Source organism: Leucopleurus acutus, assembly GCF_964270905.1.
Source record: "Leucopleurus acutus genome assembly, chromosome: 16".
NCBI classification, from domain to species: Eukaryota; Metazoa; Chordata; class Mammalia; order Artiodactyla; family Delphinidae; genus Leucopleurus; species Leucopleurus acutus.
In genome coordinates, this window is record NC_139158.1 from 21,281,692 (window position 1) to 21,352,487 (window position 70,796).

General features: G+C 40.5%; 2 protein-coding genes across 7 annotated transcripts; one reads left to right on the plus strand and one right to left on the minus strand.

Annotated features, from left to right (window-relative positions):
• Window positions 1-6,103: 6,103 nt before the first annotated feature.
• METTL9 (methyltransferase 9, His-X-His N1(pi)-histidine) lies at window positions 6,104-51,625 on the minus strand. 6 transcript variants are annotated; one of them, XM_082858042.1, is made up of 5 exons: window positions 51,556-51,625; window positions 38,056-38,246; window positions 33,140-33,349; window positions 27,324-27,508; window positions 6,104-6,784 (listed from the first exon to the last, which is right to left on the minus strand). In XM_082858042.1, exons 1-5 carry the CDS (start codon window positions 51,598-51,600, stop codon window positions 6,582-6,584), a joined length of 834 nt encoding a protein of 277 aa, XP_082714168.1. In that variant the 5' UTR covers window positions 51,601-51,625; the 3' UTR covers window positions 6,104-6,581. The 6 variants fall into 6 exon arrangements, with proteins under 6 accessions (XP_082714168.1, XP_082714167.1, XP_082714166.1 ...); XM_082858041.1 differs by having other exon boundaries at window positions 6,104-6,787; XM_082858040.1 differs by lacking the exon at window positions 51,556-51,625 and adding an exon at window positions 49,229-49,626.
• Window positions 8,700-19,194, plus strand: IGSF6 (immunoglobulin superfamily member 6). Its single transcript, XM_082857605.1, has 6 exons — window positions 8,700-8,877; window positions 12,246-12,602; window positions 14,974-15,080; window positions 15,738-15,785; window positions 16,135-16,215; window positions 17,956-19,194. Exons 1-6 carry the CDS (start codon window positions 8,811-8,813, stop codon window positions 18,013-18,015), a joined length of 720 nt encoding a protein of 239 aa, XP_082713731.1. The 5' UTR covers window positions 8,700-8,810; the 3' UTR covers window positions 18,016-19,194.
• Window positions 51,626-70,796: the final 19,171 nt, after the last annotated feature.

Consider the following 70,796-nt stretch of genomic DNA (forward strand, 5'->3'; position numbering starts at 1 on the left):
GTCCTTATCTTTTGCAGATATATATTTGCAAACCTGAAATATGATGTCTGGGATTTACGTGGAAATAACGGGGACCAAGGAGTGGCAGGAATCTGGGTGAAACAAACTGGTCATGTGTTGATACTTGCTGCAGCCTGAGCAGGGGTTATTGTTATCTGTTTTCTTCTTTTTCGTGAGCTTGGAATTTTCTGTAATAAAAAGGTTTTTAAAAGAAGAAGATGAAAAGGAAGAAGAGGAAGGGAAAGGGGAAGAAGAACCGTAAAGATATTCAGACCCCTAGGTCAGTAAACATGGCCAAATTTATATAAGGAGAAAAAAATGCTCAGAAGTAAAAAAGTTTGTGCACCAAAATATTTACTGCAGCAGCATTACATATAAATATAGAAAGAAGGGGTGGGGGGCGGTAGGAAAATATCCAACTTGAGTTCACCATTAAGGAAATGGTTATGTGAACTATGCTACATCAATTTCGTGGGTTATACAGCTATTTAAATGGGTATAATAAAGACTGTACAATAGAAACACAAGGAAATCACTTTATATCCAAAAAAAGCCAAATATGAAGTAATATATGTTATATGCGCTTGTATTAAAACAGAAAGGAAATACATTGAAGTGTTAGGTTTTCATGGTGAAATGATGAATAACTGTCTTTTCTAATGAAAATATAATTGTGAACTCTAGAGATTTCCTTGCAATCCTTTACATTTAATGAAATACATCTCAATGCCTGAAATTTTTTTTAAATAACTTTTTTTAAATGTGTAATGCAAAATTACTTTGTCAGTGGCAAAATTAGACATCCTCTCCAGAAATGGCCAACTGTACTGCTCTGTTGCTCATCTGATGGTTTTAATGTAATATTTAGATTATTTATAAATAGTTGTGGGACTTCTCTGGTGGCGCAGTGATTAAGAATCTGCCTGCCAATGAAGGGGACACAGGTTCGATCCCTGATCGGGGAAGATCCCACATGCTGCGGAGCAACTAAGCCCGTTCGCCACAACTACTGAGCCTGCGCTCTAGAGCCGGAGAATGACAACTACTGAAGCCTGCGTGCCTAGAGCCCGTGCTCCGCAACAAGAGAAGCCACCGCCATGAGAAGCCCGCACACCGCGACGAAGAGTAGACCCCGCTTGCCGCAACTAGAGAAGGCCTGCGCACAGCAACGGAGACTCAAGGCAGCCAAAAACGATAAAATAAATAAATTTATTTTAAAAATAGTTATAATATTCATCAGCATCCTCAAAAACATCCTTTTAGCCCCAGGCTCCTGGTTTAATCCTTTAAACAAGAATCTTGCTCTCAAGCACTAAATGATAGAAAATGTCTTCCATCCTTTGTCAATTTTTGATTTAGAAAATAGGTGTCTATGAGTTTCACATGATTTATCTCGGAAGAATAAAAGTATCTTTTTATTGTCAAAAGTTTTAATGTTAATTTGTAAATGTGTATGTGTGGGTACATATATGGATGTAAAAAAGTCTAGAAGGGCATATACCAAAACGTTAACAGTGGTGCTCTAAGATTATGATACAGGTAAAACCTACTTGCATTTTCTTCTTTACACCTGTCGGTATTTTCTACTTTTTCTATAACAAACATGCCCAAACCAGTAGGGCTTTATGATCAGTCACAGCCACCTTATAAATAATAAATAATAAAAACAAGGTGGCAACATCAAGGGCAGGGAAAACTTCTTTGTTCTGCTGAGTATGGAAAGGACGGCCACTGTATTCTCAAACACCACAACTCTACCATTTGAAAAGTGTTGCGGGTTCAAAGGCATTTAAAACCCATATTCTGTGTTGACTCCTGAACAGGATATAAGAAAACAGCATTTGGGCATTCTACCTGTTCTTAATTATTTTCCAGAATTTAAGAAATGCAGGTCTGTAATCAGACATTCCAGTTTCACATGGTCATTTAGTTGGGGGTGGAGACAGGGGATCTTTACTTTGCATTTTACACTTACTGAAAGTAATTTTTAAATGGCTTGCATCAAAAATACACTAGTATTTAATTCATGTGAATACAGCATATTGACTCTAAAATCCAGAGGGAAATCTTAAGTTCTAGTTATGTAATAATATTCTCCTAATTTTCCAAAAGTATGAAATTTCATAACTAAAAAGGAGTACTTTGGTATCAGTGGACACTGATTCCAATTCATTGATATCAATATAGATAGCAAGCTATAAAGTGCAAGTTACTAGTAAATGAAACCCAATGCTGTACAAATTGTACTGTAAAAACAAATCATCAAGGAAACGCAAAACCACCTCATATCCACTGAATGGCTACTATCAAGACAAATACAAAATTACAAGTGTTAGGGAGGATATGGAGAAATTGGAACCCTTGTGCACCGTTGGTGGGAATGTAAAATGGTGCAGCCACTGTGGAAAACAATATGGCAATTCCTCAAAAAATTAAACATAGAATTACCATCTGATCCAGCAATTCCACTTCTGGGTATATACCCGAAAGAAGTGAAAACAGTGACTCAAACAGATTATTTGTACACCCATGTTCATAGCAGCATTTTGTTATTATTCTCAATAACAAAAAGGTGGAAGTAACCCAGGTGTCCATTGACAGATGAATGGATAAGCAAAATACATACAATGGAATATTACTCAACTTTAAAAAGGGAAGAGGGACTTCCCTGGTGGTCCAGCAGTTAAGACTCCCTGCTTCCACTGCAGGCGCTGTGGGTTCGATCCCTGGTTGGGGAACTAAGATCCCACATGCCGCGCAGCACAGCCAAAAAAAAAAAAGGGAAGAAATGCTGACACATGCTACAATATGGATGAACCTTGAGATCATTGTGCTAAGTGAAATAAGCCAGTCACAAAAGGACAAATATTGTATGATTCTACTTACATGAGTTACCGAGAAGCGCCAAATTCATAGGAAGTAGAACAGTGATTGCCAGGGGCTGGGGGCGAAGAGGGAATGGGGAGTTAGTGTTTAACAGGTACAGAGTTTCAGTTTTGCAAAATGAAAAGAGTAAAAATGGATAGTGGCGATGGTTGCACAGTATGAATGTACGGAATACCACTGAACTGAACACCTGAAAATGGTTAAGATGGTAAATTTCATGTGCTTTTTACAATAAAAAATTGGAAGGAAAAGATAAATAATGGTACTGTGTCAGTAAACACTAACAATTTAAAAAGTAAGCAACTAAATGGGATGTGGTATGCTGAATTGGCTCCTAGAACAGAAAAAAGGTCATTAATGGAAAAATGGGCAAAATTGCAATAGTCAGTAGCTTACTTAATAGTAGTGTACTGATGTTAATTTCTTAGTTTAGACAAACATACCGTGGCTTCTATGCAAGATAACGTTAGGGGGTTAAGGGTATACAGAAACTCTCTGTACTATCTTTGCAAGGTTTCTTGAAATCTAACATTATTCCAAAATAAAAGTTCATTTGAAAATAAAATTTTAAAAAGCAAGTGACAACTAAAAAGAAGTTAGAATCAACTCCTACATAGAAGACAGACAATACAAATGTATTAGAATTGATAAAGGTAAGCAGCAAAACATATGAACACCTATATAGCTACGGTAGATATGAAATTGTTTTTCTTGTGCTGTTCACTGTTACCCAGCTATTGTCTCATCATCCACTACTTGCAAAAAGGCAGGCTGTTGAATTTTATATTGTGGTAATATTTCCTTAATGATCCTGGGTGCATTTTTTCACTTAGATCTTAGCATGGACACAGTGTGAACTTCCTTCTGCCAATTCATGATTTTCTATCTTTGATAAGTTGTGACTTAGTGAGCATCCTGGTTGTTTCAAGTCAATTGCGAGCCCAGGGTTGTGCTCAGTGGACTCCTAGGTAGCACAACTCAGCCTGGACAACCCTAGCTCAGTCCACCAGCTTCCAGCTGCAACATGGGTGCATTGGAAAAAAGCTTATTTGGGGGGTACTTAGGCATCTGCACAAACATAGTAGGTCACTTTAGCCACTAGAAGCCCCTGTTGAAGGTGCTGTAGCTTTTAGAGAAAAAAGATCATGAAATACTTTTATCAGTAACCAAGCAGCAGGAAGCAGTTGATGAAAGCACCTTGCTTCATTATAAGTCTATTTAAATACTATACTCGGAACTAAGTGAAAACAAAGCTTTACTCAGAAAGACGACTTGAAACAGCTAAGTTTTACTTTATTTCCCAGCCCAGCTTCTTTTCTGTTAAAGGTCAACTGTGTAAAAACTGATGCGACATTGAGAAGGGTAGAAAATACACTGTCTCTCTTAACAACTCTGCACAAGGGAGAAATGACTAAGGCCATTGTGTCTTCTTCCCTTCCCTTCCCTTCCCTGAAATCAGTAGTCTCAACACTCAAGGGGCTTACAACTGCAGGTGCAAAGAGCTTTGACTCACAGGTGCAGCTTGCATTTCCTTTCTCTGTGACCTTTAAGGTCAACTGGTTAGCTTGCTTTGACCACAAATAGAGCTCTTCTTAATTCCTCTAGTACGACCTTAACTTGATATGAAGCACTTACACAGGAATGGTGTAGACAAGAAGGCAGTTTATTGTATTTTGGGGAGAAAAAAGAAAAAAACATGACTCCATTTAGGGAAAAAAACAGCCATTGACACTCAGTAAGCAACACTGCCATCTAGTGGAATGGTGACACACCATCAAGACTTTCAAGACCAGGCACGAAATGTGAGCGGATTTGCTGGTTTAAATTTTCACCAAAAAAAAAAAAAAAAAAAACGCACTTTTGAGAAGCTGGCTTTCAGAGAACCTCAGATTTTGAGAAAGTATTTTTACCTTTGAAATAAATTAATGTCTGTGCTTTCTCTGATTTGGGGGCTAAAGAATGAGGTGTGTGTTTTTCAAATAGACTCTCAAATTAATTCTGGATTTCAAGGTTATGAAACACTTTGGAGCAGCCTGCCTCTTTGAACATCCGTCACTCTTGCACTCTTGTTCGGCAGTCTAAATAGTAACCCCTGATGATGACAGTTTATAAAGAAGCAAAACTCAACTGTACAAGAACTACATTAAGTTTACTCATTTCCTCTATTTTTACAATCTAAGGTGCTAAGTATTTGCACTTCACTTATTTGAATTCCTGGAAAAAAGCATTAGAACACACCAATAACACTTTTGCATAAATCACATAACCCAACTCTTATGACTACACAATAACATTGGAAGATATTGGTGTGAGGACATGGGAATGCTGTTCTCAATGAATAATACAGTCATTCTTCTCAAGGATTTAATTCTCCTTTACACCCAGGTGTTGCAGTAAATGTGCTGATCTGATAACTTCTATGAGCATATGAATGAGAATATTTAATGAAACACCTGGCTGACAAAAGAAATAAAGTTGTGAGAATAACATATTAATAGCCACGATCTCAAATTGGCAACTGTTATTACTGAGATTTTAGATTCTGGGTTAAGTGCTCTGCTCTTTATAACATCCATAATGGCTATTGATCTTGCTAACGAGTTCCTCATTGCAACATTTCTGGATATATAGTTGGAGGTACTTGCTGATTCTAGAATGCATGGGTCTGACATGGTTTCCTCAAACCACACTCTTGACAAACTCTAAACTCAGTCAAGGATTTCGATAAACTCAGTTAAGGATTTCAAAAGAACCGAGTTCTGGGAAGGATGTATACAAGTACAGAGTAAGAAGCTGAATTAAAACATTTTTAGGTTGCATTTTTGTCAGAAGACAAAACTGAACGTTTCAATGCTGAGAACCTGAGACTGTCCGGAAAAAACAAAATTCTGAATGTAGGACAGAAGCTACCACAAAGTCAGAATCCAGTGTTCCACACTTCTGAAAACAACATGAGTTAGGGAGTGAGAGTGGTCCTCGAAGTACTGTATCTGAATGAGGTTGTTCTAAGGGTTCGTCTGGGTTGCCTATGTTCACCACACCTTGCAGTAAGCACCCCACCCCCGTCTCAAGCCTCCCTTCACCGCACATTCAAGTCAACTGCATCCTTCACATACTGCTACTATTCGGGTACCCCTGAAGCCAAAGCAATGACAGATGCTAGGGAAGCCTTATATTAACTCAAACATGATGCCAAAGTCATCTCCAAAAAAGTTTATTAGCATGATTAAAAACATTTTCTTGAATAATGACAGAATTTCTAAACATGAAAGAGTATCAGTGGCTATATCCTATAACCAATATTTGCAACTGGATGGACAGTTTTATTGCCAGTCTTCATTTTATTAAAAACAATCCATATTTATTGGTTCCATGTGAAGTCATGACTATTGCTTTGCCTGGGAATGAGTCCCTACTGCAATTAAGTATAAAAAATATCTTCCATAATCGGAGTGTGACCTGCATTACTGAGTAAAGAGTTAATAAAAATCCTCAAAGAGTTGGGTTTTTGTTTTTTAAAAACATTCCTTTTACACACTACAAAGAAATAATTAGTATTTTGGCTTTTAAAATTCCTACATGATATTTAGAATGGCAGTCCCCAAAGGTCCTCCCTTCGCATAATTGAGAACGCAGACCCTCTTCCGGAGCATACATTCTTGGGGTGGACTGTGAAAATTTCAAGCTCCACGTGTTTATACTGGTTTGAGAACAAAGACAGCGTCATCCAGAACGTAGTAGTCATTATACATGTCACCTTCACACAGGTATGGCAGTCTAGTGAAAGCTTCGATAACAAAACCAGCTTTTCTGAAAACTTCAGGCAGACTATTCACTTGTTCTTCCCAATTCTGTCCCTTGATTTCCAAAATTTCTGATGGTTTATCCCACTTGCCACCTACTAAAACAAATAAAAACATTAAGTTAAATTCTTGAACAAACAAGTTATTTGAAGAGGGAAGAGGGGAAGAACAATATTTGCTAAGGACTTGGTATGTGCCAAGCACTGGGTGCTTTGAGGAATCATCTCCCAGGTGACCCAGCAGTAGGACAAAGAGAGGAAGTACAGACTTAGGAGAACTGAAGCACACGCCCCAGCCTACAAGGTTCATGAACACTGGGGCAGAAACATAATCCCTGGTTCAACTGGACCCAAAGCCCACACTACTATTTTCTCTGACAGTTTTGGACATCACCCTCCCTCAGACTGACTGGTGTGTAATGGTTAATAGGTTTGGAAAACTGCTGATTAAACACTGGAATATTGAAGCAGAGAGTAACACGTAAAATTTGAAAGATGGTTTTGGATAAATGCTAGAAAATGCCACTAGTGTAGTAAAATTATGCGACATATTAACTAGAGCGGTTTATCAGGCTGAAAATAAAAATAGGCTAATGAAGGGTTTTAATTTATAAAAACAGATCATTCAGTATGTTTTTCAAGGGAGGTCAATCCACTCTCTAACTTTCCAGAACAATTTCATAAAAGTTAAGCTCCAGAACCAGAGAGTGGTTAACACACTAGAATGGATGAATCAATCCAGCACTTCTTGGCATAGTGACTGAAGTCTATGTTATGTTAGTCATTTCCAAACCCATGAGCATCAGATGCCCAGATACTGGGGGGCTAGAAAAGGTCTTCAAGTTCACACACATACCAAGCACTGACTACAGACACACACACACACACACACACACAATAGTATATATAAATTTGGGGGTGCTTTTAGATGCTATGATGATGGAAAAAACACAATAATATTAAAAGCGTTACTAAATTCAGACTGAGAATAACTTTCCGTAATGACAAAATATAATCAACAGGTGCCAAGAGTACAAACAGTACAGTGGGAAGATTTTTCGCTCTTTTCAGTGGCCCAGCACCCTCTTCCTGGTGGAAGACAAAGCCTGGGGAAGCAGCTTTCCCTGCCTTTCTTGCAGCTAAGGCACTGGCACACGACCTAAGCTCAGAAACACTCGCCTGAGACCTGGAAGGAGGAGCTAGTGACCCAGAGAAGTGGGGACATGAGGCTCGTTCTCTGGGGAGGCGGAGCGGTGGCGTGAGACCAAGCAGGCTGGGCAGCGTTGAGCGGTACTACCGACAGGCTTTGGTCCAGCTGCAGCATCTAGTGCTCGGCGGCGGCAGTGTGCTCTTTGGATCAGTTTTATAGTATGTTTTGGGGCATGTGTCTTGTGTGTAGACCCCCACACACGATTCTCCAGTCCTTCCAGTGACTCGCTGAGCTACCCCAAATCCTTTCAGTAAATTACCCTTTGCTTAAGTCAGCCCAAGTCATTTTCTGTTGCTTACAAAGAACCTGACTGATGAAGCCCCCAAGGGGCTGGGGATGACAGAGATTCCACACATTTGTTTCACAGCACAGTAAAAGGGGTCACACAAACTGGGGCACAGCTAGTTAATGGTACACAACTTATTTCTTCATTGTACTCTGATGTACCGTTCACTAATTTTTCTCTTGTCTCTACGTGAAGACACTTCCTTCTGCTTCTCCTCCATTTCCAGAAGTTACTGGCCCAGCACTAGGCACAAATTAGATGCCCCAAGACCAGCGACTGAACTGCTCTAGAAATTTAAAGTACGAATTATCCGTCAAACAATACATCCTGAGAATATGCACCACGTGTAAATCAAAATCTCACTCAAAACATCTAACACTTTCGAGGATTTGTAAAATCCAAGAAAAAATGTGAACATATGAACATTTAGAAGTGTGCTCTAGGCTAAAATTTCAACTTTCAATGGTGAAACTGGATTACAAACAATCTTTACACAATTTCAAAAAGTTCCCGATTATGGTTCCTTAATAAGAGTTCCTCTCTTTGGTTCTTCCTTTCTTTAAAAAAAAAAGCCAACTCTCTTCAAATACACAATCCCACCAACCACGTCACACATACACACAGAAATGGAGACTGTGAACAGAGGCAAAATCATTCTCGGTCTGGAACTCAATCTGATTCTATTTCATGTCGGTAAGGTTCTTTTATTTTTCCCTCCATTTTATTTAAATCAATTGCTACTTTTCGCCTAATTCATTTATATTTTAAGCCCCTACAGATTAATTTTTAAATGTATAACATTATGGAAATTGTCTAAGGTGATAAATTTTTTTTTCTCAAACAGGTAATAAAAAAAATAGCTGAGAAAAAATTTCATACTAACACTGAAAATGTCCTTTGCTCTTATGCAGCTGTAGAGAAGAGCACCTCACCAAAGGGTTGAAAATATTCGTAAAATCACATGTTAGTAATCAACAATTCAGTTCCCGTACAGGTGAACTCTCTCTGCACTAAACAATACTTGAATATTTTTAAAGAACAGTGCTTCAGAAAAGCTGAATTTCTATAAATTAAAGTACTTGTCATTTAAAAAAACAACTGCAATGGCTCCTTCCTTGAAGAATCATCTCATAATATATGGATGCCTATACCTGTTTTTTCTCTATGAAAGAGTTTCCTACATCACAGTTCTAATAATCTCACCATAGATTTCTAATAAATCTAATAATCTCAGATTTGCCCACAAAGTTTGGGTCATAGGGCAGGAAAGGGAGCAAAAGCCCTTAAAATGATTTTTTTCTCATCTGTCAAGAAATATATTAAAATGTTAACAGTGATTTTGGTGGGGGTGATGAAAGGACTATGGGTGATTTTTTTGCTTCTACTTTCAGTTATAGTCTTTTTTTCCCTAATATGTATATATTACTTTTAATATATTTTAATTAGTATTATTTTAAAGAAGAATTCTTATCTTTTAAAGATATATTCTGAAAGACGTGCAGATAAAATATCTGGAATCTGCCCTAAAATAACACAGGAGTGAAGGAGCAAGTAGGGAGAAGAGGTGAAACAACATTGGGTTGAGGTCAGGTGGCGGCACAGAAGCCACTGTGCTGCCGACTACTTCTGCATATGTTCGAAATTCTCCAAAGAGGCTTTTTTTAGAAAGTGTCAAAAAATTAACTTTCTATGTATTTTCTAGCTTGGTCTTCAAAAATAGTAATCTTTTTTTATTCCCTCCACTAAGAAGATAAACTTTCAGCCTTTTCAGAGGGTACTGTATTAAAAAAAAAAAAAATCCTACAGAATGTGGGAGTTCTTAAAGAGAAATCTTTCAAGGAGTGGGCTGCAGTGTGACATATCATCCAAACTTCCCTTTTTTCACTAAGATGTTGCTTCACAGCATGGGGGAAGGGGCGGCAGTGTCCTCACAGTCTGCGCTCTCACAGGAAACCACTGCAACTGGTTTTCTCCCTTCTCAGGCAGTAGTCAGAAATGAGCAGAGATATGAAACTCCAAAGTTGCAAATATTTATTTTACCCTGGAGCACTAGCTCTCCAAGAAAAATGTTAAAAGGCAGCTTCCCTGTTAAAAACTCTATGTGACAGAGGACCTGACACTGGGACACTGCTGGTTAACTTTGTGGCTTGGTAGGCCCACTTCCATTTCAAGTTTCCATACATAATGATCACTATCCCTTGTAAAGCGTTTCTTTACTTCTAAGGTGACTGAGTCTGGGTAGGAGACCTGTGCTTACAGCTTTCAGACTTAGGAGTGACGTTAAGTCCCTCAGCTGAAGAAGTAGGAAGCCTGGTCTTCTCCAAGTGGCTTTACCCTCTCATCCGGTTTACGTTTATCAGGTTGCTAAAAAGCTCCCAGCTCGTCTTCAATTGTACACATACTAAAATTAAAACATGGTGAGAACAGACCTGCATCACAGATACCATGATTCTAGTTTTAATTCTTCTGTTCTGGGTCAGGACCTATAACAAAAACGTTAGGTGACAAAAAGCTCGTCTGAAACTTACATCAGACCACTTGGATTACCTTTCAATTTCGTTTACAGTAGCCAAGGACAAAGTCAGACAAATAAGACCACATGGAAACATATAACCAGGCAAAGTCAGACTAAAAACATGCAAAACTTCCAATTTGTCTCAACCAATACTATTTCACATAGAGCCTCTCCCTTGATCCCAAAAGGGTTGAGGGGAGGTCTTCCCATTTATAAACACCTGAGCAGCTTTCCAGCTTCACATGCCTGGGATTAGACAGAAGGCCAAAGTAGGGACCCAACCTCTACGACATGAAAGCTGCAGGACGTGGTGGAGAGAGCACTGGACTGGATATCTAATCCCGGCCCTGCTAACACATTGCTGAGATGTCCACAATTATCTCTAAAATGGGCATATGACACTGCCCATTAATGGAATAATGGTGGCAGCAGAAATAGCTACCTTTTATTAAATACTTACTAAGACTTAGGTAAGTAAATACTCCTTATGCATACACGGCCTCACTTAAACTTCCCGCTAAACTCATGAGGTGCACAATACTATCCCCATTTTGCTAATGAGGAAACAGACCAGAGAACTAGGAACTGGCAGAGCTAGGATCCGAACTAAAGTGTGTGCTCCAGGAGCTACACTCTCATCAAATAGATGAAAGCTACAAGAGACTACAAAGCAATGCACAAGTGCCAGGAAGAAATCCAACTTGCTGGGCTGTGGCCCCGCCAGCTCATTAGGCCTCTGCTCAGTAATCAAAGACACTGTAGGCTGAGCCCGGGCTACATTTTCCCAGATGTACATCTTGCCTTTTATAATGTTTCCCACTGGGACAACTAGACTCATAAAAGAACAATTGTAAATTGTCATGAATTCCTAGCAATCACAACTGCCACAAGGCCCCCCCCCAAATCCCTACTGCCCATGTGCTCAATCAGTGGGTGTGACATTTGCATGAAGGGCTTTGATACCTATTACCACATTGAATACAACACTCCTGTGAGGCCAGGGGGTACGGATGAGGAAACGGGTCCTGAGAGAGTAAGTGATCTGCATAGGGAGGTCAGAGGAAAGCTTGTACGTACACCACAAGTGTACATGTGGACCCCGAACTTCTGACTCTGGATCTGCTGTCACCTCCGCTCATGATAATGCAGATTCCCGGGCCCTCTCTGGGGCTGCCCTCAAGCACCAGACATCGCTGCACAACAGCAGGCTGAGGTTAGGAAACTCGGAGAGTTAGGAAAAGTGAGGAATACCAGTGTCTACTTTTTTCTTAGTCTCAAATTTTTTTAATTGAAGTAAAGTTGATGTACAATGTTATGTAAGTTACAGGTGTACAACCTCACAATTTTTAAAGGTTATACCCCATTTATAGTTATTATAAAATACTGTCACCAGTGTCTACTTTTACAGTCTTGTCTGTGCTGGGAGTGAGGAAAGAAAAAGGAAGCAATGGCTTTCAACGATTCTTCACCCCAAAATGTCAATAAAATGGAAGCACAAAGGGAGGTGAGAGGCCCACTAAACAGGCTCACCTGCTTCCTCCTGCAGGTGCCGCAAGCAACTGTGCCGTCTCGGTGGTTCAACCACCTTCCCTTGAAGTGGGCTACACTCAAAAGGCTGTGGCCATGCAGTGCTCTTTCTCCACCGCGGGGTGCCCTGCAGAGCGACCAACAAGCCTGTGGTTTCGCTATGGCGCTCTCCAGCCCGAGAACCTGTGCTTGGATGGATGCAGGGATGAGACAGACAAATTCACACTTGTGGATCTGGCACAAAACCAAGTTGCCCTCACTGTAAACAGGCTGGCTTTCAATGACAGTGCAATCTATATCTGTGGAATCGCCTTTCCCAGTTCAAAGGAACCGAGAGCTAAGCGGACGGGAGGAGGGACTGTGCTGGTGGTAAGAGGTTAGTCAAGACTTTATTCCCGAACACTGCGTTCTGCTCTGCCCCTGAAATGCATCACAATACTTATATGCAGAGATTATGAGGTAAATTTGATAACTTAGTACCCGAGCCAGTGAAGTGTGACCTGCACACAAGCTAACATGAAGTCTGGATTCAAGAACTCCTCTGACACCATCTCCCAGCCTCCACAGACGCAGAGTCAGGGTTATGTGGGTGCTATATTCTCTTTCCATGTCCAGACTTTACTGGCAAAGGCTGACCAACTATGTCCTCCTTTTGTATGTTACGCTGATTGAAATGTGATGATTAACTGACAGCCTTGTCAGTATCTAGTCTGGTATTGCACCATCTAGAACAAAACACTGGAGAAGCAAAAGCGATCAATAAATTGAACCCAGAAAAAAAAAATGCATTATGGAGAATAAACACAAATTTTAGGTGAAGCCCCTGGGGGATCCCTGACTCTACCCCTTCTGCATAGATAATGAACAGAAAAAAGGTCGGTGTGGCCCTGGCTTCTTGAGATTTACTAAAATCCATGACAATTTCCTCATGCAAGTGAGGACACGGAGCCTAGCTAAGTTCTATAAATTAAGAAATTTCAGAGGAAAAGCTTCACGTGATTCTGGGGGAAGGAAAAGAAGGGCAGCAACTCCGTGCTTTTTTTCAGACCTCTCGCCTTTAAAGAAACTCTGGTATGGGCTTCCCTGGTGGCGCCGTGGTTGAGAATCTGCCTGCTAATGCAGGGGACACGGGTTTGAGCCCTGGTCTGGGAGGATCCCACATGCCGTGGAGCAACTAGGCCCGTGAGCCACAACTACTGAGCCTGCGTGTCTGGAGCCTGTGCTCTGCAACAAGAGAGGCCGCAATAGTGAGAGGCCCACGCACTGCGTTGAAGAGTGGCCCCCGCTTGCCAAAACTAGAGAAAACCCTTGCACAGAAACGAAGACCTAACACAGCAAAAATAAATAATAAAATTAATTAACAAACTCCTACCCCCAACATCTTCTTTAAAAAAAAAAAACTCTGGTAAGATGAGCACTGAGATCATTAAAACGTAAACTCAAATTAACCAGCCTTTTGGTTTTAAAACAGGACTTTGAGGAGCCCAGATGGTCCTGTATTTTAACCCCTGCTTTGGTGCTCTAATGGCCTTTTGATATTCCACTGTCATTTAACCTTAGTTTATTCTCACCTGTAAGGTAAATTATAAATGCGTTAATACACATAAAGCACTTTTAATGGTGCCTGGTTCATAGCAAGTGCTCAATAAATATTAGCTATAGGTATTAAAACAAACACAACAGCTTTGGAGATCTGTATATCTCACTGCATGCATTCGCCTTCTATAAAAAATATTAGACAGAAGAAAAATGGTTTGTAAAGAGATGAAGGTTTCAAACCTGCAAGCTTACGTGAAGAAACATTCTTCTTGAGGAACAGGAATGAAAGTACCACTAAGATAGACATGGCAACTTCCTTTTCTACAGAGCTCCTAATTTCACACTTGAAACTTTTTAAGTTTTACAGATATGGTTGATTTGTTAGTTTCACAAGAAAAATGTATGTTGTATAAACTGAGTTCACACGATAAGCATCTATGGGATATTTAGTTGAAAAGTACAAGTTATTCAGATAACAATTATAAATCTAAATGGATTTTGTATTTCAAATACTCAGGTACTTGAAGACATGGTGTGTTACTTCATCACTACCTAGGGCACAGGACACTTCCTGCCAGGAGGGAGAAATTCAGAATGTGCAAACGGATTCAATAATTCCACTTCCAGAACTTTATTAGAAATAAGGGGCACATATAACAATGCCTGTCTTTTAAGCATGCAGTGAGCACTAAAGTCTCAATGTACGGCCTTCTCAGGTTCTTAGAGAACTGCACTGTTCAGCTATGTGTACTAAACAGTTCAAGGTTATAAATACACATGGGAAAGTATCTTAACTCCATAAACAGACTCTTGGTGACACTTGTACATCATATCTACTAAAAGAAACTTTAAACACCCTTGAACAAACTCTTAATGTTTATCTAACTTTCAGCAAAACTTTATATAAAAAGTGATTCTTAGCATTATGACAAGTAATTAATTGAATTTTTTAAGATTTTAAGTTTTAAAAATGAATAACATGTTGGGCCTAATACATTTAAAGAACTAATGAACTGGCTTTAACTATATCATATACTTGAGTACTTTCTGAATCAAGAGACCCTGAATAAATTTTTATATGAATAGCCAAATAGAATAAGTTCATGTTTCACCTCTAACATGTAGTTTCGATTATACTTTATACATATATTTGCAATAATATGCTTCAATAGTGACTGTGGTTCTTTCTGTATCTGTAATTAACAAAGACAGGAAGGCTCTCAGCAAGGAATTGCAGAGTCTCCTGACGGCCCTCTTATCACTGCTCTCTATCTACGTCACTGGTGTATTCGTGTACTTCATCGTCCTCACCAAAGTAAGTAAAATTTTTTGCATTAGATGTCCCTATGGCCTTGAATATTATCATAAGGAAATAATTTCCATCTCTCCACATGTTGGGAGCCTCAGAAATAGCTCATCTAATTAATATCTTCCTTTGCATTTGCAGGAAATACCACCTGCAGAAGAGGTCTGTAGAAGAAAGCAAAAATTTTCATCACTGAAATTATTAACCAGAGTACACAATTTACAGGGTTTTCTTTTTAAAACCCAGTAATATGGGAATAAGAGACCCTTCTTTATAACCATCATACACATGCTACTTTCCGCTGGTGGGGGAGGTATGAAAGGGCTAAGAACAATCTTTAAGAGCAAAAAAAAGTTAAAAGAGATTAGAAACTGCCTTTAAATATCTTTAAAAGGCCTAAAGATTTTGAGAAAGACTATCTTCTGGTTATTCACATGCTACAAGAGGGGGGATGTGTATGTTATATTAGGATCACTATAAATCCTACAATCAGTTTGAGCTATTTTATTAATAAAGCATCTCAGAAATGACATGAAAATTATTAACTCTTACTGCATTACCATTTAAATATTAAGTCAGTTTAACCTTATTATGGTATGAGATCTCTGCCACAACTGTTTTGAGTACATAAAGTGTCTTATAAGATTCTCCTTTTCTTCTTGACAGTCAAAATCTAACACTCTAAGAAAGAAAGAAACAGAAGATTCACAAAAGGTACAGACCAATGTTTGTAAAATATCTTTCGAATTGTGGTTGTAAATACTTCAAATCCAAAATAATTTAAGAAACTCAGAACATCATCAAAGAACAACTTGCAACCACAGATACTGTTTCCTATTGTTGAGAAAAATGATAATGGTAACATATGTGGTAAATTGATAGTTCTCCATCATAAATTCTACTTACTATACTCAAAATACAAGAGTTAACTAGGTATAGATGTGTTGGGCGGGGTAGTTTCTGAGACTGGTGGCAATAAAGAAAGAAAAGGCTGAGATGATGTGCAATAATCATTGCTTTTATTCCTGAGAGAGATACATTTTTTTCTTATTTGTATTTATAGAAAAAGAGTGCTCGGCGTATTTTTCAGGAAATTGCTCAAGAACTATATACGAAGAGACACATGGAAACAAACCAACAACCTGTAAGTGTAAAATATCAAAAAAGATATAAAGCATATGTTTAACTAAAAACAACTAAGCTGCCAACAACCTATCGATAACCAAGTCTTCCTTTACAAACGTCTGAAAGAGGATTTTCACAAAATGCATTTTTATATAGAACTTGCTTTGATAAATACATAACAAAGGTCATCTGATGCAATATTCAATAGACAACAGGCTGGCATCTTAGTGACATGAAATCTTTCAGAAACACATTGGATACAGGCAATGTTTTCAGTACAGACGAGGATGCTTTTGTGGGTTGAAAGCTACTTTGTATTGTATCTTGCATGCAGTAGTAAGCATTAAGTAGATGTTGCAAACATCTGTGGATCAAATTATATAGAAAACTTACTTGTTCACATTAAAAAAGATACAGCTAATAAAAATAAGAAATGAGGGCTTCCCTGGTGGCACAGTGGTTGAGAGTCCGCCTGCCGACGCAGGGGACACGGGTTCGTGCCCAGGACCGGGAAGATCCCACATGCCGCGGAAAGGCTGGGCCCGTGAGCCATGGCCGCTGAGCCTGCGCTCCGCAACAGGAGAGGCCACAACAGGGAGAGGCCCGCATGCCCCCCAAAAAAAAATAAGAAGAAGAAATGAGGTTTTTTTTCAGTCTTTGGGGTTGTAGTCATAGAAAGAATACATCTATATTGATTACAATACATTCTGATAGTGTTTCTTTAAAGTCCTATATAAACAGGTTTTTCAAACAAGATATTGTTTTAGAGCCAGCAGAGCAGATGGTTTCCATGATGCATGATCAAACTGCTCAGATTTAAATTAAAATGTATACAAAATAATGAACTTATATACTAGGAAAGATATTTTCTTCTTAAACAGCAGCCATGAGGCCAAATGAAACAGAATTCTGATATGAGGTGTGGGGGGTTTTCTGCCTTGTTTTGTTTTTAATTTATTTATTTTTGGCTGCGTGGGGTCTTTGATGCTGCGCACAGGCTTTCTCTAGCTGCGGCAAGCGGGGGCTACTCTTCATGGCGATGCACGGGCTTCTCATTGAGTGTCTTCTCTTGTTGCGGAACACGGGCTCTAGGCACACAGGCTTCAGTAGTTGCGGCACGCAGGCTCAGTATTTGTGGTTCATGGGCTCTAGAGTGCAGGCTCAGTAGTTACGGCGCACGGCTTAGTTGCTCCGCGACATGTGGGATCTCCCCAGACCAAGGCTCGAACCCGTGTCCCCTGCATTGGCAGGCGGATTCTTGACCACTGCGCCACCAGGGAAGCCCCCTGAAGTGTGTTTTTTAAAATCCGATTTCTGAAAAGGATTTTCATCCAGGAAAGAATATCATCTACGTGGTCACTTCATCCTTCAATGTATATATAAACACATAAAGAAGTGGCCTAATTACCTAAGATGTCACTCTGAATAACTATAAATGCCTGTTCATACTCTTTTCTTATTGATGCTGGGGCATCTTTTTCAGCAAAGAGACCAAGTTAAATGGCCTGAAGACAGGTCTGGAAGTAGGAATTTTAAAGCTCTAAGCCAGGGCTTTGACAATGGCATCTGAACAAGAAAATTATTCTTCAGTTCCCACATCTTACTCCAAATAAAGGGAAAATGGTAACTGGACCTTTAAGGTTACTGGAAGGATATTTAGGACCCAGAATGCAAGATGGCACTGTAGTTTATATGTTGCTTGTAGTGTGGCGTTATTGGTTACATAACTTAAAATATGGCTTATTATTTACTATTGCAGCAGGAGAAAGACAACACTTATGAAAATGGAAGAGCACCTTCTAACTATGAAAGACCATAGAAATCTTCTGATTTTCAATTAAGTCACTGAAAATCCAACTCCAGAAGTTATGCAAGTGTCCATGGACATACACTGATCAGGGTTTTTTTAAAAACAATTTAAAGTAAACGGAAAAGTCAACTGGCTACAAGAAGAATGTCAGAGTATAAGGAAACTATTACTAAGAGTAATTATCACAATACTAAAGCCCAACAAAATGCAACTGAAAAATACTTTCCTAATTTGCTAGGAGAATTCTAAGCAGTCAAACCTCTTCAAAAACTTTCAATTACAGCATATATCCTTTATTTGTTTCACTCAACATATGAGGTGCACCACACGATGACTGTTGCCCTGAAGAAGATTTGAAGCCACACCACGTGCCTCAGTCTTGCATGGAAGAACTGTCTTTACGGTGTGTAGAAGTGATGGGCCAGTTAGACTAAGTTGGCAGGGAAGGAGGATGGAGGGAGGAAGGAGAGTGGCAAAATTTGAGTTAGAAAAAATCACCTTGAGAAGTATTTTGTAGCAAAAATTATTTCCTCTGGTACTGCAATGGGGCAATGGTATAGTGCACATTTTCCTACCAGGGTATGCAAAATAACTTACATCATGCTACCAACAAAAAGTGAGACCAGAATAGAATATAGAGTAAGAATACAATAACTTATATACAGAAAATCCAAAGCAGAAAGTTCAACCAGAAAAAACCTCAGAACAAATAAGCCACATCCGACTCTAGATGTCAGTCTCGTGCCAAACAACAGCACCAGGGAAGGATTTGGCAATGCACTGTTCCTGACAATGCCCTTGCAATACTGATTTTTTTTTTCTCTTTTAATTAGTCATTGTATTACACACACACACACACACAAATATACATATGTGCACATACATACACACTTACACAAACCTACACTTTATACATAGCTGGGATCATACTAAGTATATAGTTTTGTATTGTCCGTTGCAATGTTGATTTTTAACCAACTTAGGAGGGAAATGTTAGGTAAGGGACTGGGTATACAGCAAGGATGTTTATGGCACTCATTACCATCTCACTAAGAAAACATGTTATGAATTGTTCTCTGAAAGTTACTTCTGTGTAAAAAAAAATCTATTTAAAGTACCTACAAGTATATGTTCATTACTAAACATGAATTACAACCTATTATGTTTATTTCATTAAAGTGCTTCTCTTAAGCTGGTATAAAATGAGATGTATTCTTATTTTTAAAACCCAGATCAAAGTTTAGAATATTTTAAGATCCCTTGAAAGCGTTTTGTACTAATGGTTTAAATCAGTAATCTCTAACCTTTCTAATCACATGTGCCAGGAAAAATGGAAAGGGGAGAGAGGGGAGCACATAACCTCATTTTATTTGTGTGTAGGATGTACATACGTGTGAGTGCGTGTGTGTGATTTATATAGTGTGTGCATATACAATTATGTGTGCATATGTGTATACACAAAAATAGAAATTAAACAATGGGCATTAAAAGTAATATAAATAAAAATGTTAATATTTTCTTCCTATATCCCAAAATAAATTGTCTTGTGTACTCCCTCCACTTTGAGACCACTGGCCTGGCTGAAATAAATGAACTTCCAAACCACTAACCACAAACACCATCTAGGTGAATAGAAGAAGTGTTGGATTCGATCATTTCCTTTTCATTTCTGAGAATCATTACTTGGTACTTTCAGGGCTGAAAATATACTGTTCTTTGTGTAACTAACAAGGAAACAAAATCCCTAAGACAAATTCATATTTGATTCAGATTAAATCTTTGCCAATACAACCAAAGACTGTGTTTCAAAGATTGATTTTTAAGCTAAAATTTGGAATACACTTTTCCAAGTAGTTATATTCCCTGAGGTCATATATGAGCACCTGATGTATATATAATATTCATTCTTTTATCCATCCATGTAGCCAACAATATTTATTGAGTGCTATACTATTATGCAACCAAAGGCCTCTTTTGCATGCTATCCTTGGGTCTCACTGAACTTGTCCTCGCCTGTGAACCTCACCTTGTTCACATCTTCATGCTTTTGCACATGCCATTCCCTCTGCCTGGTAAAATGCTCCACAGATACAAACAGGTCGAATGTCACCTACATGAAAACTTCCCTAGCAGTTAATGGATCTTTCCTTCTCTAAACCGATAGTACTTTGTCATGTTTCTTATCAGATTATCCTGCCATTGTCTTTTTACATCTTCTGAACTATTCTGTAAGTATTTTAAAACTAGAAGCACATGTCTCATTTCTTTTTATTTCTACTGCCTAGCACTGCCTGGTACATAGTAGGCTCTTAAATGCCTTTATATGAATGCAATTGAACGATGTTTCTATAGAAAAATATTTTTTCAGCATTTCAACTAAGATATGAAGCACACTTCACTCTCTAGCCATTGATCCTCACCCCTCTTCATAAGGACTGGATCCCTAACATTAATTTTCCTGCTATCTGAGCATCCAGAATTTTCACTGGAAAGGATTAAGCTATAGCTTTCTGTTTAGATTTATATTTCCCAAGACAATGAAAAGAAAATAATATTAAAACAACTTGAAGACGAAAATGGACAGACATGGTTCTAGTGTCCATACACCCTACCCTCTAGACAAGAGCACTTAAACCCACATACCAAAAGGTGTAAATGAGATTTTCAGAATAAGTCATTTCTTTCTCTCTACTATATAAGACCTGAGAGAGTCTGAAGCCCTGGGCTAATAGGCATATAGTTAAGTGTCTGGGGAGTCAAGTCACATAAACCGATGGAAAAGGTACAGATTCTGAGACCAAGTTAAAATGCAAAAACATTGACAAATACTTCAAAGTGAAGAACTGTGAACAAATCTGATCAATGAAGCTACAAATAAAAGCAAAGTAACGGAATAGGATGGAATGAAAAAATCTAACGTGTATCAAATACCAATACTGAGATAGACAAGGTTGGGCACTATCCTTTAAATTACGTTATTTAATCTTCACAACAAACCTCAAGGTAGGTATTAGCCCCATTTTTACAGATGAAACACTAAGCTTAATGAGAGGCTCAGGTAATAAGGGCTGACCCCTGTTTCAAAACAGGTCAGCCCTCAAAGCCCATGCTCTTTCAACAAAGCAGTCTGGCCAGAGTCTAGCTTTTTTCTATTTAGACTGATGGGAACTTTAAGACTTAACATGTCTAATTTAATCTGAACAATGACCCTGAAAGAAAGTGAGAAAGTTGCCAGTGGCTACCTCTCAAAACCCACAGGCTTATTAGCTGGTTTCACAGGAGAATTCTACCAAATTTCCAAAAGCGGATAACCATAATGCTATTTAAACTGTTCCAGAGCATTAGAAAGAACTTAGAAATTATTTTTTACAAAACCAGCAGAACATTGATACCAAAACATGACAAAGATAACATCCTCCAAATAAAAGATCAGATCAGAGCAACTATCATTTTTCAATAATATTAATGCTAATATTTTTATTTAGAGTTTTTGTAAATACAATCTAGTGGTACATACAAGACTATTCTGCCTAAGCCCAGGGATGCAAGAGTGGATATGTGTTAGAAAAGTACTATTAATTTAATAAGCCAATGGAGAAAAAACCCTATCCTATAGATGCTGAAAACACAGGTGGCAAATTCAACATTGATTCCTGATTTTTTTAAGCTCTTAATAAAATAGGATTTTTTAAAAATATGTATCTCGGGGCTTCCCTGGTGGCGCAGTGGTTGAGAGTCCGCCTGCCGATGCAGGGGATGCGGGTTCGTGTCCCGATCCGGGAAGATCCCACATGCCGCGGAGCGGCTGGGACCATGAGCCATGGCCGCTGAGCCTGCGCGTCCGGAGCCTGTGCTCCGCAATGGGAGAGGCCACAACAGTGAGAGGCCCGCATACCAAAAAAAAAAAAAAAGTAAAAAAAAAAATGTATCTCAAGCCAAACAGCAATCTCAAGCCAAAAGACAGAATCATATTTAAAGTATTTTTTCATTAAGGTAAAAAACAAAGCAAAAATTTCCACCTTTTTCTTTAACATTTTCTGGAAATAACTACAAATTCACTTGTACCAAAAAAAAAAAGTCTAAAAATGAGAAGGAAGTATTAAAACCATCTGCAGATGCTGTAACTGTAACTGTATTTAAAAAACCCAAGAGAATCAATGCTGAAAACTACTGGACACACTAAAATAATCCAATAAGGTAAATGGTTACAAAACTGGTACACACACACACACACCCACACACACACACACACACACACACACAAAACAACTGCTTGTCTGTGTATGCATAATATCCACTCTAAAATATGATGGGAGAGCCATTTGAGACAACATGGATGAACCTGTAGGACATTATGCTAACTGAAATAAACTAGACACAGAAGAACAAATACTGTATGATCACACTTATATGTGGAATTGAAACAAGTCAAACTTGCAGAACCAGAGAAGAGAATGTTGGTTGCCAGGAGCTGGTGGGTGGGGGAAATAAGAAGATGTTGGTCAGAGGATACAAACTTTCAGTTATAAGATGAAAAAGTTCTGGGGATCTAATGTACCACCTGGTGACTACAGTTAATAATACTGAACTGTATACTTTAAATTTGCTAAAAGAATAGATCTTAAGTGTTCTCATCTCACACACACACACACACACACACACACACAAAAGGTAACTATGTGAGGTAATGGATGTGCTAATTAACTTGATTGCAGCAATCATTTCACAATGTATACTGTATACTAAACCATCATGTTGAACACATTAAATACAAAAAGTGTTTGCCAATTATATAAAGCTGGGAAAATTTTTTATTTTTTTAACCATGAAGGAAGAAAAATTCCTATTTATAATATCTCACACACACACCATTAGAATAAATCTAACAAAACTTGTGCAGGACTTTTATGAAGAAAATTTTGTTACTAATGAACATAACTGAATAAATTGAAAGACATCCTATTATTAGCTAAGAAGACTCAATACTCCCTAAATTAACCGATAAATATAGGGGAACTAGGCAAGTTAGTGCTAAAGTTGATCTGTTAAATAAATAAGCCAAGAAAAATCTAAGAGAAACTGATTAAGAAAGACTAGTGCTATGATACTAACAAGCATGATAAAGCTACAGTAATTAAAGTATTTTGGTATTGGCACACATATAGAAGGATAAATCTTAAGAGAACAGAACCAAACACATTATAGGACTTTAGTCTATGATTTAGGTGGCATTTCAAAGCATTGGGGAAAAGATGATTACTCAATAAATGGTGTTAGGATCACAGTGTAGCTATTTGGAAAACTCACTCATTTTTTTTTTTTTTTTTTTTTTTTTGCATTACGTAGGCCTCTCACTGTTGTGGCCTCTCCCGTTGCGGAGCACAGGCTCCGGACGCGCAGGCTCAGCGGCCATGGCTCACGGGCCCAGCCGCTCCGCGGCATGTGGGATCTTCCCGGACCGGGGCACGAACCCGTGTCCCCTGCATCGGCAGGCAGACTCTCAACCACTGCGCCACCAGGGAAGCCCTGGAAAACTCACTCTTTAACAAGCAGTTCCACTCCTAGAAATGTATCATCCAGATAACCATAAACCTTACTTCCTTCAGCCTTTTCCCTACATCACCCTCTAAGAGAGGCCCTTCCCTGAGCCCCCCTCTTTAAAATCATAGCGCCCAAAGCCAACCCCCAATTCCAAGAAGCCCCTGTTTTGCTTTTATTGTTTATTTTTCTCCATAACATTTATCACCAACAACATGCCATTTGTTTACAGTCTGTCTTCCTCATTAGAACATAAGCTCCATGAGGACAAGGATATTTGTATGTTTTTCGCTCATTTATCTCCAGCATCACTCAGCATACACTTTTTAAATGATAAAGATATTCTGTGGCATAAGAGTATCCCTCCCACCTTCACCGCAAGCTCAGTCTCACAGTGTAAATATGCTCAGGGCAGACTCCCTCCCCAGACCTGCATCACAATTGTCCTAACCTGCCTGCCAGTTGCTGGCTGGGCAGGGCATGTGCCCCCATCCTTACCGATAGGAAAAAGTGCGATGTGCCAGGGAGCTTTCTGGAAAAGGTTTCCATCACTTTAGAAAAAAAAAAAAAGGATGGGAGAAAATGCCTCTTTCTTTCCAAGACTCTGCCATGCCTACACATGATGCTTGGCGCTGCATCAGCCATTTTGTAATTGCGAGGGGAATGTCAACACACTGAAGATGAAGAAATGAAAGCAAGTTCTGAACTTCAGTGGACACTTTCATCACTGAATTAACCAACCTTGAAATCACTTTTCTAAAATAAACTCTTAATTTTTAAAAGCTACTTTTAGTTGCTCCTTCTGTTTCTTGAAGCAGAAAACATCCTGATACCTACTTACACGTGTGCAAAAGACTTGCCTAAGAATGTTCATTTCACTTGTAAATATTTATAAAGCAAACTGCTGGTATCTAAAAGTAATAAGTCAACAGAGGCCTCCTCTAGTAAAGTTACCAAATGCCCAGCAGTGTGCTGGTAAAGGTTTACCAATCAGCTAGGAGAAGGGAGAGACTATTTGTAGAGTTTGCCAATTTCCATGGTGTAAGTACTCCCATTGAGGTCAATTTCAATAATGGCCAAGTTTAACAACCAGTTCACTAAATTCCTGCCAAGATAACAATCAGCTCTCCTGAGCCAGTAAAACCAGCTCCAGCACACCACTGCTTACACGTAGACAAGGATGTAGATACTTACGCACTAGTAAGGAATAATTTCCTAGACATACTTGAGAGGAAAAGGGCAATGAAACTATTTATAATGGGCTTTAATTATAGAATCAATTTCTTCATGTTCACACATATTTGCATAGACTATCTTTAGAAAACTATTCAAGAAACCTGAACAAGATTGTGTACGAGTGGATAAGAAACCTCCTTTTATACTCTCTTGCAAGCTGCTTGAACTCTTTCTGACCATGAATTACCTTTTCATAAAAATTACAATTTTGAAAAATTAAACATCACTAAATGTTCATTTTTGCAAAATAAGTCTCCTTTTCTTGATTACATACTTTGCCCCTTTTTGATGCTTAAAACAATTCTCACTAGGTTTAATAACCCCCAACCAGAATTGGGTCAGCAAACCAAACAAACTCAAATTACAAAGATACATTTTGCATTTTTTTCCCTAAATTAACCTAAGCAACAAAATTGCTGTGGTTCAACTTCAAGACAAATCAAAAAAAATTACACAAGTAATCATTTCATCTACAACTGCTTTTGTTAAAAAATAAATTGAGCCAAGTGTGAAAAGTACACTCACATATCCTTAAACCAGCCCCATATACATGAACTCACAGCAAGATCACTTTGCACCTCCTGGGTCTTCACACAGTGTCACATGGAAATCATCAGGATCTAATTAGTGACTTAGAGAAAGGAAGCAATAATAGAGTGCCACAAGCGGTCTACAAAACTTATAGGTCACTAAAGGTCACCCACAGCAAACAAGGCTCCGCTGCTCAGTTTGCTGTGTATCACACACCAGACTCCTTGGATTCAACAGGGAACTGTGCAACCACAATCAAGGAGCTTGTTTTTAGGCCTTACTAGAGACTGCCCTCTTGTCCAGTTTAACTTCTTTTCAATTTTTAGTGTCAGAAACACAAGGAGGGCTTCCCTGGTGGTGCAGTGGTTGAGAGTCCGCCTGCCGATGCAGGGGACACGGGTTCATGCCCCGGTCTGGAAAGATCCCACATGCCGCGGAGCGGCTGGGCCCGTGAACCATGGCCGCTGAGCCTGTGCGTCCGGAGCCTGTGCTCCGCAACGGGAGAGGCCACAACGGTGAGAGGCCCGCGTAGCACAGAAAAAAAAAAAAAAAAAAAACACAAGGAAATAAAATTCATGGTTAGATTGATATTTTTTCCCCTGCTCTTCCACCTCCTGCTATGTCAGGAAGTAGCATTAAAGTTCCATCGTGTAGTTGCCCAACAGGACACAGGAAGACTGGACCTTACAACCTGATGACTAGTGACTGCAATGCAGTGAGATGGAGCCGAGGTTTAGTTACACAGGGAACAGCACTGAAACAAGGTCAGGCTGCTAAATTATCAAGGACAACATTTACCAGGTTTTCCCCTATACAACACATATATGCACTATATGGGCACTCACACATTATAGCAGTTTTTTTCTTTACCATGACAAAAGGATTCAACACAGGAATGGAGAAGTCAGATGGGGGAGGGGACATCTATTCTATCTATTCTCCTTCCCACCCTCCTATGTCTAAAGAATTCTCCATTTTCCCCACCATCAACACAAACCTAAAACCATTCGGCAAACGTTAAGACAAGAATGAAATCAGAAGGGGCTAAGACCTGAGGGAGAAAAAATAAGAAGAAAAGAAGGAGCAAGTGAATGGCAACACAAATCCACAGTTATAAGCAAACTTCAGTGTTATTCCTTAAGACACAGATTTTCACAGGTATTTGATAACTACGATGCTTACAAAATACTAATGGATTTCTTAAAAATGTCTACAAGCTCTTAGAGTTTTTGAACCCAAAGCTGAACAAGGCAGTAAAAAAGAAAAAGTAAAGATTTAAAAATATTAACATGCATTACTCATATAATAATTTTTACATGACTGTACAATAACTTATGAAAATTCATAAGAGGTTTAAAGTCATAACTTTCAACATGATCTAAAATGCAAACCACATAAGCGAAAACCAAGTATGAATGAATGTCTCTGGCCAAAAGTAAATGTGAAGCAATATGAAATCAAACCATTTCTTCTGAGATATTCTTCATTCAGCGTTGCTGAAGAGCAAGACCATGCAATCAAAACACCAAACGTCAAAGAAATGATACATGCTGGGACACAAATGGTCTTCAAAAGGAAAAAATGGATAACAACAGCATTTATCATTATTAGAGTCCGGGACAAGAGATGTAAAATATGAAACAGCTGTAACATTTGGCAGGTATATTCAGGTAGATTAAAAGGCATCATTTATTGCTTGACTCAGCTCATAAGCTAATAAATTAGTGGTTAAGGCTCCATTTAAAAGCATTTTAGGCTTTCAATCTGGAGCAGGCAGATCCATCTGAGTATTAATTCTTACCACTGCAAAGGGAGTACCAGAGTTCTATAAAATCCACATTAAGACGAACATTAACCAAGGTGGTATTTTACATGGGTTAACTGTACTCTGTTAAATTCCAGGCTATTCTGAGAAATACCAGCCCATGTCTAATTGTGCACAGCACAGAATCACAAACACCAATAAGCACCAATTCTGGATAACAGGCTGGTAAGTGGGTGGCCACACTTACCGTTTTCCACATAGGGATGAAAAGGTAAGACCAGAGCAAGGATGACCCTGCCTCTAGTTGGCTCCAAGACACTTCTGATATCTTTTAACAAAGTCAGGGGCTGATCACAGCGGTCCAGCAAATTCAAGCAGCTGATGACATCATACTGGAACCCTGTATTCTGCCATTCATTTATACCAAGTACTCTGGAAAAATCAGAAAGATACAAACCCTCTTAAAGACATCTTTAAAAATACTTAGATGCCAGTAAAGACTTTAATTTTGTCTTCTAAATCAAAGTAAGTTCAAAAATCTTCATTTATAATTTATATTTGCAATAATAAAATGGCCATACAAAAGTAAACAACCATATTTCTTTAAATTTAGCAATTCTCCTATTTCCAAATCTCAAAACATGCAAAATTTCCTTTATAAGAACTAGTATGTTTAATAAGTATGAAGATATAAGAGGATAAAAATGGTTATGAAACTGGGGCATCCAATTCTTGAACGTCAGTTAATGAACAAAGAATCCTACTTTTACATTCACTGGAATGTAATCGTAGAATACATCATATATTCATGTTTTCTATTCCTAGGGTCCCTCCTATTTTTAAGAATGGCTAGGAGTGGTATAAGATAATTTCCATTTATGTCTTTTGAGCACATCTCTATTCCCAGGAGAGAGATACTATTTCATATTCTAGAATCTTCATATCTAAATAACTATATAGAAAAAGATAAAGCACAGGACATCCTATTAAAACAGTAAGCGAAGAACATAGTTAACGCACCACTCTCAGCCCTCAGTATCTCATGAACACACAATCAGTCTCTCCCTCCCTCTCTCTCCTCCCTGTCTTCTCTCGCCCTAAGAACGTTTCTAGTCCTTTACAATGTTTTACTCACAGAGAGGAGGAGACCTTATATCAAGAGGCTTTGTTAGCCACACCATTAAGGCAATTCTATAAATTACTCACTCCTGCTTGGTTATACCAATCAGAATGTGGTAGGTGAGGCATGTTATGATAGAGACAGGAGGAAAAGGAAACAGGAGAAAGGACCTTTGGTAAACAAGTCTTTGATCACGCTCAGCAGATAGAGATATCTTAGAAAATTCTAGAAGCATAATGAGGACTGTTTAGGAAAACTCAGTATAATGACATTTTAGAGCATTTTTGTATAGCAGAATAAAAAGAAACACTAACTGCTCAGGTGTATCTTCTTTTCAATCTAGATTTTTTTATTTTTTAATTTTATTTATTTATTTTTTTTTGCGGTACGCGGGCCTCTCACTGTTGTGGCCTCTCCCGTTGCGGAGCACAGGCTCTGGACGCGCAGGCTCAGCGGCCATGGCTCATGGGCCCAGCCACTCCGCGGCATGTGGGATCTTCCTTCCGGACCAGAGCACAAACCCGTGTCCCCTGCGTCGGCAGGCGGACTATCAACCACTGCGCCACCAGGGAATCCCTCAATCTAGATGTTTTTAAAAACTAAAGCCTCCTCCAAAGCAAAACTGACAAACTTCAAGGAGCTAGTGAGATTTCTTTGTTGCTTGAAATTAGGGCATTAGAGCTCCAAAATCACTTTGTTGTATCGAAACTGTGACTGCAATGATGATTTTAGGAGCTGTATTTAGCTCATTTAAACTAGAGAGAAGACTCTACTTTCAGGATAAAAATGTCATCAATTCCCATTTTAAAAGCAGAAATGAACAATTAAAAAGAAAGACTATTTATATATTAATACCTTAGCCAAACAGCCAATTTAAATTCATAAACTTGCAAAAGAAAAATTATATATTTGATTTAAAAAACCAAAAAAAAAAAATTAGGCCTGATCTAAAACGAAGCAGAACCCAACATCATCAGCATGTTTTAATCTAGAAGAATGCGGGCTTCCCTTGTGGTGCAGTGGTTAAGAATCCGCCTGCCAATGCAGGGGACATGGGTTCGAGCCCTGGTCCAGGAAGATCCCACATGCCGCAGAGCAGCTGGGCCCGTGCGTCACGGCTGCTGGGCCTGCGCTCTGGAGCCGGCAAGGCACAACTACTGAAGCCCAAGCACCTCGAGCCCGTGCTCCGCAACGGGAGAAACCACCGCAATGAGAGGCCAGCGCACAACGAGGAGGGGCCCCTGCTCACCACAACTGGAGAGGGGCTGCGCGCATCAGCGAAGACCCAATAAATAATAAATAAATTTATTTTAAAAAATATCTAGAATAATCTAACTAAATCCATCTCAGAATTATTTGAGGATAGGTAGTTTCCATGTTGGTAATTTTGAAAGACAGAAACACATGCTCATAACAGAAAATTATAGCCTTAATACCGGGACAGTTAAAACTATACCTATAGAGGTCCAACTTCATCTTTACTTCTGTTTTGTGATTTCTACTTGTAAACTCAGTTCCACTGATGAAGACATATTTATCAGCCCCACTCAAACTGCATATTAGCCCAGGAATCCTAACAAGTTGTTAGAATCTTCCTCTTCTTATGAGAAAAATGAAAGAAGTGACTTGTCCAAGGTCACACTGTAAATCTCTAGCAGAGTAGAAATTACAACTTGGAAACTCTCCTAGTATGTTATTCAGGTCAATGAACCTGCTCTCTCCATATAAGGTGAGAAAGAACCTAACAATCAGTCCTTGAATAAATGCTTCCAGGGTGGTGGGTTGAGAGTGAATGGCCATCCCTTCAGTCTCCAGTATCTTTTTGTTAAAAAAGAAAAGAGGATATGAACACGAGAAATAGAATTAACCACAATATTTTCTTTTCCTTTCAAGAAAGATCCCTGTAGATCAAGATAACCTATAGATAATGGATTAAAGTCAAGCATCTTTCAAATTTACATTAAAGATCTTTGTTCTCTGGTGTCAAAAATGTATACGCAACTCCTTCTGAACTACCCACACGTGAACTGTCCGCGAGGACTTAATTCCAAACCCGTCCACGTTGCCAGTCCGCATCTTGCCACACACTTGTTTCCTCCACTATCTACAAACCACCATTCAGATCATGTCAACAAATTTTCACGTTAACTTTTGGTAAAGCAGACTAAGGAAGGTAACCATGCTGCCAAAATTTTCTTCCTGCCAAACAACAGTTTTTATTTATTGTCATTTGAATTGTGGAACTGTTCATTAGTACACACAATCAAAAAGTAATTGTATAATCCCTTCCTAAATGTCTATGGCTCTTCCAGAACAGCATTTCTAACCCTAGAAGAAAGGCATCCGTTCAGGGGGTTATTATTTTCAAGAAAGTGAGTTAAGTAATAGTTTACCTTCAGGGGGATTTAAAATACATTTTCCTTAGAGAAGTAACAAAGCAATCAGTATTTTGATAAATCCTAAATAAAAAAAAAATACCAGCAATGTAGAGAAAATTTATTGTTTTGTTTTAAAAATCAAAGCCACATCCTTAAATTTTACAATCAGGTTTTCTGGCATAAACAATAATATCCTGGCAAAACAGAGGGAAAACCTGGCCATTTTCTGTTTTATGGGTTTATTTCAAAAATGACATCCAGAACCTTTATTAAAAAGCCAGTTTTTCATGAGCCCAGATACTGAAGAGAAACAAAAAACAGCTACCTCCCAAAAAGAAGCCAAAAAAAAACCATGGAAGCTAAAAGTCTGCCCTGCCATCATGGATTAGGCGAACCCTAAACTTAGTAAGATACTGCTTGCCCATTAAAATGTCAAACTGTACCAGAAGTTGCCACTTTTGTGAATACGTTTCTATTTCATACTAATAATATTATGAAGAGAGTGTCAACCAGTATAACTTCCCTATCAAACTGCAAACAGATTTTGGCATATGAAATATTTATTAGGGAAAAAAAAATAAGTTGTTTTGTTTTGTTTTGGCCGCTCCACGCAGCTTGCAGAATCTTAGTTCCCCGACCAGGGAATGAACCTGGACCACAGCAGTGAAAGTGCCGAGTCCTAAGCACTGGACTGCCAGGGAATTCCCAATAACTAAGTATTTTTTGTATGGTGTACAAGGTTATCAGGTAACATAACATGTAAACTCTACATATATTGAATCACTAATTCAAACATCTGAAGTCTCACTGAAAATTCCTTTTGGGCACTTAGTCTCAGAAGGGTTTGAATGTCAGGCAAACAAGCAAGGCCATGGCCCAGGGTAGGTGGGCCTCCTTCCATATAAATCCCTTTAAATACCCATCTACAGTAATCTTCCCTTCCCCTCCTTCCTACTTGGTCTTCTCTTCCCCAGGCTAAACATGTCCATGTTTTGCCCAAATTTAAATCTAATCCTGCTCCAAGAGCTACGCTAATGCTCTGTGTCTAGGGTTAGTCTGTTCCTAAGATAGTCTCCTACTTAGGAACTTAGCTGGGTAGGAAAGTGAGGGAGTACATAATTCTCTCCTTTCTTTCTAAGCCTAAGCCCAGCTTCAAATATATCAGAGAAGGAAGCAGGCTCCACCTCCACCTCCCCCATTCCATACTCAGCACCGTCTTCCCCCATTCAATAGAATCCATACTGAATTAAGAATAACCTTCCTCCTAAGTCTCTCAAGCAGCAGATGGTCTAAAAACCAAGATTTGACACTTCACATCCATTTGGATGGATATGATCAAAAAAACAGAAAACAACAAGTATTGGTGAAGATGTAGAGAAACTGGAACACTTGTGCATTGCAATGGGACGTAAAATGGTGCAGCTGCTGTGGAAAAGCTATGGCAATGCATCAAAAAATTAAACACAGACTTACCATTTGATCCAGCAATTCCACTTCCGGGTATATACCCAAAAGAAGGGAAAGCAGTGACTCAAACAGATATCTGTACACCCATGTTCACAGCAGCATTATTCACAATAGCTAAAAGGTAGAAGCAACCCAAGTGTCCATCGACAAATGAATGGATAAACAAAATGTGGCATATACATACAATGGAATATTATTCAGCCTTAAAAAGAAAGGAGATTTTGACATATGCTACCACGTGGATGAACCTTAAAGACATTATGCTAAATGAAATAAGCTCATCACAGAAGGACAAATATTGTACAATTCCTCTTATTCGAGGTTCCTAGAATAGTCAAATTCACAAAGACAGCAAGTGGAATGGTGGCTGCCAGGAGCCAGGGGGACAGAGGACTGGGGAATCAGTGTTTAATGGGTACCAAAGTTTTAGCTGGGAAAGATAAAAAGGTTCTGGAGATGAATGGTGATGGTGGTTACACCACAATGCAAATATACTTAATACTACTGAACTGTACACCTAAAAACGGTTAAAGTGGTAAATTTTATGTTACATATTTTTACCACAATTTTTAAAAAGCTTTTTTTAATTAAAAAAATAAACAAAAAACAAGATTTGAGAATGCCAGATTCAAATTAGGGAACAAGTCCCTACATCTGATCTCTCTTCTCCAAGCTGTCTCTCACCCACCCTTTTCCTTCCTACAGCGCCAAAACCTCTAGTTCAGAAGAACACTGCCAAGGAAAGACGATTTCTCTCTCAATTTCCACTTACTTGTACAGTTGACCCTTGAACAATGCAGGTTTGAACTGCCTGGGTCCACTTATACACTGCCCATATTTTTCAAAGGTAAATACTACACAGTCCATGGTTGGTTAAATCCGCAGATGTGCAGGAACTGCAGATACGGAGGGCTGACTATAATTATACGTGAATTAACCCCTGCATTGTTCAAGAGTCAACTGTAATATGGAAAGATTTTTTTTTAATTCCTCATCATGGAAATTGTTTCTGATTTATATTCTTTAAATAACATAATCTCAAGAAGCAACACATCTAAAACCAAGAAATATACTCTAAACCATGTCTAAAAATTGTACCTGTATTTCTTCTTCTGAAGCTGCCATATCATAGTTTCAGACAGCTCAGTGGCGTAAATTTCTTCAAAATGAGGGCTCATGATTTTTGTGACTTCTCCATCTCCAGCACCTAAATCAAGAAGTCTATGCGTTTTCCAGTCTGGATTAATTTTAAGCAGTCTCTGAAACTGATCTGGTGAAAAGACAAACATTGAGCCTCTTCCTAGCAACCTGGAAAAGAAAAGAGGACAAAAATGGATGACTCTATACAAGCTAAGCACTTCCACCCAACATCCACACAAAGTAGTGACTCAACACCAACAGCCTTCTGAACTTACACAATGTTTATTTTATACGATTATACGATGAAAATATATATATCTTTTATATGATTTATGATTAAAAAGCAAAGTTAATAAAATAAGAAAACACCTCTAGATATCATCGTCTGCCTTTGAGGCTGCAAACAATACACCAAAAAGAGTGGGGAAAGGAGAGGAATAAAAGGTGGGAAGGGAAGAAGAAATATATAAGAAATTAAAAGATGAATGTGGGGCTTCCCCGGTGGCGCAGTGGTTGGGAGTCCGCCTGCCGATGCAGCGGACACGGGTTCACGCCCCGGTTTGGGAAGATCCCACATGCCGCGGAGCGGCTGGGCCCGTGAGCCATGGCCGCTGAGCCTGCGCGTCCGGAGCCTGTGCTCCGCAACGGGAGAGGCCACAGCAGTGAGAGGCCCGTGTACCGCAAAGAAAAAAAAAAAAAAAAAAAGATGAATGTGAAGAATTTAAGTCAAAATAGGAAGGAAAGATGGAAGGAGTAACAGAAAACATGTATATCGGTTTAAAAAAATGACAGGCCAAGAGGATCAGACCACAACACTAGCCAATAACACTAAGCAGAAAAAACAAATAGGGGAAAAAAGCCATTTAGAATATGAAACTGAACAATGAGTATAAAAAATAGCTCTAGGTATTAGATTTTTAAGAGACACTAGAGAAAAGAGGAAGAGTGGTCCTTGTGATATCAGTTAATCTGCATTTAAAAAGTAGATTCATACTTGTGTCAGTTTGTATGTTATACAATTGGCTGGGTCCTATTATTTCTAAAAATCCTAAAAAACATCTAAAACATAGTAACGCCTTTGAAAAAGGAGGAGTTAAAATGGAGATCAAAGAGAGCTCTCCTAAAAGCAGCTACAGATCAAACCAAGTTCTGAGGAAGCATCATCTTGAGAAATAAAATGCACTCCCTATTTAGAACTTGCTTTCTAGCTCTCAAATCCCAGTCTGTCTAGGGCAGGGATTCTCAAACTTCCTTTAAGCAGCAGAACCGTTTCTTTAAATGAAGCAGACGTTACTCATCGACAATGTAAAATGTAACAGGAGAACTGCTGCTGAAATGAGGTTGAGAGCCTCAGCGCTGCTGCCAGCTCACTCCTGGGCCTTTCTCTGCAGCCTGAAGCAGCTCCTGAGGCGCTTCCTCTTCAGACCCTGGAAAAGCCTGAAAACCACTGGTCTAGGAAATGGCAGGGAAATCTGTACCATACTGCTGCTTTCTGGAAATAATCCTAAGGTGCAATATGTTTGTTACACAGTGACTGGAAGGACGTGTGCAACTGGGTGTTCCTGGTAAGACCAGTTTCAGGAAAAAATTAAAATATGGAGCTCATATAACAAACTCCTCCTCCCCTTTCCCTTAGAAGAGGTCAACCAAATCTAACAATATATTTGCAGTAAATCCTCTGCCCTACAGAAATGCTAAAAAATGGGGTGGGGGGGGGACCCTCAGAGACTTTCACCCAATACAACTAGCTCCCAGAGAAAACATCTCCTAAAAGACAAGTTGTTTTTAATCCTCAATTGTTCCTATCTTCTAGTGGGAAAACAGGCTGAAAAAGAAATCTGAGAAAAGGAGCTGAACTTCCTGAAAGAGCTATACAAAATTTCACATGGGAGCCAGAGTCAGAACAAGAGCTAAGAGAGGTCACAGGCGTGGGGGTACATGTTTCAAATGCTGGTGCTAACTTGCCATAGGACCAAAGGTAAGTTGCAAAACAGTTCCATGGCTTAAACTTTCCCAATTTTAAACTAACATGCTTCCCTAGCCATCTCTTTGGAGTCTAAGGACCCTTGACCTGATAATCATAAAATTCTAGAGCTAGAGGTCATCTGAGGTCAGAGCTCAGGTTGAAAGGCACCAGAGAGAGAAGCATTGTCCTATTTCGAAAGATCATGAGCAACAGAGGCTACACAAAAAGATTTAAACTGCCAAAAGAAAAAAAAATCTAAATTCATCGAGCCCAGATGAATTTTGGTCTCTAGGGGCCCTGGGAGTAGGTGGGAAGAGTTTTTGGTGGTCACAATTACTTGAGGGTGCTACTGTCACTTAGAGGGCAAGGTCAGAAAAGTCAGACTTCCTGCAATGTGTGGGACAGTCCCACACAATGAAGAATTATCCCACTTAAAATACCAAGACACTGACTTTTGCTCAGTACAAGGTTTCCAGCAAACACATACCACGGAGAGGTATGGTTCTCTAATTTGTCTTTAACTCCCAAAGTTAGTGATGTCGATGTATTTTTTTGGTGTGTGTGTGTGTGTGTGTGTGTGTGTGTGTGTGTGTAAAAACATCCTACGTTCTCTAAGTTCTCTCTAGATTTAGAGTCTACAGAGGAGATAAACCTCCTTACAAATATCTTCCTTATAAAATAAACTCTGAAAACAGCTATCAAGTCTCTCCTTACTTGGTCTTCCCCTTCCCAGTAAAGGACGTCGATAAGTACCTTATCTTTTTAATTCAAGAAGGTTACCATAAGGACTTCCCCGGTGGTCCAGTGGTAAAGAATCTGCCTTCCAATGCAGGGGACACGGCTCGATCCCTGGTCGGGGAACTAAGATCCCACATGCCGCGGGGCAACTAAGCCCACGAGCCACAACTACTGAGCTCGCACACCTTAATGCGAGAGCCTGGGTGCCACAAACTACAGTGCCCACGGCCTCTGGAGCCCACGTGCCACGACCAGAGAGAGAAAACCCACACGCCACAACTAGAGAGAAGCCCGCAAGCCTCAACAAAGAGCCCACGCACCGCATGGAAAAGATCTCGCATTCTGCAACAAAGATCCCGCATGCCGCAACTAAGACCCAACGCAGCCAAAAAAAACCACGAAATAAATAAAATAAATAAATATTCTTTAAAAAAAGGTTACCATAGTAATTATTTCTATAAGAGACAGCCACTTGTGGTAATAAGCTTCCATTGCCATAGACGGAAATTCCCAATGGGCTCAAAGTTAAGCTTCCAGCTGAGAATAGGACACAGGGCAAGAGATGTTTTTGTTTTGTTGGGGGAGAGGGGTGCCAAGGGGGGATGAAGGGGTGGGGATGAGGGTTATTTAAAAAAGAAAAGCAGAAAAGCTGTGGATAAGATAAGCCAAAACGGATTTATTAATCTTATTGCCCCTTTGACCAAACTGTGAAATCCCAGAGCAGAGAATTTTAACCAGGGGCGAACAGGGTAGAGGTAGGGGGAAGCGGTTTAGAGTTTGAAATCTCCCTAAATTATATGCAAAATGCTGAATGTAAGGACTATTTGAAGAGAGAATTTCTACTTTATATCACTTTCAAAGAGGTACAGGGCCCCAAAAAGGTTAAAAATCACTGCTGCGGTGACTTGTCTGCTTTCCCAACGAAAAAACAAATGGTACAGAACAGAAATTCAATGCCGTGAATTTTAGAAACAAAATGTCAGACCAAGTTGTTTAAACTCAACTACCAATACAAAAATAACAACTGTTTGCTAAAGCAAATTTAAGGCAATTTCATATAAACAATGAAGAAATCTTGAGAAACGGCTCATGGTTCCTGAAAACATATTTAAGGACCAGATGATAGACTGGGGATCCAGACATTCAGTAGAAGCTGGCTCCAAACCTCAAGGGAAGAAAAAGTGGGCCCAGCCAGTGGCTTCAAGTGGTCCAACAGGCTTTTCAAGCACTGAGCCCTGCTGCTTTTCTCTTTGGAGTTCTGGATTCTTAGGCTTTGCGGTATCTGAAAATTTGGCCAAGAAAGGATAAAAATATCCCTAAAGCTTCTTCCATAGACTTATATGAGAGAACCACTCTAGGGATAGAGAATTCCACAATGTTTACAAAATTCTGGTGCGTCTAAACATTATGTAAGAATAGATGGAGGGACTTCCCTGGTGGCACAATGGTTAAGACTACACACTCCCAATGCAGGGGGCCTGGGTTCAATCCCTGGTCAGGGAACTAGATCCCACATGCATGCCGCAACTAAGAGCCCACATGCTACAACTAAGAAGCCCACATGCCACAACTAAGGAGCCCGCCTGCCACAACTAAGACCCAGCACAACCAAATAAATAAATAAATATTTTTAAAAAGAAAGAAAGAAAGAACAGATGGAGAACCCTTCACTCGAACAAGCCACCATCCACTGCTGGGCTGAATTAGATCCTTCCCAAAAAAACTTGCTCCTGGGAAGTGTGCTTAAGGCAAAGATCTTACTTTTCAGCCTATGTTAAGGGCCTGGTTCCAACCATCTTGCTCCTCTCTAATAGATCAGCATAGGCATCACCTGGAACACGTTAAAAATGCAAAATCTCTGGTCCCACCCCAGACCTACTGACTCAGAATCTGCCTTTTAACCAGATACCCAGGTGATTCCTGTGCACATCAAAGTGGGAAGCACTGCAATTCCCATCACAGAAATACAGACCAATGAGGCTGTTTATCAAGATCAAGTTACAGTGAATTTTAAAAGCACAATTGCAGAGGCCGAGACACTGGGCCAAGGATTCTGACTAGAAGTGTTGTAGCTGTAGAGGTGGTCAACATCTCAACAAGGTAACTTTTCGTTTTCCTTTTCTTTTTTTAGACCTAAGGATAAAGAAAAAAGTATCCAAGATTCACTTACCCATTGATAGATGTTCTAGACATAAACAGGCTAAAAACAGATGACACAAAAGAGTGATATAATTGGATAAACAGCCAGCCCGATTTCTCAATGCTGTTGTTTAAGAAGATCTGTGTTCCTTGATCAAGGTAACTCTGAACAAAGACAGCCTGGAGTGATTCACATAATTTCTCTCTGTTGCACGCATACCACTAAAAAGAAAGAAGAAAAAAAATGAAAACATACAACTGAAGCATCATCTAAGAAGTCCAAAAACAAAAAATAGAAGACTAAATTAAATCTAAGATTTCCAAATGTTATAATCTCATGGCACTTTAAGAATAATCATCATCTCTTATATGACCTATAAGGTATAAAGTATTTCCTCATACATAATTCCTGGTTTAATTCTCATTACCTTCAGGGTACGCAAAGAAGAGTGGGGGAAGGGTGAAGAGGCTTCCGAGTCATGCAGCTCAGTAAGTGACAGAGCCAGGCCACTGTCCAAGTGCTCTGACTCCTGGCCCAAAACTCTGTCACTATATCCCCCTGAACCCCAAGATTAGGAAAACTGTTGGCCTCTCCTTCACTGGGATTCAACATAAGGCAATAACTACCAACATTAACCTTGTTTTTCGATAAGAAAACAGTCACTCAATGCAATGATTTAACTCGAAACCACCAGACAAATCAAGTAAGCGGAGGAGGAACAGCAGAATTTAATATTCCAGTGACCAGATTAAGCTGCGCTTCTTCTTGTGGGCTAAACAGGGACCTTTAGGAACACTGAGGTGCGCTTTACCAGGTCATATAACATTCTACTAGACAGGAGCCAAGTATGTTTGAGAAAGATTAAGAAGTTACTTGAGGTCACATGCAACCAATGAGAAGACAAAGTAATAACATGCTAAGAACCAGACAAAGTAATAACATGCTAAGAACAAAATTCAAGAACCTCAACTGTGGATGAAATGTAATCTTCCGTGATAAATGTGTCCCGTTTTCATCTAGCGTTAGTATACCAGAGAAGGGGGTAAGCAGCCTGCAGGGCGCAGCAGCTCTAGAGTGAGCTCATCATCAAGTCCCGGCTCAGCCATTCCCGTGTATGAGCTCACACAAGTCACTTAATCTCTGAGCCTCTGTAAATTCATCTGTAGACTAGAGATGTCACTGGTTTCTATCTATCCTGGTAGGTTACTTAGAGGATTAAGCAAGTTAATGCAGGCCAATCCTCAATATAGGACCAGACACATGAGACTACTGTAATAATAATAGCCGTGAGATAAAGTCCTCTGACATGGCCTGATAAATAAAAGTAAGTCCATTAAGTACCATGATGAAACTGCAGAGTAGACCAGTAACTATTAATCTGTTATCCACTAAGAAACAATCAATTTCTCCCAATGAGTAGCCAAAAGTAACCTGCTTCCCCCTGACAAACACGACCATTCATCAGCAGTAGGTGTCCTGTAACCGCTTGCACAATTGATGGACCAATTTTACAGTCATCCTAAGCTTGCTAAATATTGAATGAAATCTTGGGTAATATTCCCGACACTAACATTGAAAGGAACCAGTTATAAACCAATACAAAGAAGCAGACAGGCACATTAAGATTTCAAAGATTAACTAATCTTTTTACGAACTCTGTGCCCTGACTTGATAAACCAATCTTTCCAATTGTTGACTGATTTGTGTTAATTTACCATTAAACACTTTTACCAAAACTGCTTCAGCTTGATACTATTTTTATTTTTCCCACTCTACATGATAAGCTTTGAAGCTTCTTACATTCACTGCCTACACTTTTTTCCTTGGTCTGAAAACGTTCATGCTTAATCATTAACTAATTCTTAACACTCATTGTGCCTGAAGTTATGCCCCAGTGCAGGTCATAAACCATTTTTTATTATATGCCTGACCTCCTGGTTCACATTCTGAACTCTGTAATACTGAGGCCATTCTAACTTTTATTTTCTCTTAATTCTCTGAAATGACTAATCAAGATGAAAGCCATCACCTTGGTAATAGGCAATCAGGTACATTCTATTAACGTGGACAAGAAGTCATTCAAGTGGAACAGAGGAGCTAAGAATTCTTTGGCATCCACTTGTAAATGGACAACCAGAACAATAACAGACTCTGACTTCCAGAACTAAGAAGAATTGGCACCATTAACTGCAAATAATGCTTTCAAATGCTCCCCAAAACTCAAGTTTTTAACAGCATTTCTCTCAATTCATCAACATTAACACATGTGGTTGAACCTTTACTGCCATACAAATCTTTCAGAAAAGAAAATGCTTACTGAAAAGAATGTGCTACAGAATAAAAAGGAGTAATGCCCTTCTCTTTAAAGATGAAGGTTGAATTCCATGTTCCTCCTGACCATTTGTATGATACTAATGTCAATTCCATAGCAGCATTATTCATAACTACCAAAAAGTGGAAACAACCCCAATGTCCATCAACTGATGAATGGATAACCAACATGTGATTGATCCATACAACGGAATATTATTTCAGCCATAAAAAGGAATGAGGTACTGATTCACGAGACAACATGAACTATGAATATTATGCTAAGTGAAATAAGTCAGTCACAAAAGGCCACAAATTACATGATTTCATTTACATGAATTGTCCAGAATAGGCAGGTCCAGAGACAGAAAGTAGAAAGTAGATCACGGTTACCAAGGGTTTGGGGAGAGGAGGCAATGGGGAGTGTCTGCTACTGAATATGGGGTTTCTGTATCAAGTGATGAAAATGTTCTAAAATTAGAAAGTAAGGATGATTGTACACCTTTGTGACTATACTAATAAGCACTGAATTGTACACTTAGAAAACTTAAGTGGTCAAGCATATCTCTTTAAAAATGCAAATTTCAAATGCAAATCTAATCATGTCAATACCCTGCTTCAGAGAAGTCTTAATATCCAAAATACTTAATGTGGCTTACAAGGCCCTACAGGATTTGTCCATTCTGTGTCCACAGCCTCACCTCACGACACTCCCTACCAATCCATAACACCCAGCCACTCACTATGTCACAACACTGTACCCTTCTTTCTTTTTCTGGAAGGCTCCTTTCCCAAGGCTGTTTCGCATGGTATTTGCTGTCTCCTACATTTCCCACCACCCCAACTGACCTAAGCCTAAATATTTCTTCAAGTAAGTTTCCCTTGAACTTCCAGACTAGGATGGATCCCCTGTTCTAATACTCTCTCACATCTCCCAAGTCTCCTCAGTAACATTTATAACCACTGAACTGAACACCTGTATATAATTGCATGTCCGGTGTCTATCTTCCCAGGTAGACAGAAAGCGCCATAAAAGGTCAGGGACAATGACTGACTTCAGTGACTGGCACAGGTACGGATGAACAATAAATGTTCATCTGTTTAACAACTATTGTTAAAAATCACAGGCAGTCTAACAGATAAAATTTAGAGTTTCTAGTAAAATCCTGGAGAGAACACAAGGATAACCATGGAGACAGGTGTCACTGGGTTTCATCAATTTCTAAAACTTCAAGGTTTTTGCAAGGCCTTGCTTAAACCCAATTCTGTAAATAGTAGTTAAGCTACCCACCCACCACAAAACTGCATTAGCAGAGCAAGCAATGAAGGAACACACCGAGTGCCTACCTTGTACCAGGCACCTGGCAGAGCACTTCACATTTCATTTCCCACCTTATAGCTCCTGAATGAATAGGAAGCCTGGGGTTTCTGAGCACTCCCAGCTGATTCAAGCTCCTGTTCTAGGTGCATGTGGTTTTTTTATGAGTTTCTTTCAAAGAAGCTTCTTTTTGCTTCAGGCTACCCAGTGTATCTGTCTGAGAAAGCAGAACTATTCTGGCCAGTTAGACTGACTAAATGTGTCTAAAGATAATCCGATCTAGATAGCAACTAAATTACACTAGGCCAGGGTTTCTCAACCTCAGCACTACTGACACTTGGAGCTGGACAATCCTTGTTATGGGGGCTGCCTTGTGCACTGTAGGCTGTTTAGCAGCATCCTTAGCCAGTACCCAGCAGATGCCAGTAGCACCCTCCAGTTATGACAACCCAAAATGTCCCAGACATTGCCAAGTGTCCCTGAAGGTACAAAATCACCACTGCTTAAGAACCCCTAAATGGGCTTACCCAGAAAATTTCATTAGCATTTCCTAACCATCCCAGCTCAAAAGTGGTCTAGGGAAAATTAAAGATGGACTCACTGGCCTCCAGGAACTTACATTCCAGAGGAGGGAAAAAATGAGAAACCCAGAGAAACAAGTAATGTCATCGTGATCTTGGCCAGGACCTTCAGGCCTTAAATACGTAGTCACCTTGCCCTTAAGATGTTGACAGAAAGTCAGTGCAGGAGCCCATGCAACCATGTGGCAGTCCCCCTGGAGTTACCGCTCTCCAGACAACCCAGCTTAAATGAAAAGCTTTAATAAGCTCTCACTAAGTGGCCTGTCTGTAGGCTTCTGCACATGTTCAAGCAGGTGAGTTCTTTGAACGTGTGCTCCTCAAAGACTACAGAGACAAATGTGCACAGGCAAGAACAAAGTATCATGCCTGTTAAAGGTTCGCATTGGAAGGACCGTGTGCCAGCCCTACTGTAGGGCTGTACTCCTCAGCTGGAGACCACAGGGTCTGAAAAAGCATCTTATGAGCTAGCATCTCCCTTTAAAGTTTGCTTGAGTTTTGTTCAATGGAAATAAGTAAGGAAATCTTTGAAATAACAAAGTCTAATCAAGCCAGAGTTATGCCATGCAGTCATCTGCTGATGCCAAGTGTGAAATAGGATGTGATAACTAAACATAACATCTTCTAAAAGAGGTTACAGTAAATAGCAATGTTCTCTCTACTAGCAACAAGACTGTAGAGATACTAATAATTAGCCAATCAATAAATAGCCAAATCAGGTAGACATGACAGGGTACCAGCTAGTCAACATAACGAAGTGTTAAGTCATGTCTTCAAGATTTCATTAAGGCCATGGAAATCCCCTCATCTTTATATAACCTTGTTTGATGAATCATTCCTTTAAAGTAGAAATGCAATTTCCCTATAAAATTATATCTGCTTATCAGACTGAGGGATACAGTTAAAAGTTTTTCTGAAATTATTTTTTTGAGTTCCTCAACTAGTCAAACACGTGGTATATGATATAATAGTCTTTTCTTCCAAAATACAAAGGACTTGCACACATTAGTAAAATTAGAATTAGAAAGTTATTTTAAAAAACCAACTTCCTGATTTTAATAAAAAATAAATATTTGGTATTTATCGCCAGTTCCCAGCAGTTTAGAGCTCCTAAAAACCTTAGAGAAACTCAGGAGTGATAAAACACCTTTTGTATGCTCACGAGATGACCGGGAGGGCAGGGTGGAACTTTCAGCCCCACCACTAACATCCAGGGAGGGGAGAGAAGCTAGAGATGGAGTTCAATCACCAAAGGCCAAAGATTTCATCAGTCATGCCTTGGTAATGAAACCTCCATAAAACTCCTAAAAGACAGGGTTCTGGGTGCTTCCAGGTGGCTGGGTGCTTCCAGGTGGCTGAACACATCGATATGCTGCGAGGGTGGCTTACCTGGACAGGGCACGGAGGCTCTGTGCCACCCTCTCCAACCCCCAACCCCTTGCCCTATGCATCTGTTCCACTTGGCTGTTCCTGAGTTGTATCCTCTATAATAAACCATAAGCAGAAGTCAAGTGTTTTCCTAAGCTCTGTGAGTCATTTCAGCAAGTTATTTAACCTGATGGGGGTTGTGGAAACCACAGAGTTTATAAACAAGTCCGACAGAAGCATGGGTAGACTGTGGACCCTCAACTTGTAGCTGACATGTGAAGTGAGGGCAGTCTTGCAGGAAGGAGCCCTTAAGTCTCTGGGCTGTTAACTCCGGGTAGTGTCAAACAGAAGTGAATTGTAGAACACCTAGTTAGTGTCAGAGAATTGGCTGGTGTCACAAGAAAGACACCACAGGTAAGATTTTTTTTTTTCAATGTTAAACTTGACCTAAGCATGCACAAACTGGATGAAAGCCAGAACTTCAAGCACTTGTCCCATCTTTATCTAACTCACAAACTGCAAGAACAACTTGGTTTTTGTACACAGCTACATAATTTCAGTGTCTACACAGACATCCACTAGAATGGGGACAGTCTGCCATTAAGAAGGCAGTCTACTTTCACAGCCCCTCAGACAACAAGGATTCCTAGGAGAGACACCATGAAACAGTGGGGAAAGCCTGGGCCTTGAAACCAGACAGAGCAGGGTTTCAACATCCAACTCTGCCATCTATTAACTGTGCTCTTGGGCAAGTTTCATTGCTCAGCCTCAATCTTCTGTCTGTAAAATGGGGATATACCACATCCAAGAGTTGTTTTGAGGATTAGAGAGGATAATATATTTAAAGTACCTGACACTTAATAGAAGCAAAATAACTTGATTTTCTTTCCCTTCCTGTCCAAGGTCCACAAAAGCCAGTCAGAGAACTGAAGTTCAAGGGAATGCCCAAAAACCACACTGTAGGTCTGGGCACCCAGCCATTCTCAAAAGAAATGAGTAAGCAAAGACCTGAGATATTCAGTACCACTAAAAACAACCAGAAAGGCTCCACTGACAGGGTCCAGCAGAATCTTTTCTACTACAGCAGGTGGTAAGACCAAGCCTGACGACATTGACCTTGACAGCTAAGGATTCAAAAATCACATTCTCGGTTCTACAATGCAATCATGTCAGTCCAGACGTTTCATCATTGACACCTTGTGTATAAGTACAGCTTAGGAGGAGATATTCAAATCATTCATTCTTTTTCTACAAATGACACAAACCTAAACCAACAACCTCTTTATGTGAGATTTCAAAGTGCAGAGTAACAAGGCACCTTCACCTCCATGGAGGGAAACAACTTATACAGATTAGATTAAATTGCTTCAGCTCTGATGTAATGAATAAATTACTGGCAATCTTTATTTCAAATACTCACTCACTGTTTGTATTTTACAATCCTAAGATTTCAACCACGCTTCAGAGGGTCTAAAAAACTCTTTTACTGGAAGTACCTGGGTCCCCTAGGGCACCTTCAGAGGGGAACATAAAGGCCTCTGGTATATCCAGAAGAACAGAGCATCCCCGTGTTCTGTAAAACTGAAGCAAACACTTGTTTAGGGTTTCAACACAGGTTATAAGGAAGGAAGAAACCCTTTTCAAAATCTCTTTGGTATTCGGCTGCAAAGGCCTCCAGACTTTCAAAGGCAGCTCGGAGGAGGACACGAACCTATCCATCAGTGCCTGTCTGGCTAGCTGACTGGCCCCACTGAGCACTGATAACTCATGCCTGACTTGGGTCCACCTCCATAAGGTAACTGGGGAGTGAGGGGCAGCAGACAGAATCTGTCCTTTAGCATAACCTTTGATCTTTCGCTGTGATGTCCAAGTGTTTTTTCATTTGGAAAAAAATCCAAATCATTTCAATTCTGTCTTAAATCCACCACTGCTTATGGCAAAGCACAGTTCAAGTTTATATAAGAAGGTGAAAAAATAAAATGTCAGATATACACATATTTGCAATTTTACGTCACACCTTATTAACTCCCGATAATGTTATCTGTGCTTTTAAAAAAAACCTTGCAGTATGTCACCTGCAAAAATAGTCCTGGCCTGGCTCCAAGGAGTTCGATAAAAATCCTTTTTTCACTCCATCAATTGAGAAGCTGCTGAATAACTGTTATTATCAAGAACCTAGTTAGTGGGGCCTAAGAGTCCTTTAAGAGTTTCAATAGCTCTTTAATAGTTGCATTAACTTTAAGTACTAGGTGCAATGCCTCAAAAAGACTAGATCCAAAGTTTTTGTTGCTGTTATCTTCTTTGTAAGTTCCGGGTCAGCCAATATTGAAAAGTCACATATCTAGTTTCTCACTGTCTGCCTCAATTTCTTTCCAGTAAGTCAAACTACCCACCTTGCAATCTGTGATTAAGAATGTGCTGCTTAAAAAAAAAGAATGTGCTGCTGATTAAGGAAGCTGGAAATTTTCTCTGGAGGAAACTTTTTTTTTCTGTAAAGGGCCAGACAGTAAATATTCTAGGCTTGTAGGTCATAAAGTAGCAACCATGCAACTGTGCCATTGTATCTGGAAGCTCTCACAGATGATAGGTAAACAAAGTTGGTGGCTCTGTTCTAACACAACTTTATTTGTGGATACTGAAATTTGAATTTCATGTAAAAAGATTTTCACATATTACAAAAGATTATATATTTTTTGCAACCATTTAAAAGTATAAAACTACTCTTACTTCACAGTCTGTACAAAAAAGTCAGTGAGCCCAATTTGGCATGCAAGCCATATCCATCCCTGCTCTGAGAGAAGCCCTCCCTTGCTTCTCGATTTCCCAAAGTGAAACATAAATCCCAGTTTTGAAGCTAGCACACCAAACCGAGTTATTAAAATGGTGCTGCGACTATAGTTTTAGAGCTGCTTTAGCTCAAAGGAGCCTTGCCTCTCAAGGCTATAGTAACTAAATAGCTATTTTTAAAGAACAAACATTGCCCAAGGTCTGTCTTAAACACAGAATCTACCACCATAACTTCTTAATCAAAATAACCATAAGGAGGGCTTCCCTGGTAGCGCAGTGGTTGAGAGTCCGCCTGCCGATGCAGGGGACACGGGTTCATGCCCCAGTCCGGGAAGATCCCGTGAGCCACGGCCACTGAGCCTGCACGTCCGGAGCCTGTGCTCCGCAACTGGAGAGGCCAAAACAGTGAGAGGCCCGCGTACCACAAAAAAAATAAATAAAATTTAAAAAAAAAAACTTAAAAAAAAAAAACAATAACCATAAGGAAAACTTGTGCTAAGTATGGTTCAATCAAATCCATAACCCCACTTTCATGCAACTGCAAAAGAACCAGATGTGGCTGGCTATGGAAGCCACATACCCAAATGAACACCAGAAGACCCAGTATGGACTATTAATTTGAAGGGAGGAAAAGCATTTAGGGTTAAGTTACTTCACAAGCAACTAAGTTTATAAGGCAAACCCAGGATCCTGAAATATAAAGCAGGTAACAAATCATCAACTCAGCCACGTTGCAGAGAGAACAGTCTCCTATTTCACTGTGGTTTCTATACATGTTTCTTTTGTTCATTTTAATCTTTATTCATGGACAATATTTTCATAATGTGCATGTATCAACTCAAAATAATGTCTGGATTGATTGTTCTAAGGAAAAGAGCCAATCTCCCCCTGCCCACCTAATATTCAGAAACCACCAGATTAGTCTTCAGAGAAATTAGTTGCCAAGCTGTCAGGTGCAACTGGTTAGAACACACACATGTACACACATACTTTAGTATCTCAGAAGCCTAATGAAGTAAATGAGGTATTAGTTTTCCTTAGAACCTGGCAGATTCAACTTGATAAAGGTACACAATTAGAAGACATTCAGAGATATCTTGTTAGGACATATTCTGAGACTATGTCTACAGCTATAATTCTACCTAGGCCCCATAAAAATCAAGTTACTTAAACAGTCTTTCAGTTTTATAATATGTCTATTTCTTTTTTGAGCACTGAAAACATCAAGTGTACTGCAGTAGAGGTAATCACAAGCGTTGTAATAAACACCTACAGCCAAGAGACTCTACCATAATTCCATGTCAATGGAAATAAGCCTCCTTTTTATCCTACCCAGAAACTTATTTCTACCAGCTGTTAAAAAGGACATTTCTATTCATTGTTTTACACCATTATCCATGTTCCTTACAGATATATGACATTTTGGTAACTACATTATCACTACAGTACAACTCTAAAACTGACTGATCAATCTGTAGCAAACAATGTGGTTTACAAGTTAAGATCACCGACTAACTTTATGTGCACTCCTAACAATATCATAGCAGTGATTACCTAACAAAGTGCAATAGCTGTGGGATTATAAATTTTAAAAAATTTTATGGAAATTTATGATTTCCTTTAAAAATAGAAAAAGGCCACTATAAATATTTTTTTAAGAAAAACTAAATACTACTTCTCTGAATGAATAGCCTTATCTCCTTAGATAATTCTTTAGTTTCATTAGAACACATGAAATCAACTTCGGTGTAAACTCTGAACACCTGGCATAACAAGAAAAATGACATAGGAAAATGAGAAAACTATGAAAATTATGAGACACAAGATGGGAAGTAATTAGCTACTGCTCTCTGGGAAGGCAAAATGTACTACAAATGCTAGCTATTATAAACGAACACTCTGGCAGAGTTCAAAAGCCTCCTTGCAATAGTCATGTTAACCGCCAACTACATTACGGTCAAATATGAAATATCTCACTCTTAATACTACAAATGCACATATTTAAGCGGCACAAAACTAAGCTAATGAAAAGACTACCCAACGAGCCACACCGCCATCGTTCACAGTGCACAACTACAACTTTTTAAAGAATTCACTCCTGCCCAGTTCTAATAACCCTTCCAGTAGAAGCTTACATCATCTTTCTTATTATCACATCTCTGCAGTCAGATACCAAAATCAAAGTTTAAAGGCGATCTCTCTTTAGTAGCAGGGGAAGGTTCGATAGGATGGGAGTGACGACCTGTCAAACACATTTTTAAGTGCTTAGGGAAAATGTCACCGGAACGAGCCCAGAGAGTTAAATGGCTCACGAAGCACGGTTAAATTTCTTTATGACCTTTTGTACGTTCAGAAATTCAACCAGGCAAAAAGAGGCACCGGCTTTTCGGTGTGATTCTCGGAGCTGATGAAGGTTGTCCGGGATAATGGGTTTGGTCCGATCATCTAGCTCTCAGGCCCCGGTGTCAGATGGGTCCCAGTCGCCACGCGCCGACCCCAAAGTTCCTCCGTCCCGCCGCCGGGAGCGGACGCCGAGGTGGCGGAGCGCCTGCAATCACCGCCGGGGACCCAGGAACAATGCGTGGCTCCGGGCCGCGCACGCCGGGGCCGGGGAGGGATAGGGGAGGCCGTCCTCCGCCCGCGCCGCGGAACAAAAGGAGTCGCCGGGCCGGGACCGAGCGCCCGGCCGGGAAGACGGGGGGAAACTTTGTGAGAGGCCGGGGCGGCGGGGCGAGGCCCGGGGGGGGCCTCTCGCCGCGACGCCCCGCACAATAGCCAGGCTGAGCGCGGGAAGGTCGGCCGCCACGGCCCCGCCCCGCCGGGCCCGGGTTCGGCCCAGTACCTGGTGGTTCTCCTTCCTGCCGCCCGCGGCGGCCGCCGCCGGCCCGCCGGGGCCGCTCGTCATGTTCACGTACAGGGAGCGGGTGAGCGGGCTCCGCAGGGTCCACATCCTCTGCGCCAGCCACACGGACGCCAGGCTCAGACACAGCCAGCCCGCGAGCAGTCTCATCGGGGGCCGCGGCCACTCGCTCGGATCACCGCCGGCGCCGGGGCAAGGAGGAGGACGCGCCACCGCCTCCAGCCGCCGCCGCCGCCGCCGCCGCCGCCCAGGATCGAGCCATCGCGCCCAACTCGCCCATCCAGCCCCTTCAGGGCCGAAGCGGGGGATGGGGAGGAGCGGGCGGCGCGCAGCCTTCCCGCCTCCCCCGTCCTCTCCGCCCCCGGAACGCCGCCGCCGCCGGCTCCAGTTTCCAGCCGGAGCACATACGCACGGCTGCGGCGCGTTCTCTCCGAAGCGCGCTCCCTCCTCCCAATGAGCGGGCCGGCCAGGAGGTGGGACAAAGGGAGCGCGCATCCGCGTGGCGCGCGTCCCCGCCTCCCGTTTGGTCGCGGCTCCTTATCATGGCGGAAACGATTTTAAGACTTTTGGGCCAGGGGAGATAATTTCCAAGGCGGTACCTGAAGCCTCCCCGTCCCTCCAAGGTAGTGTCCGCGGTTCTTCTGGTCTTTCCTCGCCTTAGTCTTTGCCTCTGGGCCCCTCATTCACGCCGCCCCCCCGGAGGGACTTTCACCAGGTTGTGCAGATTGACCCGGGGGTGACCCTCATCCCTTTCGTACTTTCGGACACTTGGACCAAGTCCTTGCCAGAGATGGAGACTGCCATTTCTTAACTGTTATTTGCTGAGCTGCGTGGCTTCCTATTTACATTTAGAGCCGACCAGCCAGACCCCCACCCCAAGGACCTCCACCCTGCTTCACAGGAGCTGCAAAGCGGACAGGAATCTAGGGGGGAAAAGTTACCACCAATCCCTCCCCACCTCCCCGCCCAGTTCCCCAAGCCTGGCAGGTTGCTGGCTCCCTGTTTCTAAGAGGCATCGGGGAAAGCTCTGCCTTTGTTGGAAGTTGCTGCAGCTGGGGCACCTGCAAGTAATGTTTTGGTGTGTTGATGACCCTGTCCAAGAATGAAGACCCCAAATTAGAGTCCCTGGCTGCTTGTTTCCTTGAACTAACAAACGGAAGTTGGACCCAGCACTCTTAAAGCCAAGTAAGGTTTGGGAGCAGTATTTACCCAAATGTTTCTTTGATCATTTATAGAACGGGAAGACCTAGCAGTGTTTCAAAACTGAAAGGTTACACTGTGTTCCTGTGTCTGAAGTTCTTCCTGCTGCCACCAAAGCTACAACTAAGGAGTAACATATTTCATGGGTCCTCTAGCTTCACACCTTCCTAGGCTTGTTTAGAAACTGCTTTTAACTTCACTAGAAATAATGTAATACACTGTATTTTAGTTCAAAACAAAAGAAACCTTTCTGTTAACTCCATTAGTGCACTTCAGAGACTGTTATTTAATAGCGTCGTGGTGATCCACTGCTGAGGAACAAAACTGTTGCTTATCCACAAACATTTTTATTAGCTTCTAAGACTCTCAGCTTGGCACCTTTCGCTGACAGGGGCATCTTGTTGCCTAATGTAACACAGGCTATAACAAACAAACAAACAAACAAACAAAAAGGCAGGGAGGGGAAAGGGGAAGGGTACTTTGTGTTCTGTTTCCAGTATATTCCCTGACTTCTCCCTGCCAAACCCCAAAGAGCCTGCACCTTACTAAATCTAGTTCAAACCTCTAGTGGTCCTGACCCAAATCATCAAAAAGGAACTATAGTAACAAGCTCAGATAATTCAGTTTGTTTGCCATGTCACCTCTCTCCACTGTCTCTTGGGATCAGTGTCACAGATAAAGCAGCTCTGTGCCAAAGAAAGCCTTCATCTTTTTAGAGGGGGTGAGTGGGGTGGGGGAGTGTAAAAGCAGCGTGAACATATAAAATTACATATTTCATTTCTGCAAACAGAGGAGACCAAAAGATAAGCCCGGCAACTATAGAGTAAGCCTGATGAGCTGAGAAGAAGCAACTAGGTGGCTGCTGTCGTCTAAAGGGTTTGGGGTCAGTTGACCACCACGAAGCCTAGCATCTCAAAGGAGCAGACTTTCACTTTAGACCTGAGCAGGCGGCCTGGAAAAATAAATCACTCACGCATTTAAAATACTCCATAATCATCACAAAATATTCAAGTACATGTTATTTACTCTTAGCAAGCACAGGAAGAAACCAAAGCACAGCGTGAACAAATGACGTGCCTAAAGGTAGCAGAACAAATTCAATAGCAGACCTTTTCATAGAACCCGGTATCCCAGCTTGTCGTCCTTTGATCCATCTAAGAAGCCTTGCTGTCTCTCTCTCTTCTCAGAGAGCCTCCTGAATTACAAATGAGGAGGAAGGAAAACAGCAAGAGTAAATATACTAAGCAGAAGTTCAGATTGCCCTTGGGGACTGCCCCCTTCCTTCATCTACTAGAATGTCACTACTGTATATTAAAACCTCAGTTATCCATCACAGAGAGGGGAAGAGGCACAGATAACACAAAAAGCCAAATAGCAGCCAGTATTCTTTGTAATGTGGCTTTGAAATGCAGTGATATTCAAAAGCTGGGCTGTGCTCAGTGCCCTCCTGACCAGGGCTCAGGTGTGTAGCTTGGGTCACATCTCTGTGCACAGGCCCAAAATCTTGACTTTCCTATCTAGAACTCTAGGCAGAGCACTTTTTGTTGTAACTGTTCTTATCAGCTACAAATTACGACACCGTCATGTTCTCTTTTCAATTACAAAGAGAACCTATATAGAGAGAGAGCTGGATCTGTAGAGGACACAGAATGTGCCATCACTGTTGTTCATTGTCATCTCTTTGAAGAGGTAATGGACTCAAAAGAACTCATATAATCACGTATTTTCACGGACTTAGATTCTTTTTATGCTTCTTCATATTTTGTAGAGTGTCAGAGAAAGGTGCAAGTTTTCCCCAGTGTATTCAATAGATGTTCCTTGTGGTTATTAAGCAATGAGCACCTCTAAAACATAAAACTAGTAAATATATTCAACAATTATTTTTAATTAGTAAATGTAAGGAAGGGATTTTTATCTGAACTTGGTTGATATAATCTCAGGCACATGCAATGACATCACTATGGTTACTGATAAAGTCTAAGCTAAGGTGAAACTGCAAATAGGTTTAAAAAATAAAATAAAATAAAATAAAATAAAATAAATGGCAGGGGCTTCCCTGGTGGCGCAGTGGTTGAGAGTCCGCCTGCCGATGCAGGGGACGCGGGTTCGTGCCCCGGTCCGGGAAGATCCCACATGCCGCGGAGTGGCTGGGCCCATGAGCCATGGCCGCTGAGCCTGCGCGTCCGGAGCCTGTGCTCCGCAACGGGAGAGGCCACAGCAGTGAGAGGCCCGCGTACCGCAAAAAATAAAAAATGGCAGCATAAAGTAGCAGAATTGAACCAAGAGTCTGAAAACCTGGCTAGCAAATACAAATAATACAATATACTCTACTGGAAATCTCCTAATGCTACTCATTAGCATAGTGGTTTATCCTCTGAGCTCTGAAAGAGACCACCTGGGTTTGAAGCCTGGCTCTACATTTCTTGATTTTGCAATTTGAGGCAAACAACTTGACCTCTCTAGGTCTTGGTCTCCTCATCTGTAAAACGGAGGTAATAATATATAATATTATTATATTATATATTATTATATAATATATAATGTATCACATCATGGGGATGTGGTGAGGATTAAATTGTATATTCTAAATATAGAGGGCTTAGCATAGTGCCTCAACACATAGTAAGTTCTCAAAAAATGTTAATGTACTTGTCAGAGATGCCTGTCTTCTTAGTAGGAAAACCTTTCCATCTCTGATGTATGAAACTCTTCCTGGCTGGCTCATTTGCATACCTCTGGGCCAGCCACAGCATTTCACCTGCTTAGAACCTTCTGAACCCCACAGCTTCCCTCCCATGGCAATCTCATACCTGTTTCAATTTATGTCAGGAATAATATTGGAAAGACAAAGAACTACCACTTTCACATAGTCAATAAAGATTTATTGAGTACACGCAAGACATCAGGCACTGGACTAAATGGAGAGGAAAGCACAATGACTTACACAATGACTTACCCTCATACAGCTTACTGTTTAGTAGGGAGGCAGACCTGTCCAAGTAATCACAAAATGAATAGTTAATTACAGTTTGCTGAGTGCTAGAAAAGAAGTGTACATTGTTAGGAGAACTTACAGCAGAGACCTGACCTCAGTGGGGGGCGGGGGCAGGGGGGCGGTTCAGGAAAATCTGTCCTGAGGAAGTATTGCTTTGTGGGCTTCATTTTGATATCTCCTTGCTAAGCTTGAGAGCTTCCAAGTTGCCCAAGTTCCTCTGGACTACAGGTGCACCCAGTAATTATGGGAGAAAATATGGGGTACCCCTGAGAGCCTTCTGGGCTGTGAGGAATCACGGTGGGCCACCTATGTACTTAATGTTGTCCATGTACGCAACTGCTTCTAGGATCTCTAAAAGAAATTTGCACATATAATAGTTTGATCCACTTAAAGGAATATATGGTTTTTTAATATATATTTCTATACATATATTCTATATTTCAAGGTCTTCCTAGTAGTAGGTCTGAGTCAGAGCTCTGATAAAAGAGAAGGCTGTTGTTTTCATTCACTTTCTAGGGCATTTTCAAAGGTCCAAGATCTTTCATCTTGTTTTAAGTATATTTTCAAAACATCCCTATCCTTGGCCTCTTAATTGCTGCCTCCTGCATGTATGTGGGTTTGGTCCTGTGAATGGCTGCTTCCTCTCCACCCCAGCTCACCATGTAACTTCATGGCACTGTGTTTTCATATACTTATTTTGAAACTATAAAGCCTTCTTATTTTGTGACTCTACAACTTTCCAACGTATGGTTTATATGAAGTACATGAAAAAAAATTGCATGGTATGATGAGAAAGCCTTTAACACTTAAAATCTAAATATTTTATGGTAGACAAAGCATGTATGTGTGTACATAAACATAAGTATCTTAAATAGTTTGTACAACATACCACAGAACCACATCCCTGCTGGCATGAGAGAAGACCACTATTTTATCTTTGCACAACCACAAACTGGTCTGAAAATGAGGAAGAGTACTTTTATGAAAGAGAATACTTGAGCAATCAATCAACCTGAAAATCAGACAGAATTAACTCCCTTCTCTGCTGAAAACTGTGATCGATTTTTTAATAGCTACAACTAATGCGAGTTTGTTTTGCAACTTAGCCTGGGATCTTCCTTAAACTTACTGTGTGCATGAATCATTAAATCCAGGGGAAATGCATTGGTTATTAGATAACCAAAACCTTAGATTGTGAGAACTCTGCAGTTGTTCCATACAGTTTCCTAAAATTGACAAAGTACTGAAACCAGCTATGAAGCCGTTTTACAATAGAAGCTTTATTTCCAAGTTCATTAGATTTCTATGCTCAAGTCTTTCCAAAAAAGTTTTAGATATGACGGCGCAGGCATCAGAGGCCAGAAGCCTTTCCTCCACCACAGAGACTTTTGTTCTTAGCCAACAGAACTCAGATCCCACCTTCCCCTCATGCCTCCCACTCCAGCCCTGGGGACGTGGGTCAGGAAAGCCAGCTTTGCTCAGGAACCTCACTAAAGTGAAGTTTGGTATTTGTGAATGTAGAACAGGCTGTTCTCCCTCCAGGAATGGTCCATTTTATAACCAGAACTATAAATGATATTGGAGCCAAATTTGATGCTTTTCAGATATCTTACAGTTTAAACAAATTGTCTTAGGTTAGTTATATGCACTTTTTTTGCTTTCGTAAGGAGACATATTTACAGATCATTTTTACCACATCTACAGTGCTCATCATGATTATTCAATAGAATAAGTCTCAGGAAAATAAATATAAGTTACTCCTGTAGGGTTTGATAGTACAATGGATTCATTTTTAGAACCTTCAACCCCCTGTTTGATTCATGGACTGGAATTTCTCCACTATTGTCTATAAATAGCAGCCCATGTCTATAAATACATGGGCGTATTTTCATCTTGACACATGGTAACACATCATATTTGAGGACATCTAACATTTGTTAGCTCTTTTATCCAGGTTGGAACTTATGTCTGTTTGGACACAAGCATCAGGAATAAATTATATTTTTGACATATATGTTTAAGGATGTTTCAAGAAAAAAACTTTGTCAGGTTTTTTTGACATGGTAGGTGGTACATGGAGTCAATCATAAAATTGCCTTCAAAAAAATTCTGGAACTAAGGAAATAAAATTGCTGAGAATCACACTTTTTGAAGCATGTACATAATGGATTAGAGCAAAGAGATGAAAAGTCATCTTTAAAATAAGGCAGGTCCCCAAGACAAGACTTGACTAAAAATTGACTGAAGGAAGGTAATAACATATTTTAGAATTAACAGCTCGTGTGAGTGGAAGGCGGGGAGGATTGGGTCAGCCTTAGGAAATGGAAAGGCAGACTGATTTCACAGTGGATCTCCACCACAAGCCCAGGAGACCAAAGCCTGGTCCATTTTGCTCAATGCAGCAGGTGCTTCTCTGTATGGATGGAGATGGGTGCATCCATTTTATCAAGTGCCATGACATCATCCCTTAACGTTATCCTGAATCGCCATGTCCCTCATTCTATGCCCACCATATCCCTTATATAGGATAAGGGATAGTGGGGGAACATAACCATTTGTCCCATGGATAGTTTAGTGTCTCAGTATAGATTAAGATAGGGTTTTTTTTTTTTTTGCATTGGTCTGTGAGTTTGATCCATGCTACTGTGCCTGTGAGAGATGATTCCATTCTCAATGTACCAACATATTGTTTCTATACCAAAAAACCCTCAGACTATAATTAATTTACCTACATTATACTCCTTATGGGAATGGTGATGACCAGCCAGCCTTCCCTCATCCAACAGGTATCAGGCCTCACTTGCCTGAAACATGCAATGTATAGGAATGAGGCTTTCTCATATGCCTGTGGTTCTTATTCAAGGTCTCTTCTGTCCCACCACACTCTCCCAGTCCCTGTCCCCATATCAGTTAATCCAGCCCTCATCTTTATCATCAAAAACAGGTTGAACATTTATACCAGGAGGCAGGAAACTCAAATTCTAGTTACAATCCTGATATTTTCCATGTGACCTTGGAAAATCACATAACCTTAATCATTTTGTCTGCAAAAATGGAAATTAATAAAGACCACCTGTACATAAAGTCATGGACCTGGATCAGAGACTCTTAAAGTCTCTTCCAGTTACAGGGTCTGTTCCTTTACCTGCTTACTTTCTTTTGTGAATTATAAATTCTGTGGATTTTCCCCAAAGGCTAATATAAACGTATCTGTACTTACATAGTACACAAGAGAAGTGGTATAATTTTCCCACACACTTTAAAAACAAATCTCATAAATTCAGAGTTCATAACACTCCATAAGGTAAATGGGAAATGATTTACTGCAAAATAGTACATACCTGCAACAAAGTGTATAAGTGGAGACATTGTTTTGAGAGTTATGTGCTTGACAAATTGTCAGCTCCTTATGATCTGACACCAAAATCCTTGCATTTCTTACTCCCGCAGCCCATATTCATCACCCTCTCCTTTACCTTCCCCTGCTATTTCATTGTGTGAGGCTTGCCTAGTCCCCTGAGAAATACCTGGAGGAAAAGTACTCTAGAAATGAAAATAGATGTATTTCTACCACATGAAGTTCTCAGTCTGGACCACAGCTTCACTCTTCAAGAAAAAGAACCTTCCATGAGGGAAGAATTATCAGTATGTCAACCAAATGAAGATATTTCTGAAACGTGATAATAAAGTTCAAAGGATAAAACCAAAAAAGAAAAAAAGAAAGAAAAAGAGCTTCCTACAACAGCACTGCAGGACTATCACACATGCAACTAACAACAAGGACAGCATGTACTAGGTGCCAGACATTGTGCTAACACTGTTAATCCTCACTACAATCTAACAAGGTTGAGAATACTGTTATCAATTTTTTTTTTTTAACAGAGAAAGAGTCTAAGGCACAGAAAGCTTCCACTGCACAGCAGATGAGTGGTTGAAGCATGACTTTAGACCAGGCAGTCTGATTTCAGAACCCACATTCTTCACACAAAGCTCTACTGCCTCCTGGTGTTTATTAACAGTCCTTGGACCACAAGCATTAGAATCCCCAGTGATGTTGGTTAAATGCAGTTCCTTGGGCCATCCCATGTGGGCTGATTCAGAATCCTGCTGTAAATAGGCAGTTTGCAACATGGCTCACCAGGGAGAAGATAGAGACAAGGTCCTCAGCAAAGCAATATGTACTTTAATTAAAAGCATTCAAAAGTCATGAAATTATTTTTTAATGAAGCAATTAATTTTTAAGTGTGCAGATAACCTAAAAAAAGAAAATGACATTTCAAAATAGCAAGTCAAATGGCATTTGTATAATCACTTCAGGACAGCCTTCCAAAAATAAAATGAAAGCAAATTCTGTGGTCTGTAAATTTTTTCAAGTCAGGTAATTCACCCTATGTAGTGTACAATTTATGAGTTTTGACAAATGCATAAAACTGTGTAACCACCGCTACAATTAAAATACAGAGTATTTCCATTACCTAAAAAAAATCCCTGTGTCCCCATACAGACTGAAAGTGAGGGGATGGAAAAAGATATTCCATGCAAATGGAGATCAAAAGAAAGCTGGAGTAGCAATACTCATATCAGATAAAATAGACTTTAAAATAAAGAATGTTGGGGCTTCCCTGGTGGCGCAGTGGTTGAGAGTCCGCCTGCCAATGCAGGGGACACGGGTTCATGCCCTGGTCCGGGAAGATCCCACATGCCGTGGAGCGGCTGGGCCCCTGAGCCATGGCTGCTGAGCCTGCATGTCCGGAGCCTGTGCTCCGGAACGGGAGAGGCCACAAGAGTGAGAGGCCTGCATACCGCACAAAAAAATAAAGAAAGAAAGAAAGTTACAAGAGATAAGGAAGGACACCACATAGTGATCAAGGGATCAATCCAAGAAGAAGATATAACAATTATAAATATATATGCACCCAACATAGGAGCACCTCAATACATAAGGCAAATGCTAATAGCTATAAAAAAGGAAATTGACAGTAATGCAATAATAGTGGGGAACTTTAACACCTCTTTTACACCAATGGACAGACCATCCAGACAGAAAATTAATAAGGAAGGACAAGCTTTAAATGACACAACAGACCAGATAGATTTAATTGATATTTATAGGACATTCCATCCAAAAACAGCAGATTACACTTTCTTCTCAAGTGCACACGGAACATTCTCCAGGATAGATCACATCTTGGGTCACAAATCCAGCCTCAATAAATTTACAAAAATTGAAATCATATCAAGCATCTTTTCCAACCACAACACTATGAGATTAGAAATCAATTACAGGGAAAAAAAGGTAAAAAACACAAACACATGGAGGCTAAACAATACATTACTAAATAACCAAGAGATCACTGAAAAAAATCAAAGAGGAAATCAAAAAATACCTAGAGACAAATGACAACAAAAACACCACAATCCAAAACCTATGGGATGCAGCAAAAGCAGTTCTAAGAGGGAAGTTTATAGCAATACAATCCTACCTTAAGACACAAGAAAAATTCCAAATAAACAACCTAAACTTACACCTAAAGGAACTAGAGAAAGAAGAACAAACAAGACCCAAAGTTAGTAGAAGGAAAGAAATCATAAAGATCAGAGCAGAAGTAAATGAAATAGAAACAAAGGAAACAATAGCAAAGATCAATAAAACTAAAAGGTGGTTCTTTGAGAAGATAAACAAAATTGATAACCTTTAGCCAGATTCATCAAGAAAAAGAGGGAGAGGACTCAATAAAATTAGAAATGAAAAAGGAGAAGTTACAACGGACACCGCAGAAATACAAAGCATCCTAAGAGACTACTACAAGCGATGCTATGCCAATAAAATGGACAATCTGGAAGAAAGGGACAAATTCTTAGAAAGGTGTAACCTTCCAAGACTGAACCAGGAAGAAATAGAAAATATGAACAGACCAATCACAAGTAATGAAATTGAAACTGTGATTAAAAATCTTCCAACAAACAAAAGTCCAGGACCAGATGGCTTCACAGGTGAAGTCTATCAAATATTTAGAGAAGAGCTAACAGCCATCCTTCTCAAACTCTTCCAAAGAAATGCAGAGGAAGGAACACTCCCAAACTCATTCTATGAGGCCACCATCACCCTGATTCCAAAACCAGACAGAGATAATACAAAAACAGAAAATTACAGACCAATATCACTGATGAATGTAGATGCAAAAATCCTCAACAAAATACTAGCAAACAGAATCCAACAGCACATTAAAAGGATCATACACCATGAGCAAGTGGGATTTATCCCAGGGATGCAAGGATTCATCAATATATGCAAATCAATCAATGTGATACACGATATTAACAATTTAACAAATAAAAACCATATGACCATCTCAGTAGATGCAGAAAAAGCTTCTGACAAAATTCAACACCAATTTATGATAAAAACTCTCCAGAAAGTGGGCATAGAGGGAACCTACCTCAACATAATAAAGGCCATATGCAACAAACCCACAGTGAACATCATTCTCAATGGTGAAAAACAGTAAGCATTTCCACTAAGATCAGGAACAAGACAAGGATGTCCATCCACTCTCGCCACTCTTATTCAACATAGTTTTGGAAGTCCTAACCATGGCAATCAGAGAAGAAAAAGAAATAAAAGGAATACAAATTGGAAAAGAAGAAGTAAAACTGTCACTGTTTACAGATGACATAATACTATACATAGATAATCCTAAAGATGCCACCAGAAAACTACTACAGCTAATCAATGAATCTGGTAAAGTTGCAGGATACAAAATTAATGCACAGAAATCTCTTGCATTCCTATACAATAGCAACAAAAGAACAGAAGGAGAAATTAAGGAAACAATCCCATTCACCACTGCAACAAAAAGTATAAAATACCTAGGAATAAACCTATCTAAGGAGGTAAAAGACCTGTACTCAGAAAACTATAAGACACTGTTGACAGAAATCAAAGATGACACAAACAGATGGAGAAATATACCATGTTCGTGGATTGAAGAATCAGTATTGTGAAAATGACTATACTACCCAAAGCAATCTACAGATTCAATGCAATCCCTATCAAATTACCAATGGTATTTTTTACAGAACTAGAACAAAAAAATCTTAAAATTTGTATGGAGACACAAAAGACCCCAAATAGTGAAACCAATCTTGAGAGGAGAAAACAGAGCTGGAAGAATCAGACTCTCTGACTTCAGACTATACTACAAAGCTACAGTAATCAAGACAATATGGTACTGGCACAAAAACAGTAATATAGATCAATGGAACAGAAGGAAAGCCCAGAGATAAACCCATGCACCTATGGTCCACTAATCTATGACAAAGGAGACAAGGATATACAATGGAGAAAATACACCCTCTTCAATAAATGGTGCTGGGAAAACTGGACAGCTACGTGTAAAACAATGAAATTAGAACACTCCCTAACACCATACACAAAAATAAACTCAAAATGGATTAAAGACCTAAATGTAAGACCAGACACTATAAAACTCTTAGAGGAAAACATAGGAAGAACACCTTTTGACATAAGTCACAGCAAGATCTTTTTGACGCACCTCCTAGAGTAATGGAAATAAAAACCAAAATAAATAAATGGGACCTAATAAAACTTAAAAGCTTTTGCACAGCAAAGGAAACTACAAACAAGACGAAAAGACAACCCTCAGAATGGGAGAAAATATTTACAAACGAATCAAAGGACAAAGGAGTAATCTCCAAAATATGTAAACATCTCATGCAGCTCAATATTAAAAAGACAAGCAACACAATCAAAAAATGGGCAGAAGACCTAAATAGACATTTCTCCAAAGAAAACATACAGATGGCCAAAAGGCACATGAAAAGTTGCTCAACATCACTAATTATTAGAGAAATGCAAATCAAAACTACAATGAGGTATCACCTCACAATGGTCAGAATGCCCATCATCAAAAAAATCTACAAACAATAAATGCTGGAGAGGGTGTGGAGAAAAGGGAACCCTCTTGCACTGTTGGTGGGAATGTAAATTGATACAGCCACTATGGAGAACAGTATGGAGGTTCCTTGGAAAACTAAAAAGAGAACTACCATATGACCCAGCAATCCCACGACTGGGCATATATCCAGAGAAAAACATAATTCAGAAAAACACATGCAGCCCAATGTTCATTGCAACAGTATTTACAATAGCCAGGTCATGGAAGCAACCTAAATGTCCATCAACAGACAAATGGATAAAGAAGATGTGGTACATATATAGAATGGAATATTACTCAGCCATAAAAAGGAATGAAATTGGGTCATTTGTAGAAACATGGATGGACCTAGAGACTGTCATACAGAGTGAAGTAGGTCAGAAAGAGAAAACCAAATATCATATATTAATGCATATATGTGGAATCTAGAAAAATGGTACCGATGAACTGGTTTGCCAGGCGGAAATAGAGACACAGATGTAGATAACAAACGTATGGACACAAAGCGGGAAAAGCAGGGTGGGTGTGGTGGTGGTGGGATGAATTGGGAGATTGGGATTGACATGTATACACTAATATGTATAAAATAGATAACTAATAAGAACCTGCTGTATAAAAATAAATTAATTAATTAAATTAAATTTTTAAAAAAATCCCTGTGTCCCTTTGTAGTCAACCCGTCTCCCCAACCTTCAGGCCCTGGCAACCACTAATGTGTTTGCTGCCCTGATAGTTTTGCCTTTTCCAGAATATCAGATAAATGGAATCATACAGTAGATAACCTTTGTCTGGCTTCTTCCACTTAGCATAATGCATTTGACATTCATTCATGCTGTTGTTGGTATTAGTAGTATCTCTTTTTTATTGACGTGTAGCATCCCACAGTGTAGATGTACCGCACTTTGCTTACCAGTTAACAAACCGAAGGACATTTGAGTTGTTTCCAGTTGGGGGAGGGGTAATTATGAATAAAGCCACAATCAAATGTGTACATATTTGGGGTGAACATAGTTTTTGTTTCTCCTGGGCAAACAGCTAGCAGTGGGAATTCTGCATTGTATGTCAAGGGTATATTTAATTTTATAGGAAGCTGCTAAAACTGTTTTCCAAAGCAGCTGTACCATTTTAATTCTTACCAGAAAGGCATAAGAGTTCTGGGTGTTCCACAACCCTGTCAGCATGTGTATAGCATTATTCGCTTTTTTACAAAAATTCTATTCATTGGCGGGTTTTTTTGGCCACACCACACAGCTTGCACGATCCTAGTTCCTTGGAACCCCGGGCCCACAGCAATGAAAGGGTGGAGTCCTAACCACTGGACTGCCAGGGAATTCCTGTATTATTAGGTTTTATTTTAACCATTCTAATGGTTATGTAGCGATATCTCATTGGTTTTTTTTTTTAAGATTTTTTTTTTCTTTATTTTCTTTATTTTTGGCTGCCTCGGGTCTTAGTTCCAGCACACGGGATCTTCGCTGTGGTGCACGGGCTTCTTTCTAGTTGTGGCGTGTGGGTTTTCTCTCTCTAGTTGTGGCACGCAGGCTCCAGGGCACGTAGGTTCTGTAGTTTGTGGTAGGCGGGCTCTCTAGTTGAGACGCATGAACTCAGTAGTTGTGGCGCGTGGGCTTAGTTGCCCCGCGGCATGTGGGATCTTCGTTCCCTAACCAGGGATCAAACCCGCGTCCCCTGAATTGGAAGGCGGATTCTTTACCACTGGACCACCAGGGAAGTCCCTATCTCACTGGTGTTTTTTTTTTTTTTTTTTTTTTTTTTTTTAAGTACGCGGGCCTCTCAGTGTTGTAGCCTCTCCCATTGCGGAGCACAGGCTCCGGACGCGCAGGCTCAGCGGCCATGGCTTACGGGCCCAGCCGCATTTTCCTAATGACCAAAAATGTTAAACATCTTTTCATGTACTTTTATACTATCTGTATGTCTTCTTTGGTGGAATGTCCAAGTATTCATCCATTTCTTTTATTAGGTTGCTTGTTATCTTTTCATTAGTTGTGAGAGTTCTTTATTATTCTACCTGCAAGTCCTTTATCAAAGTTGAATTTTGCAAATAGTTTTTTCCCAGTCTGTGGCCTTACCTTTTCATTTTCTTAACAGTGTCTTTCAATGATAAGTTTTAATTTTTTTCAGATTTGTTGAGGTGTGATGAACAAGTAAAACTTGTATATATTTTGGGTTGTACAATGTGATTTTTAAAGGTATACAATGAGATGATTTAATATACACATACATTGTGAAACATTTACCATAATCAAGTTAAATAACACATCCGTCACCTCACATTGTTACCAATACAGTATTATTAACTACAGTCACCATGCTGTACATTAGATCCCCAGAACTTATTCATCTTATAATTGAAAGTTTGTACCCAACCCTCCCCACTCCTATCCACTGGCAACCACTGTTCCAACCTCTGGTTCTATGAGTTCAACTTTTTTAGATTCCACATACAGTTGAGATCATAGAGTGTTTGTCTTTCCGTTTCTGGCTTACTTTACTTAGTATAATGTCCTCCAGGCTCATCTGTGTTGTCACAAATGGCAGGATTTCCTTCTTTTTTATAGCTGAATAATATTCCTGTGTGTGTGTATACATGCGTGTAAAATCCCATTTACTTTTTTCTTCCCATTTTATTGTGATATAATTGACATACAGCATTGTATAAGTTTAAGGTATACAGCATAATGATTTGACTTACATATATCATGAAATCATGACCACAGTAAGTTTAGTGAACATCCATCACCTCGTATAGACACAAAATTAAAGAAATGGAAAAAATTTTTTCCTTGTGATGAGAACTCTTATGGTTTACTCTCAACTTTCATATATAATGTACAGGAGTGTTAGGTTTATCATGTTATACATTACATCCCTTGTATTTATCTTACAACTAGAAGTCTGTACCTTTTGACCACCTTCATCCAATTCCTCTTCCCCCCACACCCCACCTCTGATAACCACAAATTTGATCACATTTTCCCTAAGGTTGTTGTTTTTGAAGTATACTCGATATACAACACTATGTTAGTTCCTGGTACACAACATAGTGATTCGATATTTCTGTACATTTCAAAATGATCACCAAGATAAGTCTAGTTACCATCTGTCACTATACAAAGATGTTACATAATTATTGACTCACATTCCAAACACTACATTTCCCACTCATGACTCATTTATTTTGTAACTGAAAGTTTATACCTTTTAATCTCTTTCACCTACTTCTCTCCTCTCCCACCCCCACAAACTGTGTGTTCTCTGTATCTATGACTCTGTTTTTGTTTAGTTATGTTTACTTGTTTTTTTTAGATTCCACATCTAAGTTAAGTCATACAGTATTTGTCTTTCTCTGTCTGACTTATTTCACTTAGCCTAATACCATCTAGGTCCATTCATGTTGTCACAAATGGCAAGATTTCATTCTTTCTATGGCTGATTAATATTCCATCAGACACACACACATACACACGCACACACCACATCTTCTTTATCCATTCATCTATTTATGGGCTCTTAGGGTGCTTCCATATCATAGCTATTGTAAATAATGCTGCAATGAACATAGGGGTGCATATATCTTTTCTAATTCGTGTTTTAGTTTTCTTTAGATAAATACCCAGGAGTGAACTTGCTGGATCGTATGGTAGTTCATTTTTAATTTTTTGAGGAATCTCCATACCATTTTCCATAGTGGCTGTACCAGTTTACATTCCCGCTAACAGTGCACAAGTGTTCCCTTTTCTCCACATCCTTGCCAACACTTGTTATTTATCTTCCTTTCTTCTTGTCCCCAAACAAGATTCCAAGTGGAATGTACAAGGTGAAGGTGGCCCCAAAGCCATCTGGTCTGAAGAGCTAAGGTGGAGTTGACAGAGCAAGAGGACACCACAGCTGATGGGCCAAGGACACACCTTCCTCTGAAGAAATGCTCAGAACTTGTTTTGAACTAGAAACGCCTGTGGAAAACTGGGCATGTAACTGAGGAGGACCCTATGAAGCCTGCCCAGAATAGAGCCCCCACCCATGTCCTCTGCCTGCTTTTTGTCTGCAGAAAAACTTTAGTCAAAGAATAAATTTAATCAGAGAAATGAGAAAAAAAATGAGAAACAGTCAAGCAAGGCAAAATAATAATACTTTAGCTATTAAACAAAGTCAAGGACCTTTAGTTCCTCCTCAAGGGCTGTAGATAATATTCTGAGTCACATCCTTGAGCTGTTGCAGATACTGAAACCCCCCGCCAGGTGGAAGAAGTTAACTGTATGCTGCCCACAAGCACATAGATCCCAGACCAGTTGGAACCAGAGGGTTAGTCATGCTGACTCTTGATGACCTCACCACCAACCAATCAGAAGAATGTGCACGAGTGGATCACGCCCTGCTCCTTGAGCACTATAAGACTCCTCACTACCCCCTCCAGGGTGGGAAGCACAGTTTGGAAGGCATTAGCCCACTGTGGCCCCTTTGCCTGGCAAAGCAGTGAAGCTATTTTTTTTTTTACTTCACCCAAAACTCTGTCTCCACGTTTCTATTCTGCACTGGTGAAAAGAGGCAGAGTTTTGGCAACAGATAGGGGGCTTGATGTGGGAGAAACATCTGGGAAGCTAAGGAAAGGAATATCTCATGGCCCAGTGTGCACTGGGACTCTCAGGAAGTATAAGGAGGTGGGGAGGTACAAACAGGCACATTTTAAGCATGAGGCTTTGTTTTCAAGGTTGCCTCATGGTCACAAGACAGCCATAGTACTCCAGCCATCACATCTGCTTCCATCAGGAAGGAAGGCCCAGCCACAAGTAGCCAAACCTTTTAGAAGTTTGTACAAATGTTTCTACAAATAGGATTTCACTTGATCTTTGATCTGAGGGAGGCAGGAAAGCAAGGAAAGAGGTTCATAGGGGCTAAGGGACTTGACAAATGTCACACAACTAGTAAGGAACATAATCAGGATTTGAACCTCAGCCTTAGTGAAGGCTACCTGCCATTCCTTACTCCAACTAGGGTGGCCCCCCGGGAGGAGAAGCTCACATAACTCTACTTCACCCACCGACAACAACCTGGGTTTGAGAGAGGCAGAGCTGGAGGTTTCCTGCCCCTGCAAGCCTTTGCCTGGACACCTTCTCTGTGCACTGCGCTCGCCTGGTTGTGGTGGAGTCAAGACATACCCCCATCTTCGTGGAGTTGAGGTTCCAGTGGGTGATAAGACAAACACAGACCAATGCCTCCAAGCAGACTGTGGACCGAGTCAAGGGGAAGAGGTTGCAGAAGTCCAGGTGAAGAAGTTGGGAAAGGCCCTCAGAGAGTAGCATTTGAACTGGGGCTCAGAGGAAGAGCTGGCTTTTGATATAAAGGTGTAGAAGGAGGAGGAGGAAGGTGTGAGCATTCTGGGAAGAGCGTGTAGTCCAGTACGGTTTTCATTTCTCACATCTACTCCATCGTCACTTCCTGTCTGTCCACTGCAAATCCAGGTCTGCCTTTATCTATCCCTGCCACACCCTCACCTAAGCCGCCAACACCTCTCGCCTGGATGATGGAAATATCTTCCTAACTGGTCTCCTGGCTGCCTCCTTTGTCTCCTTCCAGTTTGTCCCACATGCTGTTACCGGCTTCCAGCTTGAGTGACTAGGTCCAGTAGTATCACCAAATGAGACTGGGAATATGAGAGAAGAACAGATTTGGGGGTAAGGGGAAGTATTAGGTTTGGATGTCCAGTATGAAGCGATTGTGGGACATCCAGGAGAGGACTTCCTATAGGCAGCTAGGGGACTCACAGTCTATACCTTAGCTGGGAGCTACAGAGTTGGGTGTCTTCAACAGAGATGAAGTGATCAAGGCCACGAAAAAGAAGAGGGTGCACAGGATAGTCAGGACAGAACCTGAAGGCAGAGGGGACGGGGAGAAGACGAAAAAGACATCCACAGAGTAAAACATAAAGACAAGTTTTAATAAGAGGGCAGATCAACAGTGGATGTGGCTGAGAGGACACAAAATGACTGTCCCCTGGGCCTGCAGTTGGGATGTCTTGGGGTTTTGCCAAAGTGGGTTCAGTGGAGGTGGGGGCAGGGGCCAGATGCAGGGGCTTGTGAGGGAATACAGCAGAGAACATCAGGTACAAGTTGTCATCAAAGAGTCAAGAGGAAAGAGAAAGCAATAAATAGCTAAAAATTAGATTCACAGGGCCATTCTTAAGAGTCCATATGAATGTAGTGTTTCTACATTATCAGTTATGTAATGTAGTTTCTTTTTTGTTTGTTTTTTGGTTTTTTGTTTGTTTGTTTTGTTTTTTGGGTTTTTTTTTGCGGTACACGGGCCTCTCACTGTTGTGGCCTCTCCCGTTGCGGAGCACAGCCTCCAGACGCGCAGGCTCAGTGGCCATGGCTCACGGGCCCAGCCGCTCCACGGCATGTGGGATCTTCCCAGACCGGGGCACGAACCCATGTCCCCTGCATCGGCAGGCGGACTCTCAACCACTGCGCCACCAGGGAAGCCCGGTAATGTAGTTTCTTATCAGTTCCTACTCTTAAAAGGAAAAAACTAGAATGCATAAGGACACACAGACAAGGCTATTCACCACAGCACTGTTTTTCCTTATAAATTGGAAACATCCTAAATGATATTCAGTAGGAGAAGGGCCGAACCTCTGTACATCATATGGCATTACATACAACAATTAAACAAGAAATGATTTATGCACCAAGAAGACGTTCATTCAAAATACACGGGCAAGTGACAATGTGATAGTCATTATGCAAATAAATTATAATCAATACTTTTTATGGATACATACTTATGTGGACGCATAGATGTATCGGGAAGTGTGGACCGTGAATGGATGATGGCAGATACCTCTGGGGAAGGAGAGTGGATATTGGTGGAAGTCAGAGAGGACTTTACAGCCTTATGAACGCATTCTTTAGAATGAAAAGTGTACACAAGTCAGCCTTCAAGGCCAGAAAACGATGGAAGAGGCAGAACACGTTTACTGGCCAAGAGAAAGGCACCAGTAACAGAGAAATTAAAGACGGGAGAGAGAAGCTCTAGGTGGGGATAAGATCTCAGAGATAGAAGGATGCATCTTCCTGGATCCACGGTTGGAGGGGAAACTCCTAGAGGCTCCAACAGGTAGAAAGGAGATAAGGGTAGGTGTGAAGTAAGGGAAGGGGACACAGACCCAGATCCCTCCAGATGGCTTCAATTTCTAACTAAGTAGGTGACCAAGTTGTCACTAAATATGATAAATATTTAGAGGCATGCAGGGAAAAAAAAAAGGAGAGAAAGCTGGTTGGGAAGGAAGAGAACTAACGAGCAGGGCTTGGGTTGGAATGAACCACTTACCCCTTAGCTACTTATAACACTGTTGGGGTGGATCTGCCCTGGGTGTGAGGACAGAAAGGTCAGGTGGGGGTAACACCAATCCAGGACCGGGTTTGGGTGCAGGTCCAGCACATGCAGAGTGTGTGAAAATGACGAGGTTCCACTGGGGTAGGGAGAGACCAGGAAGAGAATCTGAGGGATAGGAGAGAAGATGGGATTCAAAAGCCTGGAGACAACATGACAACAGAGGAGGGCTAGGAAGGGGAGACTGATGCTTAAGGAGGAGCTGGGTTTAATTTCAGAGGCGGGGCAACAAGGACCTACTGCATAGCACAGGGAACTATACTCAACATTTTGTAATAACCTACAAGGGAGAAGAATCTGTAAAGGAGTAGATATATACGTATGTACAACTGAATCACTGTGCTGTACACCTGAAACTTACACAATATTGTAAATCAACTATACTTCAATAAAAAAGAAAATATAAATATTTTAGCTAAAAAAAAAAATTTCTTTCAGAGGTGGGCAGGTGGGGGAATAACCAACCAAGTCCAGAGTGGACATGGCACTGGGCGGGGCTGAAGCAGAGCACAAGAGGCAAGGGTCAGGGTTGAGGTCAAGAAGGCTAAGATGTTGACCCAGTCAGCGCGTGGACATTAGTGAGCCTCCCAGGAGAGCAGGAAGGTGGGGGAAGGCAGGCCCGAGCCAGGTGCCACCCCAGTGAAGGGAAAGGAACTGATGCGTGTATAAGCCAGTGCCTTGAAGAAGGGTGAGTGCTGACTTTCCGGTAGAAAAGGAACATCTTGGTGGCATTGGGCTCTGAGGAAGGGAAATCCCGGCCCTCCTGGCCTGGAGCATGTGAGGTCTGAGCATGAGCTGCTGTGACCTGGGGCTGCCGGGGAAGCAGAGGTTAAAGAGGCAGCGATGAGGAAAGCTCTCTCTCCACCCTAGGGAGTGTTTAAATGCTGGTGCCCGACCACCCACCACGGCTCCCACCACGAGAGGGATTTAGTTTGTCTAAGGTGGAACCTGGATATGGGTGATTTTTAACTTGTGATAATTTGAGACTTCCATAAAATTTGCAAGAATAGTACAAAGAATTCCCCTACACCCTTCTCTCAGATTCCTTAAGAGTTAACATCCAAATCACTCTTCATTACTTTACTATCTCCACACACATTTTCCCCAAAGTGTCTGCATTTAAGTGGACAGGAATGCCTCAAACCTCCCAGGTCATGCGCTTAATGCTTCCGGGATCAAGAAGCACTGCTTAGTAGAGGAACCCGGAGGGAACCGTATAAAATGGCAAGGAGGTGAAGGTAAAGAAACGTTACAGAAATGAAGGTGGGGTACCCCCTCACTCAGGCCCAGGGTCTGAGGGCAACATGGACGAGCGCCTGGCTGGCACTGCAGGTCTGCAATGACTTCCTGTAGAATGACCACGGGCATCTGAGCCTGGGCCTCTCCTGGTCCACCACTGCTGTCACTGCCCATCAATGCCTGGCACTTTCCATCACCTCCCCTGGGTACAGGGGGTTGGGGTCCTGGGTCAGCCAGGTCTCTAAGTCAGTGTGGCGGAGCCATACTTGTCCTGTGACATTGAAGAGCATGGAGCCCTGGGCATCCCGGAACACTGGGTTGCCACTGTGCAGTAACGGCATGGGGGAACAGTCATTGTGCGCATGTGGGCAAACAGGACCCTCTCATTTTCCTGCCAGATGTAAGTCTTTGGCCCAGTCTCCACACAGGACACATTGCTGTTCTGGTCCATCACATCATGGATGTAGTGGTATGGCTGGATGTGGATGATGGACTCTTCGGTTGCCACGGTAACTCATCCAGAAGTGTGGCTGGCTGCAACAGACTCATCAGATCAGGAAACTCCTTCACCCAGCCCTAGGGATCAGTTCCCGGCAGCGCAGGGCCTATTTGTTGTCTTTTTTGATAATAGCCATTCGAAACGGTGTGAGGTGATGCGTGAGGTGGTTTCGATTCACCTTTCCCTGATGACTAGTGATGTTGAGCCTCTCTTCATGTGCCTGTTGGCCATCTGTGTGTCTTTGAAAAAATG

Excerpts from the sequence above, each read along its gene's own strand:
- IGSF6 (XM_082857605.1), top strand. The coding sequence starts at position 8,811 with ATGGAGACTGTGAACAGAGGCAAAATCATTCTCGGTCTGGAACTCAAT. Across the intron at positions 8,878-12,245 it reads TCTGATTCTATTTCATGTCG|GTGCCGCAAGCAACTGTGCC; the intron begins GTAAGGTTCTTT and ends TTCCTCCTGCAG. Across the intron at positions 15,786-16,134 it reads AAACAGAAGATTCACAAAAG|AAAAAGAGTGCTCGGCGTAT; the intron begins GTACAGACCAAT and ends TTGTATTTATAG.
- METTL9 (XM_082858039.1), bottom strand. The coding sequence starts at position 49,396 with ATGAGACTGCTCGCGGGCTGGCTGTGTCTGAGCCTGGCGTCCGTGTGG. Across the intron at positions 33,350-38,055 it reads TCTAGAACATCTATCAATGG|GTTGCTAGGAAGAGGCTCAA; the intron begins GTAAGTGAATCT and ends TTTCTTTTCCAG. Across the intron at positions 27,509-33,139 it reads CTTCAGAAGAAGAAATACAG|AGTACTTGGTATAAATGAAT; the intron begins GTACAATTTTTA and ends TGATTTTTCCAG.